General features: G+C 35.9%; 1 protein-coding gene and 2 pseudogenes across 1 annotated transcript; 1 reads left to right on the forward strand and 2 right to left on the reverse strand.

The window, feature by feature from the left end:
* The window catches only part of LOC125863812 (uncharacterized), a 10039-nt pseudogene extending 7989 nt beyond the window's left edge, over positions 1-2050 (reverse strand).
* A 42222-nt stretch (positions 2051-44272) lies between these two features.
* On the forward strand, positions 44273-47365 carry LOC125863813 (uncharacterized). The gene is made up of 5 exons (XM_049543808.1): positions 44273-44464; positions 44533-44679; positions 45556-46599; positions 46740-46933; positions 47023-47365. Exons 1-5 carry the CDS (start codon positions 44273-44275, stop codon positions 47363-47365), a joined length of 1920 nt encoding a protein of 639 aa, XP_049399765.1.
* A 525-nt stretch (positions 47366-47890) lies between these two features.
* Positions 47891-49259, reverse strand: LOC125863814 (uncharacterized; annotated as a pseudogene).
* Positions 49260-72089: the final 22830 nt, after the last annotated feature.

Consider the following 72089-nt stretch of genomic DNA (forward strand, 5'->3'; position numbering starts at 1 on the left):
CCATGATACTTCTTCAACATGGACACTCCAGATAGGCTAGGCGGTAAAGCCAACCTATAAGCCACATGCCCTACATAGTCAAAAATGTCAAATGGCCCGATGTATCGAGGACTAAGCTTGCCCTTCTTGCCGAATCTCATCACCCCCTTTATGGGTGACACTTTTAGAAGAACTTCCTCACTAGCTTGAAATTTCATGTCCCTTACCTTACGGTCCGTATAATTTTTATGTCGACTCTGGGTCGCTAGAAGCTTAGCTTGGATGCTTCTCACCTTATCTTAAGCATCTTCCCCCAAAACTTGGATGTGAACTACGTACCACAGTCCGAGATGATGGAAAGGGGTACCTATGCAACCTCACTATCTCTTTCACATAAACCTTAGCCAATTGCTGAGCATTGTAGTCTACTCTGACCGGAATGAAGTGGGCTGACTTAGTCAGTCTGCCAACCACCACCCAAATGGAGTCAAACTTTCCCAAGGTCTTGGGAATACAACCACAAAATCCATAGCTATCCTTTCCCACTTCCATTTCGGAATTGGCATTCATTGAAAAACATACCTTCCGTATCAAGAGCCACATCTTGTGCCTTACCAGACACTGTCTTCCTTCTGGCTCATTCAAACTCTCATCCTCAAACTGCTTGGCTTTGATCTTCTCAATCAATGTGGGCCTAACCTCAATGCTGGCTAACACCCCACCTTTCTTTGAGATGCCTAACTGAATGAACTTAGACTCCAAGGTCTGAATCTCCTTGGCCAAAGGTTACTTGGACACACCCAAGCAAGCTAGACTACCCATACTCACCGTCTTCTGGCTTAATACGTCTGCCACCACATTAGCCTTACCCCGATGGTACTGGATGGTAAAATCATAATAATCCTTGAGTAACTCCATCCACCTTCGTTGTCTCAAATTCAAGTTCTTCTGAATGAATACATGTTATAGACTACGATGATCAGTAAACACCTCACACTTGACACCATAAAGGTAATGCCTCTAGATCTTGAAAGCAAACACTACCGCTGCCAACTCCTATTCATGCGTCAGGTAGTTTTTCTCATGCACCTTCAGTTGTCGCGATGCATAAGCTATGGCATTTATTTCGTGCATCAACACAACACCTAATCTCAAATGTGAAGCATCACAATAAACAATGAAATCTTTACCTTTCACCGGCAGTGTCAGAATAGGTGTTGTGGTCAGAAGAGTCTTGAGTTTTTAGAAGATCTCTTCACATTTGTTTGTCCACTCGAAAGGCACCTCCTTTATAGTCAGCCTTATCAAATGTGTGGCGATAGTAGCAAATTTTTTTACAAACCATCTATAGTAGCTAGCGAGCCCCACGAAACTCCTAACTTCAGTCACAAAGCTAGGCTGGACCCAGTTCTTGACTGCTTCGATCTTTTGGGGATCTACCATTACCCCTTTATTTGAAATCACATACCCTAAAAAGGCCACTAAAGTCAACCAGAACTCACACTTGGAAAATTTTGCATACAACTTCTGTTTTCCAAGGTCACCCAAATCAATACGGAGATGGTTGGCATGCTCTTCCTTACTTTTCGAATAAACCAAAATGTCATCAATAAAGATAATGACAAAAGAATTCAGGAATGGTTTGAACACACCATTCATCAAACTCATGAAGGCTGCAGGGGCATTGGTCAACCCAAACAACATCACTAAAAACTCATAGTGCCCATAGCGAGTCCTGAATGTCGTTTTGGGTACATCCCCAGGCCTAATATTTAACTGATGGTAACCAAACCTTAGGTCAATCTTATAGAAAACTGATGCACCCTACAACTGGTCAAAAAGATCATTTATTCGAGACAATACTTATTTCGAATGGTGACCCTATTCAACTGCCGATAGTCTATGCACATCCTCATACTACCATTCTTCTAACAAATAAGACATGAGCACCCCCCGGTGAAGCACTAGGACAGATGAAACCTTTATGAAGAAGCTCCTGGATTTGAGCTTTAAGCTCTCTCAATTCTACCGGAGTCATGCGATAAGGAGTAATGGAGATGGGGCGAGTCATTGGTTCCTAGTCATGCAGAAATCTATATCCCTATCCGGAGGCATACTAGACAAATCAGTAGGAAAAACTTCCTTGAATTCAGACACTACAAGAATAGACTCAATAGAGGGAGAGTCACCATCAACATCCCGAATATGAGCCAAATATGCCAAACACCCCTGCTCCACCAGTTTCCCAGCACGAACGAAAGATATGACCTTAGCTGGCTTAGGCTTGTACACCCTTTCCCACTCTAACTTTTCCCTACCCGGGATCTCTAGAGTCATAGACTTAACATTACAATTAAACACCATATAATATGGGGGGACAACCATGTCATGCCTAAGATTATATCAAAGTCAGTCATATCCAGAATAACTAAGTCAGCCCAAGTCTAAAACCCATAAACAAAACAGGACAAGAACGATACACATGGGTGACTATGACAGACTCTCCAACCGAGGTAGAAACATGGATGGGGGCATCAAGCACATCACAAACCGCATCAAATCCCAAGGCAAACTGAACTTACATATATGAATAAGTAGAACCCGGATCAAATAAAACAGTAGTCATTTGGTCACAGACAAGAATAGTACATGTGATCACTGCATTAGACACCTCAGCGTTGGTCTTTCCCATAAAGGCATAGAACTGAGCCCTGTTATCTTGACGGGCAACCTACTTGCCTGGCTGCACTGCTCATCTACCTGCATTACCATTTCCCCAGCCTCCACAGCCTCGCTGATTTCCTCCTCGCTCACCTTGTGTACGTCCTGTGCCATTACTATCGCTGCCTACTGGTACCACTGCTCTGGTCTATTGCTGCACGGGGTCAGACACTCGCGGATGTAGACAATCTCTCCTCATATGCCCAGGTTCTCCACAATTGTAACAACTGTGGTTAAAAGACGGCTTGCTGCTAGACGAAGGTGCGGTTCCCTGACTATCCTGAATGGAATTCTGCTGTGGAGTTCCTAAGTAACCACCCGTAGAAGCGGGCAAAGCTCACTGAATTGGCCGGACTGCAATCGTCTGCCTGCCTAAACCTTTGGAGTAGGCCAAAGCCTAAGCCTACCCATCACGTCGAACTCTTTCCACTTTCTTCATAAAGTCCGTCACCTCATTAAAACTTTTACTTGCAGAGGTCATGTGAACAAACAATATCTGCAACTCGGGGTTCAATCCCTTGACGAATAGATGAATCCTCTCATTCTCTGTAGTCACCAACTGGTAGCATATCTGGACAAGGCATGGAACTTCGCCTCATAGGCAGCTATAGTCATACCACCCTGCTCCAAGGCCATGAACTCATCCTTCTTGTGATCCCTCAAAGTCTGGGACACATACTTCTACAGGAACATAGCATGGAACTGCGTCCAAGTGAGTGGGGGGAAGACTGACGATTTGCATTCCACATAGGCCCTCCACCATTGTTTAGCCTCACCTTGAAGCTGAAAGGTCACGAACTCTATTCCATGCTAGTGTACAATGCCTAACTTGTGAAGCCTCTCATAGCGATCCCGAATGAACTCATAGGCATCCCCACTCTCAGAATCATGGAACACAGGCGACTTCAGCTTCAAGAAATTAGTCAACATCTCATGCTCAGTACCAATCATCAAAGGACCCAATAGGGGATGGAAGAAGGCATTAGTGCCTAATTCTCCATCTACCCTGTGAATAGTGGAAGCAACGGGGTGGTTGGTCAGAGGTTGAGCAGCTTACACTATGGGAAGGACTCCAAGGCCGACCAACCCCTTCAGAAAAGTCATGATCTGTTGAGCTAACACTGGGTCTAAGGAAGGAATGCCGGTATTCCCAGCCTATGCATCCTCCTCTGGTCCAACATCCTCCTCGTTTTCGATCTCCACATTCTCTTCTACCTCTTCTTGGGGTGCACGAGGGGCCTCTTCCCTAGGAACATTCTATGCTGTGGCTCCACTTGTAGCGGGTTCCACTCTTTCTCGGCCTCTTCCCCTTCCTCTTTCTCTATCCCTACCTCGACCACGACCTCTTGCTGCGGACTCCTTTCTTGGCGGCCTGACGTCGTTGTATCGTGTGTTAACCATCTGCGGACAGAAGAGTGAAGGAGATTAGATACCTATTTAGATTACCCGATATCAATTGGAATCAAGTAATTGCACGAAAGGAGAAAAAGACATATAAATTTCCTAAAGTCTTGTAGCCTCTTGAAGAAGACGTATCCATACCGTTCTGCAAGACTATACTAGACTCGTTTTGGTACAATGAGATCAACAAACCTAAGGCTTTGATACCAACTTAGTCACAACCCAGACCGCCGTGATTGGCACCCACACCAACTCTCCAATGGGAGAACCACTACTACAACCCAACTAAACAATTTTAAGAAACTACACCATTTAAAGATACAAAAGTAGGTTTAAATGACGATTAAATAAGGAGTTCCATAAACTCTGAAAGTCTAACACACAACTATCGCGAAAATTCAACCCCTAGAACTGAAAGTCATAGTACCAAAACTCTGTTAATCAACAAGTCTAAGAAAAAGGGGTGCAACCCCGAAAACTAAACATCAACAAAGTCTAAAAATATAGTATGAGTCCGAAAAGAATGGACTAAGCTAATGATAGATTCATGGTAGCCTGAAAGAACTGGCTCACCCTTGAATCTGGTCTCGGTCAATGATCTCCTAACTGAGGTCTGTCAATAGCCGCCTGAATATACACTGTACTCAACAAATAAAGAGCAAATGCAGTATCAGTACATAAACCATGGTGTACTAGTAGGATCACACGGCTACTCCAGTCAACAAAATATAAGCAAGTCATTACAACACAGTAAACACACATATACATAATGCACAATTCAATAATCATTTTAGGAGCAACATACAATTTCCCAATAATCATGACAGGAAATTATAAATGTAATAATCACATGTGGTTCTCTCATGGAACCCACACCCAAGTTGTTAGTGTGTCGGAATGTGACACCTGATCCAATAAATATGTAGGTGTTGGAACATGACACCCGATCCAATTTATGTGTCAGAACGTGACACCTAGTCTAATGTATGTGTCGTAACGTGACACCCGATCCAATCAGCACAACCACAGTCACAATCACACCCATAAGGAAAAGTGCACATATTCACACAGTCAAGTAACATGTTCATGGCATGTAATTATTCATACTTAATCATTTCCTCAGATTCAATTCACGTCTCTTTACTCACATACATTCATGCATACAATGAAGCAATTAACAAGAATATATAACTCAACAAGAAGTCGAACCATCACCTACCTCGAAACAAAGCCTGAATACTCCTAAGACCCTTGAGCCTTCCTTTTTCGAAGTCTTTGAGCTTATTCTTGGTCTAAAACAAGTAATTAATGCAAGGATCAATAAACAAGGCCTAATTTACCCGGATTATATCAAAATATCAACCCAAGGCAAAACACATGATCCTAATGTTCAGGTAAGGCTTTTCCCACCATTAATTTTAGGCCAAGACCCTTCCCCAACGATAATTTACAAGGATTCTAAGTTCTAAGAATCGAAATACGGATTAGGGGAGTAATTAACTCACCTTTAGTGCGAGAATTTGATAAGAAACTGCCATGGGTCGTCCCTTAGCACATAAGAACGACGTTTTGCAAAAAATAATGATTTTGGAGTTTTTCCCCGATTTAAGTCGTGACTATCCCGCCACGGCAAGCCCCATCTCGCTACTACGGCCCCGCCCTAGCAGGATTAATTCCGCCCCAGCGGCTTGCACAGAGACATAAACTCAAAATTTTAGTTCCAAGCTCCTATTTCACAACACACCTTTAAATCTGGACGTTCTAAAACTACTCTTTCACGCCAAAATCAGTTTTGGGAGTTCTACTCGCCCGAATTCGATTCCATAAAGCCGTACAAGCTCCTTAAAGTCTTGGCTATCCACTCTCATGATCAAACACACAATTAAATCCCTCATCCATTACTAGGCTGCCCTAGACCCCACCTGACTCAGATTTTGCCCAAGTTTGGCCTAGGCTAGAAATTTCCAAGTTACTACTCAGAAGTTTTCTGGCCCAAATTTCTTCCCCGTTGGCTTTTCCATAATGATGGAAACATGTCGTTACAGATTTGGAGATGAATTAATGTAATAATAATCTTCTAACACAAAGTAGAGTCGAAATTTTCCATATTGATTGAGTTTCCATATAAGATTTTACTTAGTCAACTTGAAACGACCATATCTCTTAGAATATAAAGAGTTAGGTGGCTCATAATCTATCAAATTAAAGGTTTATAAAACTTCTTTCCAATGCCACAAGGTTTTGTCATTTTGAGGTTGAAGTAGAGAGTTATGATCATTTTACTAAATGATGCAGTGTAGTTCCGTTTTCACCGACGGGAAACTTTCTAAATAAGGTAATTTTCTTATCCTTATGCCCCTAGCAAAACCCAAAAATGGATTTCTTAACTCCTATAAAGCCCTAAACAATCATATTCCCATGATCCCATCTTTTAATTACTCATTCTCCTCTCAAATCCTGAAACAAAATTCTAAGGAAAATTAAAGTATAAGACTTCCAAACAAGATTCTTTCAAATATTTTAAAAGATTTTTCTTCAGGTAAGGTCTTATCCAAAGATTTCAATCTTCCCAATTCAAATTCTTCTTATAATCATGAATCATTAATAGAAACTTTAGCTCTTGGTCATAGGATATTCAAGAAACTAATTCAAGAATCTCAAAAAAGAATTTCTTGATCGTTCTTCTTCAAGTTAGGGTTCTTCTGATTTATGGAGCGTTTAAGGTATGTAAGATTATTAAAGTGAGGAACTTTGTTATTCCTCACACCCTACTCCTACATATATGTTTTTAAGATCGATCAAAGCTAGGATTTTTATCCAAGATTCTATGTTTTCGAATTCTCATTATCTCATATCATTGATTCTTGTCATTTGTATTTGTACAATTGATTGTATAATTTGTATTTGTGTTGAGAAAGAGGAGGCAAAAAAAAAAGCTAGAGAGAGCGCACGGAGATGAGAGAGGCGAGGGAGACATGGATTGTGATTCTTTTTATCTTTTCCTTTCATATGCTGTTTTTTTGTGAGAAAAAAATTTGAAGATGAATTAAGGTAATAATAATAATAATCTTCTACCACAAAGTTGAGTTGAAAATTTCCTTATTGATTGAGTCTTCATATAAGATTTTACTTGAGTCGATTTTAAGCAACCATATGAATATAAAGAGTTAGGTCTTAATATTGATAAATGGTATTGTCAAAAAGATAATGAGAATTATCCTAAAAATATGTTCAAAACTTTTGATTTTTTTAATTTTGAAAAATAGATGTTAGAAGGTTACATGAAAAAAAAATAAAAAAAATGGAGTCAGGTGTTGTTTTTTACTTAATGGTAAGGAAACTTATAGAAGTCAAAAAGTTTTTTATAAAAACAAATCCTTATATTTTAAAAGTAAGGTGTTTGTCCAATTTTTGGGGAAGAAAATAAGTATATTTGATTCGCTCTTATCCAATTAGTTCTTTTACTTATATTAAAATACACACTACATCTAAAGATTTTATATATATATATATATATATACTGTTTATTTTATGTGAACGATACAAAATATATAATTTATCATAATTTATCGAATAAAGTATCATAAGTGATCATTTCGGCTTCATTAAAGGAGATAAATCGTTGGAGAATTGTTGAGTTGTAAATTTACTTTTGCACTCTACAACCTTTTTGATGTTGTTGAGTACTAATTCAAAGTCCTTATGCATCATTTGACTTTCCATTTATAACGTAATAGCTTTGATTTAGTTCAAAAGATTTACTCTATTTGTGAACGTTTCTGTTGAAAAGAGTTACTTGTATTTTTGTTCCATGTGAGCAGATGAATAAGCATTGAAGTCACTAAAGTAGGCTACATATTAACTAATGAATGTAACACACTACTAAAATATAGCTACCTCTTTATCAACGGATATTAGTTGCCAACGAATACCTTCACCATTGACATTTTTGTACTCTTTTGTTAACCCGCGACAAATGACTTAACACTTTGATCATCCATGTTGTTCCATGTGAGCAGATGAATAAGCATTGAAGTCACTAAAGTAGGCTACATATTAACTAATGAATGTAACACACTACTGAAATATAGCTACCTCTTTATCAACGGATATTAGTTGCCAACGAATACCTCACCATTGACATTTTTGTACTCTTTTGTTAACCCGCGACAAATGACTAACACTTTGATCATCCATGTTGTTGCAGACTGCTTCAACTTGCTTATAGGTATACATTTGTTTCCTAGATCTTCTAAATTTGTCATTGTATTTCTGTAGTAGCTACGGCGTACTAGCACAATATATAATTTATGAAATATAAATGGTTAATCTCTGTCTAATTAGTACTATTTAGCTGTCATTTGATAATGATGTTCAAAAACATTATATGTTCCAATTATATACTAATATACTTGAGGTTCGATTTAAAATGTAATTGATTTCAACTAACAATTGAATTATATATCACATTAATTTGAAGAGTATTGTAAGAACAAAGTCAAGAAGGTTTATTAATCTTTGGAATATAATGGTGTACACGAGATACCTGTAAAAAGTGTTAAAACACAAATTAAAACAAATTGAACTAACAAATAGAAAAGGTAATTTCAAGTTGAATTAGTACCGTTAAGGTGTCATTTGATAATGATGTTCTATGGTCCAAATATATACAAATAGTTGAGATTCGATTAAAAAGTAAGAAACTACAACTAACAATAGAATAAATTATCACATAAATAGAAAATGTTTGTAAACACGAAGTCAAGAAGTGTTATCAATGTTTGAGGTGTAGTACGCAAGAAACCTATTAAAATTTAAAACACGAATTAAAACAAAAATAAAATTGAACTAACAAAGAGAAAGTGTTATTTCAAACATAGATAATAATACTTATTTCAGTTTGAATGATCAAACACTTAATGCTCTCCCTGATATTGATATCTCAGCTCAATTCATGAAGCTTGAATCTGATAAAAAAAGAAAGATATTTACGTAGAATTGTGGTACAATAATGGGGAAAAATAATACTATACATAAAAACAGGGTTGTTACATTGAGGGAAAGGGAACTTAATTGCTATTAAGAAGAATTTTAAAATAATGACTATTACATTAAGGAGATAATGAGGGGTAATAAACCTGCACAAATAGGGACGGTTAAATTTTTAATTATTCAGTTGATAGTGCAGTAAGCATTAAAATAGGTAGATGTAAACAATCGCTTATCATTAGAATACACAAGTCAGAAAAGATTAATACAGTCAAGAATATGATAAACGGCTATAAAAATTACATAGAGACGAGAGTAATTTATAGAAAACGTAGTCAGACAACAACATAGAAAAATAGTCTAATGAAAACACAGAAGCAATCAATATCCTCATTAGATACACAATTAATTTAAAATAAAATCGTATACATATATTATTATCGTAGGAAAAATAGTAAACCATTTGTTGAACAGTTAGAGGAATTAGCTAGAATAAGCAACAGTTTAATGAAAACACACAAGCAATCAGTAACCTCCTAAGGGACTCGGGTAATTAAACAGAAAATGTAGGGAGCCATCAACATAAAAAAACAGTCATATAAAAAGTCAACATACAATCGTCTCAATGTAACGAATGAACCGTATGCCACGATCCCTATTTCGAGTGGTCTGAAAAGTTAATTGAAAGACGAATTTAACGTCATCCTGTCATGGGCATTTATATAGAGTCATGTTACAATGATGAGGAAAAATAGTACTGCATGTAAAAACATGATTGTTACATTGAGGGAAAGAGAACTTAATTGCTATTAAGAAGGAATTTTGAATTATGATTGTTACATTAAGGGGATAACGAGGGGTAAAAAATTGCACAAAAAGGGACTATTCAAATTCTAATAGATCATGCAGTAACCATTAAAACATGTCTTTCTTACCTGAGTGTGTACTACAACTTAATAATAGGGATTAAGGAATAGTAATAAACAACCAGAGGAATTAATGAGAGGTTAAAAACTGCACAGAAGGGGGACGATTAGACTTCTAATGTAACAATAGTAATTACCTAGCAGGCAATGTTATTCCCACACATGATTCTGAAATTTAGAGTATTAATATATTAATTGATTGGTTTGTGACATTTTAATTAAGAGTAGGGATAAAATAATAATCCTTCTCATTCCCACACATGAATATAGAATTCAGCCTTGAGGGACTTTAGATTTATTATTTAATTAAGATTCCTTCAGTTGATAAGCCCAAATTGAGACCATTTGTTTGGTCTACACAAAAAGAGAAAAACTAATGTCACGACTCATGCCGCCGTGATTGACACCCACACTAACCCTCCGGTGAGAGAATCATTACTACACCCCGACTAAGCATTTTTAAGGAACTAAAGCATTTAAAGATATGATGAACTAAAAGTGGAGTTCCCATAAACTCCGAAGGTTTAAACAAAACAACTAACATAATCATCATGGAAGTTCAACCCCTAGAACTGAAAGTCATTGTACCAAAACTCTGCTAACCAACAAGTCTAAGAAAAAGGGGGTGCAACCTCGGAAACTAAACACAACAAATCTAAACATATAGTTAGAGTCCGAAGAGAATGGACTAAACAAAAAAAGGATCCATGGCAGCCTGAAAGAACCGGCTCACCTTCGAATCCGATCTCGGTCAATAATCTCCTAACTGAGGTCTGTCAATAGCCGCCTGAAGATGCCCTGTACTCAACAAAAAAAGAGCAAGTGAAATATCAATACACAACTCACAATGTACTGGTAGGATCACACGGTTACTCCAGTAAGCACAATAAACACAAGCAGTTACAACACAGTAAACACACATATATAGAATGCATGTTTCAGTTATCATTTTAGGAGCAACACACAATATCCGAATTTCAATGACAATTAGATATGAGTAGAATTATCACAAGTGGTCTCTCATGAAACTCACACCCAAACTGTTAGTGTGTCGGAACGTGACACCCGATCCAATATACATGTGTCAGAACGTGACACCCGGTCTAATATATGTGTCAGAACGTGACATCTGATCCAATATATGTGTCGGAATGTGACACCCGATCCAGTCAGCACAACTACAGTCACAATCACACCCATAACAAACAGTACTCATAGTCATACAATCAAGTAATAGGTTCATGGCATGTCATTGTTCACACATAATCAATTCATTAGATTCGTTTCAATTTCCCTATTCACATACATGCATGAATACAATGATGCAATTAGCCGGAATATATCACACAAACAGAAAATCGAACTATCACCTACCTCGAAACCAAGCTTGATTACTCCTAAGACACTTGAGCCTTCCCTTTCCAAAGTCTTTCAACTTGTTCTTGGTTTATAAACAAGTAATTAATGCAAGGATCAATAAACAAGGCTCAATTTACCCGAATTATATCAAAATATCAACCCAAGGCCAAACCCATGATCCTAATGTTCAGCTAAGGCTTTTCCCACCATTAACTTCAGGCCAAAACCCTCCCCCAACTATAATTTACAAGGATTCTAAGTTCTAAGAATCGAAATACGGATTAAGGGAGTAATTAATTTACCTTTAGCGCTAGCGTGAGAATCTAATAAGAAACTGTCCTGGGTCGTCCCTTAGCTCTTAAGAACAATGTTTTGCATAAAATAATGATTTTTGGATTTTTCCCCGATTTAAGTCGAGACTGTCCCACCACAGCGGGACCTATCCCACCACAGCGGCCCCGCCCTGGCGGAAATAACCCCACCCCAGCAGCTTGCATGGAGACAGAAACTTGGAGTTTGAGTTCCAAGCCCCCATTTCACAAAACACCTTTAAACCTGGACGTTCTAAAACTACCCTTTCATGCCAAGTTCAGTTTCGGGAGTTCTACTCGCCCGAATTCAATTCCGTAAAGTTGTACGGGCTCTTTAACGTCTTGGCAATCTACTCAAGTGATCAAATTCATAATTAAATCCCTCATCCATTACCAAATTTCCCTAGAACTCACCTAACTAAGATTTCGTCCAAGTCAGGTTAGAAATTTCCAAGTTACTACTCAGAGTTTTTCTGGCCCGAATTGCTTCTCTATCGCCTTTTATGTAATGACAGGAACATGTCATTTCAATGGATACCAATTTATCTATCACTCGTCCCCGAGTTACAAACTAGGAGAAATGGGCTAAGGCAAGAGCAAAGTAGTACCTGAATCGCCGAATAACTAGGGATTCATGTCTCGCATGTCCTTTTCGTTTTCCCAAGTAGCTTCCTCAACCAGACGATGCTTCCATTGAAATTTTATAGACTTAATCTTCTTGGTCCTCAACTTCCGAACATCGCGATCAAGAATTGCAACCGGTTCCTCCTCATACTAAAGGTCTTTGTCTAACAACACTGAGTCCCATCTTATGATGTAATCTTCGCCCCATGATACTTCTTCAACATGGACACATGAAAAACTAGATGGACTCCCGATAGGCTAGGCGATAAAGCTAACCTATAAGCCACTGACCCTACACAATCAAAAATCCCAAATGGTTCGATGTATCGAGGACTAATCTTGCCTTTCTTGCTGAATCTCATCACCCCTTTTATGGGTGAAACTTTTAGAAGAACTTGCTCACTAGCATGAAATGTCATGTCCCTTACCTTATGGTCTGTATACTTTTTCTGTCGACTCTAGGCCGCTAGAAGCTTAGCTTGGATGCTTCTCATCTTATCCTGAGCATTTTTCACCAAATCAACCCGCAAAGGTTTCATATCTCCAACCTCAAACCACCCTATGGGTGATCTACATCCCTTCCCATAACTGGCTCGAACGGTGCCATGTCAATGCTAGAATGGTAACTATTATTATAGGAGAACTCACACAAAGGTAGGAACTTATCTCAATGCCCTGCAAAGTCAATCACACATGCCCTCAACATGTCCTCTAGCACTTGAATCGCTCTAACTGCCCATCCGTCTGTGGATGGAAAATGGTGCTAAAAGTGAGTTGAGTGCCCAACTCCTCACGCAATATTCCCCAAAACTTGGATGTGAACTGCGTACCACGATCGGAGATGATATAAAGGGGCATCCCATGCAGCCTCACTATCCCTTTCACATAAATCTTAGCGAACTACAGAGCATTGTAGTCTACTGTGACTGGAATGAAGTGGGCTGACTTAGTCAGTCTGGCAACCACCACCCAAATGGAGTCAAAATTCCCCAAGGTCTTGGGAAGACCAACCACGAAATCCATAGCTATCCTTTCCCACTTCCACTCTAGAATTGACATTCGCTGAAGCAAATAGGGCTGGGCTTTCAGTTTGTTCAGTTCGGTTTACGAAATTTGGTTTGAAAAAAATACAAACTGAAACTGAACTGAAATAAATTCGGTTTTTACAATTTCGGTTCGGTTCAGTTCGGTTAATTTTTTCGGTTCGAATATCATCAACACATACATGAAACACTGATCAGTAACACACTAACACATACACACTACATATCAGTGTCTATTACCGTACTACCTACGCTATCCTTAATCAAAGTTAGTGTACATTACTAATATGCAGATAATGTTTTTCCTACCTACTAGGTAAGTGTACACTACCTACTAGGTACTACCTACAAATTATGTCCACTTTGTATGGTCAATCAATCAATTATTGATGTGCACTTAATAAGTGACTATCTTGCACACATTCTAAGTGCAAAAACTAAGTGCACATTGCACTAGTGCTTACTGCCTATGGGAACTGGGAAGAATATAATTAAATATCATCAAGACATTAACACATACATGAATGATGAAACACAAATCACTAATTTACTATTCAAAAGCAAAATTACAAAGTGACACTTCAAGTTCAAGATTGCAACAAAAATCTAAGAAACCAAGAGTATTAGACATTAATAATAGTACAAAACAAGAACCAGCAGTCCAGCAATACAAAATAATAATTAGTAGTCAAAACAAGAATCAACAAGACAAAATAAGAATCTGCAACAACACTGCAGTCCAACTCAATCAGAAGAAAGTTGGCATTCCTTGTGTGCATTTCATTGCAGTCCAACAACAACACTGTAGTCAACAGTCCAACAACAACACTGCAGTCCAACTAGATCAGTTTACCATAATAACATCCAAACTATAAATATGCCTGAAAGAAATTGGAACTCTTTAGATATATGATAGAAAGTAAACTCAACTCAACGAAAAAAAGAGAAAAACAAGTGTTGAATGCTAATAGAAAAAGATTTTAAATTAAATTTTACTTACTGCTTGATAGTTATAACTACACATCCACAATACTAGATTCAATTCCACTATGAGCCATATCTACAAAAACATGAAAGAACTTGTTAGATATAAGCAACATAAATAAGAAATTATTTTTGATATAATGAACACAAAATATTAAATTCTTACCAAGTTCAAGTAGCTCAAGATACTCTAGATCTTCCTCAACATTAATTGGAATTGGTTCACTTCTATACCAATCTTGAAGAGAAATAAGAGCTTGCACTAGTTTAGGAGTCAATGAACTCCTAAAAGGATCAAGAATGCGACCTCCTGTGCTAAATGCGCATTCAGATGCGACACTTGAAATAGGAATGGCTAATACATCACGAGCCATCTCAGAAAGAATAGGAAATCTTGGCTCATTAAATTTCCACCACTTTAATATATCAAAATCATCAGTCTCTGGCTCAACATCTTCAACAAGATATCTACCCAACTCTGATTTACTACTTGAACTTCCACTAACTACTTTATGCCTCACAAATTCTAGCTTCGTTCTCATTGATCCTTTTTTTTGAAAGTTGTCATCACCGCTCACATTAGATATACTCGATGAGTTCCCAGATGAAGTAGGTGAAAATGATGAAAATAAAGAGACTTTTGATGATTTCTTAACATAATGATCAAACAAAGCTTTCATATATTTATCCACTGCATCAACAAGTGGCTCCCCAATTGTTTTTCCAAACATATCACCAATTGCAAAATGAACATAATCAAGCTTGTTTCGAGGATCCAACACAGCTGATATAAAAATCATTTTGTTCATGTTATCTGGTTCTCCCCAATATTTTCTGAATTTGTCTCTCATACTTTCTGCCATTTTTTTCAAATTAGAATCTTCATTTTCTGTCATCTCTTTCAAAATAAGATCAAGCTCAACAATTTCCACAAAGTGCACATTATTTGTAACATACTTTGAACCAGAGACCTTCAAAGTAAGTGTATAAAAAGTTTCAAGAAACTTAATCATTGACCTCACATTTTCCTAATCAACACTAGTGAGGACACCTGCTTTAGTTCCATCTTCACAATCATGGGTATGGAGATAATCAAGAAACCCAATATCATAAAAACTATATCTTTCAAATGCAAGTTCAAAGTGTTGTGCAGTATCAAGCATCAAGTATGTAGAGTTCCACCTAGTAGGAACATCTAAACATAATGATTTCTTACAAGTTATCAATTGAGATTCACAACATTCTTTAATTTTTTTAATTCTTGCAGGAGATTGTCTAATGTATTTCACGGCTTGTCTCACTCGCTTGACTGACTGACCAACTTCCTTCAACCCATCTTGCACAATAAGATTAAGAATATGTGCCATACACCTCACATGAAGATGCTGACCCTCCATTATGTTGGTTCCCCAATTAGTCAGTTGCTTAGATATTTCTTTAACAGTAACACTATTGGAACTAGCATTATCAACTGTTATGGTAAACACATTATCCAAACCCCAATCAAGCAAACAATTAGTAATGGAAGCTGCCATCTCATCACCTTTATGACTAGAAATAGGACAAAAATTTAGAATTCTTTTATGCAAAGTCCAATTTCTATCTATAAAGTGGGCTGTTAGACACAAGTAGTTAATTCTTTGAATAGACGTCCAAGTATCTGTCGTAAGACAAACTTTTGGACGTGCTTCTTTGAAAGACTTCTTCAAGAGTTTTTTTTCTTCACTATAAAGTTCATAACAATCTCTTGTCAAAGTTCTACGAGAAGGAATATGAAATTGTGGCACTACAACTTTCATGAAATTCCTAAAACCTTCCTTCTCAACAATACTAAATGGCAACTCATCAACAATTATCATTTGAGCTAAAGCTCTTCTACTTTGTGCTTGATCAAATTTCCAAGTGCTAATCACCCCTTCTTTTTCTCCCGTTGAAGATGGTAAAAAATTTATTAATTTCTGACCATAATCTTCGGTAGAGGGAAAGTTAGGACACTTTTTTTTAGTCATATGGTTATTCATAGCGGAAGTACCATTACCTTTTGTAGCAGCAGCATACGTTTTTCCACAATAATTACATTTTGCTTTAGTAGCTCCATCTTTATCGATGAATTTCTCAAAATGCTTCCAACAAGCAGCCCTAGGTTCCATGGTTTTTCTTTTCTTTGAAGCTTCAATGTCAACTTCAACTTCATTTGGAGATGAAGTATTATGTATGGTATCATTTGAAGCCCCACTTTCACTTATCTTACTTCCGATTTCTGTCATCTGCGAAAAAAAAGAAGAAAAGATGTGAGAACTTAGAACCCATACGAAAATTAGTGAGAATCGCAACAAACTGATATGTATAGAGTATAATGGAGAATCACGGCCAAGAAACTTACTCTTCAGGTCGATGGATGAGCTCGCCGCCTCGCACAGTCGCGGACTTGCGGCTGTTCTTAACTCTTCACTCGCTCAGAAGGCAGATCTTAGTTTAGTGTGAAAACTGAAATGTGAATTGTGAATTGTGAATTGTGAATTAGGGATTTAGGGTGGATAAGGATTTAGGGATATAATGGCTATTGGCCTTAGTTGGGTTGGGCTTTTAGTTATGTCACTTAATAGTTAGCTCTTAAAAATATATATGTAGTAAATATGTATTACATAAATTCGGTTTTTCGGTTAACCGAAATAAAAAACTTAAAAACCGAAAACCGAAAACCGAACCGAATTATCAAAATTTTAAAATTGAAAACCGAAACCGACCGATTTAACCGAAAAACCAAAACCGAAATTAAAAAAAAATCAGTTCGGTCGGTTTTTTTGGTTTCGACCAAATTATGCCAGCTCTAGAAGCAAACCTGCAAACCTTTGGTGCTCATACTTTACTTGCAGACAGTTTTGGCCTTAGCCACAAACTCAACTATTTCTTTCTTCATGCCAGGCCACCAATAAAGTCATTTTGAATCTCTGTACAACTTGGTCACACTTGGATGAAAGGAATACCACGAACCATGGGATTTTGTCAACATCTTCTAAATCAAGTCATCCACTCGGGAAACTTAAATTCTTTTCTTAAAACTGAGTACACCCTCCAATATGAGCTCCTCTATGATTTTTATCTTGAAATTTCATCAAGAATTGATTAAATTTTCTCTATTGAAGAGAAGTTAAAAATCTACAAAGACATGGAGAGAGAAAGAGCTTTAGAAAGTAATATTATAAACACTTAACTTTTACAATTCAACACTTTACTTTGGACAGAACAATTTCTTGTGAAATGTGTTTGTCATGTGAATCTGATTTTTTTTAATTATTTAAAAATATGATTTTTGTGATGCTGACACGTATGCGTTTTTTCCTCTTCTATTATAGGGAAAATAATTGTTTTAGTTCCTGTGTTATTGCCTTATTTTGGTTTTGATCCCTGTGATATCTTACTTCCCAAGTTTAACCTTTAATTAATTATAATCAATTATTTTAGTCCTTCTACTAACAGTGATAACTAATACAAACAGATTTGTTATTTCTGTCAAGGGCAATTATGGTACTTCACACACTCCCACATTAAGAACCACATCTTGTGCCTTACCAGACACTGTCTTCTTTCTGAGCTCATTCAAACTCTCATCCTCAAACTGCTTGGCCTTGATGTCCTCAATGAATGTGGGCCTAACCTCAATGCTGGCTAACACCCCATCTTTTTCTAAGATGCCAAACTGCATGAATTTAGACTCCAAGGTTTGAATCTTTTTGGCCAAGGGTCGCTTGGACACACCCAAGCAAGCTAGACTACCTATACTTACCGTCTTCTGGCTTAGTTCGCTTGCCACCACATTAGCCTTACCCGGATGATACTGGATGGTAACATCATAATCCTTAAGTAACTGCATCCACCTTCTATGTCTCAGATTCAGTTTCTTCTGAGTGAATACATGTTGTAGACTACAATGGTCAGTAAATATCTTACACTAAATACCATAAAGGTAATGCCACCAGATCTTGAGGGCAAACACTACCGCTGCCAACTCCAAGTTATGCGTCGGGTAGTTCCTTTCGTGCACTTTCAACTGTCGTGATGCATCAGATATAACATTCTTATCCTGCTTCAACACAACACCCAAACCCGAATGCGAAGCATCACAATAAACAATGAAATCTTTACCTTCCACCGGTAGTGCCAGAATAGGTGTTGTGGTTAGAAGGGTCTTAAGCTTTTGGAAGCTCTCTTCATATTAGTCAATCCACTCAAAAGGCACCTCCTTTTTAGTCAGCCTTGTCAAATGCGTGGCGATAGAAGCAAAATTTTTCACAAACCTATAGTAGTAGCTGGCGAGCCCCACCAAACTCCTAACTTTAGTCACAAAGCTAGGACCCAGTTCTTGACTGCTTCGATCTTTTGGAGATTTTCCATTACCCCTTCATTTGGAACCACATTCCCCAAAAAGGCAACCGAAGTCAACCATAACTCACACTTGAAAAATTTTGCATACAACTTCTGTTTTCCAAGGACACCAAAAACAATACGAAGATGGTTGACATGCTCTTCCTTACTCTTCGAATAAACCTAGATGTCGTCAATAAAGACGATAAGAAAAGAAACCAGGAATGGTTTGAACACACTGTTCATCAAACTCATGAAGGCTGCAGGGGTATTGGTCAACCTAAACGACATCACTAAAAACTCATAGTGCCCATAACGGGTCCTGAATGCTGTTTTGGATACATCCTCAGGCCTAATCTTCAACTGATGGTAACCAGACTTTAGGTCAATCTTAGAGAAAACTAACGCACCCTGCAACTGATTAAAGAGGTCATCGATTTGAGGCAATATATGCTTATTTCTAATGGTGACCCTATTCAATTGTCGATAGTTTATGCACATCCTCATACTACCATCCTTCTTCTTAACAAACGAGACAGGAGCACCCCACGTGGAAGCACTAGGATGGATGAAACCTTTTTCAAGAAGATCCTGGATTTGAGCTTTAAGCTCTCTTAATTCTGCCGGAGCCATGCGATAAGGAGGAATAGAGATAGGGAGAGTGCCTGGTTCCAAGTCAATACATAAATCTATATCTCTATCTGGAGGCATACCAGGCAAATCGGTAGGAAACACTTCATTGAATTCAAACACTAAAGGAAAAGACTCAATAGAGGGGGACTCGACATCAACATCTGAAATATGTGCTAAATACGCCAAACACCTCTGCCCCACTAATTTCCTAGCCCGAACGAAAGATATGATCTTAGCTGGATTAGGCTTATACACCCATTCCTACTCTAACCTTTCCCTACCTAGGATCTCTAGAGCTACCGAATTAGCATTACAATTAAGCACAACATAATAGGGGGACAACTAAGTCATGCCTAAGATTATATCAAACTCAGTCATATCCAGAATAACCAAATCAACCCAATTCTGAAAACCCATAAATAAGACAGGACAAACACGATACACATGAGTGACTATGACAGACTCTCCAACTAGGGTAGAAACATGAATAAGGGCATCAAGCATATCATATACCGCATCAAATCTCAAGGTAAACTGAACTGACACATATGAATAAATAGAACCCGTATCAAACAAAAAGTAGCCATCCGGTCACAGACAATAATAGTACATATGATCATTGCATCAGACACCTCCACCTTTGTCTTACCCGAAAAAGAATAAAACTGAGCCTTGTCATCTTGACGCGCAACCTCCTTGCCTGGTTGCTCTGCTCCTCTACCTATATTACCATATCCCCGGCCTTCACGAACTCAATGATTTCCTCCTCGCCCACCTTGTGGATGTCCTCTGACATTACTACTGCTGCCGACTGGTACCACTGCTCTGGTTTGTTGTTGCACGAGGTCAGACATGTGCGTATGGGGATAATCTTTCTTTATATGCCCAGGTTATTCACAATTGTAACAACTGCGGTCAAAAGACGGCCTGCTGCTAGACGAAGGGGCGACTCCCTGACTATCCTGAATGGGATTTTGTTGTGGAGTTCCCGAGTAACAACCTATAAAAGCGGGCAGGGCTGACTGAATTGGCTGAGCGACAATCGTCGGCCTACCAAAACCGCTGGAGTTGGAACCATGAAAGTTACTTGTGCTTTTGGGCTTCTTAGCCAAAGCCTTGGCCTGACCATCAAGTCTAAATCCTTCCACTTTCTTCACAAAGTCTTTCCCCTTATTAAAACTTTTACCTGCAGAGGTCATGTGAACAAACAATACCTATAATTCGAGGTTCAATCCCTTAACGAATAAACGAATCCTCTACTCCTCTGTAGTCACAAATTGGGTAGCATATCTGGACAAGGCATGGAACTTCGCCTCATAGGCAGCTACAGTCATACCACCCTACTCCAAGGCCATAAACTCATCCTTTTTGCGATCCCTTAAAGTTCGGGGCACATACTTTTCCAGAAACAAAGCATGGAACTGCGTCCAAGTGAGTGGGGGAAAGACTAGCAATTTGCATTCCACATAGGCCCTCCACTACTGCTTAGCCTCACCTTAAAGCTGGAAGGTCACAAACTCTACTCCATGATGGTGTACAATGCCCAACTTGTGAAGCCTCTCATATCAATCCAAAATGAACTCATATGCATCCTCACTCTCACAACCATGGGACACATGCAACTTCAGCGTCAAGAACTTAGTCAACATCTCATGCTCCGTACCAGTCATCACAGGACCCATTATGGGACGGAAGAAGGCATCAGTGTCTGATGCTCCAGCCACATTGGGGAAAATAGCATCAATGGGGCGGTTGACTGGTGGTTGAACCGCTTGCACTGGGGGAAGGACTACAGGACCGACCAACCCTTCGGAAAATTCATGATACGTTGAGCTAACACTAGGTCTAAGGGAGAAATGTCGGCATTCTCAGCCAGAGCATCATCCTCTGGTCCAACGTCCTCATCTTTGATCTCTACATTCTCTTACACCTCTTCTTGGGTTGCAGGAGGGGCCTCTTCCCTAGGAACATTCTCAACTGGGACTCCACCCCTGGCGGGTGCTACCCTTCCTCGGCCTTTTCCCCTGCCTCGATCGCGGCCTCTTACTGCGGGTTCCTCAACTAGATCATTGATGGGGGCTACGGGTCTAACACTGTTGTACCGTGTATTAACCATCTACAGACAAAAGAGTGAAAAAGAATTAGATACCAATTTGGTTCACCAGATAACAATTGGAATTAAGTCATAGCATGAAGAGAGAAAAAGACAGAGAGATTTCCTAAAGTCCTGTAGCCTTTGAAAGAAAAATACAAACGTCTTCGTACCGTTCCGCAAGACTTTACTAGACTCCTTTTGGTACAATGAGATCAACGAACATAGGGATCTGATACCAAATTTGTCACGATCCATACCGCCGTGATTGGCACCACACTGACCCTCTGGTGGGAGAACCATTACTACACCCGACTAAACATTTTTAAGGAACTAAAACATTTAAAGATACAAAAGCAAGTTTAAATGATGAACTAAAAATGAAGTTTCCATAAACTCCAAAGGTTTAAACAAAACAACTAACATAATCATCATGGAATTAGTATATAATTGGAAAACTAAACATAACAAATCTAAACATGTAGTCTGAGTCCAAAGAGAATGGACTAAACAAAAGAAGGATCCAAGGCAGCTTGAAAGAACTGGCTCACCCTCGAATCTGGTCTCGGTCAGTAATCTCCTAATTGAGGCCTGTCAATAGCTGCCTAAAGATGCCCTGTGCTCAACAAAGAAAGAGCAAGTGCAATATTAGTACGCAACCCACAATGTACTAGTAGGATCCACATGACTACTCCAGTAAGCACAATATACACAAGCAATTACAACACGGTAAGTACACATGTACAGAATGCATGTTTCAGTTATCATTTTAGGAGCAACACACAATATCCCAATTTCAATGACAATTAGATATGAACGTAATCATCATAAGTGGTCCCCTCATGGAACCCATATCCAAACTGTTAGTGTGTTAGAACGTCACACCCGATCCAATATACATGTGTCAGAACGTGACACCCGATCCAATATATGTGTCTGAACGTGACACCCAATCTCATATATGTGTCGGAACGTGACACCCAATCCAGTCAGCACAACCACAGTCACAATCACACCCATAATGAATAGTACTCATAGTTATACAATCAAGTAATAGATTCATGGCATGTCATTATTCACACATAATCAATTCATTAGATTCAGTTTACATTTCCCTAATCATATACATACATGCATACAATGAAGCAATTAACCGACATATATCACACAAACAAGAGATCGAACCATTACCTACCACGAAACCAAGCTTGATTACTCCTAAGACACTTGATTCTTCCCTTTTCGAAGTCATTCAACTTGTTCATGGTCTATAAACAAGTAATTAATGCAAGGATCAATAAGCAAGGCCCAATTTTCCCGATTATATCAAAATATCAACCCAAGGCCAAACCCATGATCCTAATGTTCAACTAGGGATTTTTCCACCATTAACTTCAGGCCAAAACTCTCCCCCAACCATAATTTACAAGGATTCTAAGTTCTAAGAATCGAAATATGGATTTGGGGAGTAATTAACTTACCTTTAGTACGAGAAATCATGGGAATCTAATAAGAAACTGCCTTGGGTCATCCCTTAGCTCTTAAGAACGATGTTTTGCAGAAAATAATGATTTTTGGATTTTTCCCCGATTTAAGTCGAGACTGTTCGACCATAGCATGACCCATCCCGCCACAGCGGCCCCGCCCTGGAGGTAATAACCCCATAAGAGCGGCTTGCACGGAGACAGAAACTTGGAATTTGAGTTTCAAGCCCCCATTTCACAACACACATTCACCTGGACGTTCTAAAACTAACCTTTCATGCCAAGATCAGTTTCAGGAGTTTTACTCGCCCGAATTTGATTCCATAAAGCCGTACGAGCTCCTTAATGTCTTGGCTATCTACTAATCTGATCAAATTTATAATTAGATTCCCTATGCATTACCAAATTGGCCTAGACATCACCTGATTCAAATTTTATCCAAGTCTGGCCTAGGATAGAAATTTCCAAGTTACTACTCAGAGTTATTCTTGCCCACATTCCTTCCCCAGTGGCTTTTCTGCAACGACGGGAACAAGTCGTTACAATTAAATTAGTGATACATTTTTTTCGGGGTTCTATTACTGTTGAACTATAATGAAATTGCCAATTATATATTTTCTTTTTGCGAAAATTCTATTATTCCTCGATTATTTAAATTATAGTAGGTTAAATTGCACCATAAGTATAGTAAAATTATATGGAGAGCTTACTTTGTGGTATGTTGGATACAAAAAAATATGCACCAATGACAATGTAACGAAGAAGGAGGACTAGTCCTTTAATATAGTGAGATGTTCCATCCTGCAATATTAATTAATTGTAAGTACCGACTAAATCTGTATTCACATCATTTATGACAAAATTTGTATTCATGTCAAGAATACTATTTTAGGGGTAGAGAATTCTCAAATCGATTCAGTACCGAGAGTCACTCGAATACTATTCCATTACGATCCTTATTTATCCTTAAGTGTTATATGTTAAATATATATTGTGACCTAAAATTACCTGTAGAGTGAAAGCTGTGACAAATTATTGTCAAAGCAAGGGAGCTTGTCTCAAGAAGACTAAAATCAAAATCCATTCTCACACCAATAATCCATGATACAATCACACATAATGGAACCTGAATAATAGAAAAACAAAAGATTATCATAATCAGTTTTAAAAAATGAGAAATATTAAAATCTCTGATTAGAAAAATCACTTAATTTAAAATAAATGGAAATGAAGAAACTTATTACATTGTGGTAAAGAAAAAGTAAATTACTATCAATATATTTTAACATGTTGTAACTGCAGGTTATTGTCTTATTTATCATGTTCTAATTACAAAATAACTACTTCTTATTAACTCAGTATTTGATGTAACAATAATTCTTACTTATGGCCCAAGTTTACTTGTGGCCCAAGTTTATTTGTGACCCAAGTAATACAATAAATAATATTTAATGGATAATAGATCTCGTCCATACATTGGTTATTTGATAGACGTACCAGATTAAGTTTTAATCTCTATAAATTGGTCTTCTCTCCACCCATTAGGGTTACCACATATTCTCTACATTAATTTCATCGCTGACGGTTGTAGTAACGTAAGGCTAGGGCAAGGAGGTAGAAACCAATTTACGACTAATGCTTCCGCTTTTGTCTTGATGATGTCTTCTACATCATGTTTGTGCCCTAACGATCTCTATGTAAGATTCTTGTGTTCAACATCCTGATATTATGTATTAAAGTATTTAATCTTACATGTGGCATCCGAGCCTGGATTGTTTGAACGGATAATTTTCATATATAAAATAAATAAAATTATGAATTCATCTAACTTAGAACTTGATTTCATGTGTTCGAGAAAGGAACGTATCAGAGATTCTTTATAGGATCTACTGACTTATTTAAATAATGGAGTACCATTAATTATCAAATATGTATGAACCAAATATTTTCATAAGACTCGTGCTATAATTAAACTATGTTTGCATATTAATTATGAAAAATTATTTTCTATGTTAATGTAGTATGTCTGGCCGAGTTACGTACTTGTCTTCTCCTACATTGTGCCTATCATCAGTAAGGCGTTAAGTGCACCATTCTACTGAATAATTTCTTTCCAATTCTTTCTTCTTGTTTTGGATAATGTGTGCATGCAAATTAGCATACTCCACATAAATTTTTTGATTTCCCACTTTGTAAGTCTGCAGAATATGATCTCTGATGAGATACTGTGTAAAGATGTATGAATTTGTATATCATAGAATAATTTTTCCTATAATGTAATAATTATATTTTATTTAGATTGTGCAATAAATTAAAGTGGTCGTTATACTAAGCAATAAATAATATGTGTGTACTTAGTGCAAAATTAGTTTGTTAGTCACCAAAGTGATCAAAGTAGAGAAATTAACGTCTACACATATAATATTTATGATCACTTGATGCGTGTATTATTTTTCTATAGTTATAGTTTGTTAGTCACCAAAGTGGTCAAACTAAAATGTATAAAATTATTCACATGCACAAAAAATTGATGATATTATGTGTGCATTTGTATTCATACAACTTATTAGTCACCAAATTGGCCAAACTAGTATGGTTAAAAAAATATGCATTCATAAAATTGTCATTTATCTATGAAGGTTAATTAAATACCCATATTGAATAATCAATAGATAAATTGACTTTCCCTATTGCTAGAACTTAAGAATTTACCCAAAGGTGAATCTATCATTCTACGAATAGTGAAAATTATGAGGTAAATTAATATTTTAGTCAAACATATATTGTATATCCAAAAATGTCGTATATGTTTGATTAAAAATATTCAATTACCTATTAAAGATTAAAAAAAAAAAGAGGTTATTTAAATTATAATAATGTGTCGTAGTATAAAGGAGAATTACGATATATTTTTATCGCTTTATTGAATTCACATTATTTTCTGATTTGTGAGAATAAATATCTATTTTGCAGTTATTCCTCTTCATTCACATGCTCCATCTGTAACTGTTTTCAATGGATTGTACTTCTTTGAATGGCATGAACAAGTCCAGTTTCACTTAGGTGTAATGAATCTTGACTTGGCTCAGCTGAATGACAAACCTGAGCTATTACTGATTAGAGCAGTGAGGATGAGAAGTCTTTTCATAAATCATGAAAGCCCTAACAGATTAAGCCTTATGTTTATGTGAATGACTGTTGCTAACAACATTAAGAGTACTATTCCACAAATAAAAAGTGCTAGGGAATACCTGAAGTTTGTGGAAGAACGTTTTCATTCTGCTGATAAGTCTCTCGTTGGTACACTAATGGCTGAACTCATGACCATGAAATTTGATAGGTCGCATAGTATGCAAAATCATATCAACGAGATGACTAATATTGTATCAAGACTTAGGACTTTGGGGATGAAAGTGGATGACACCTTCTTGGTTCAGTTTATTCCGAACTCATTGTCTTTTGAGTATGGACCATTTCAAATTAACTATAACACTATTAATAATAAGTGGGATGTTAGTGAATTGTTCAGTATGCTTACTCTAGAAGATTCAAGACTTATGAAACACAGAGTTCATTCCATTAACCTTGTGGGTCAAGGCGCTTGTAAAGGACTTAAAGTGAAGGTCAACAAGTTTAAGAAGAAGAAAACACCTTCTAAAGTTCCACATGATGCTCATAAGGAACTCAAGGTTGGTGTGTGTCATTTTTGTAGAAAGGAAGGACACTATCAGAAAGATTACCTGAAACATAAAGCTTGGTTTGAAAAGAAACATACATTTAGAGTTTTTGTATGTTTCAAATAAAATATATTAGAAGTTCCTAATAATACTTGGTGGCTTGAGTTTGGTGCAACTACTCATGTATTCACTATGTTGAAGGAATTCACTACGATCCAAACTACAAATCCAAATAAGGATTTCTTGTTCATGGGAAATCACATGAAGGCTCAAATTGAAGGCATAGTGACTTATCGATTGATCTTGGAGACTGGACATCACCTTGATCTATTACAGATTCTTTATATTAGGAATTTGATTTCTCTTTCAAGACTTGATGTTTATAGATTTGATTTTAAGTTTGGACATGGATGTTTCAATTCATATAAGAATATTGTTTTATATGGTTCCAGTGTTCTTATTGATGGTTTATATAAATTGAAACTCGATAATAATTTTTCTGAATCCCTTCTTGCTATTCATCAACATGTTGGAATTAAACGTAGTTCATTAAATGAAAGTTCTTCTTATTTGAGACATAAACATTCAGGTCATGTATCCAAAGAATGATTTAAAAGATTAGTAAAGAATGAAATTCTTCCGAATTCAAATTTTGCTGATCTTGATATATGTTTGGATTGCATTAAAGGAAAGCAAACCAAACATACCAAGAAAGGTGTCACAAGGAGCACTCAACTTCTTGAAATTATACACACTGATATTTGCGGACCTTTTGATGTTCCATCTTTAGGTGGAGAAAAATATTTTATCACCTTTGTCGATGACTTTTCACGTTATGAATTTATCTATATGTTGAAAGAAAAATCTGAAGCAGCGGACGCTCTCAAAGTGTACGTTAATGAGGTTGAAAGACAATTAGATAGGAAACTGAAAATCATTAGGTTAGACAGAGGTGGGGAGTATTATGGAAAGTATAACGAATCAGGATAATGTCCAGGTCCATTTGAAAAATTCCTTGAAGAACATGGCATATATGCGTAGTATACTATGTCAGGAACACCTCAACAAAATGGTGTTACATAAGGGCGTAATCGAACACTTATGGATATGGTTAGGAGTATGATGAGTAATTCCTCATTACCCAAATCATTATGAATGTATGCTCTTAAAACCACTGTATATTTATTAAACAAGATTCCTAGTAAGGTAGTTCCAAAGACCCATTTTGAACTGTAGATTGAAAGGAAGCCTAATTTAAGACACCTGCATGTTTGGGGTTGTCAAGCGGAATCTAGAGTTTATAATCCACATAAAAAGAAATTAGATTCTTGAACGATAAGTGGTTACTTTATTGGTTATCCAGAGAAATCTAAAGGGTATAAGTTTTACTATTCAAATCATAATTCGAGAATTATTGAAACCGGTAATACAAAATTCATTGAGAATGGTGAAGTTAGTGGGAGTGTTGAATGACAAAGTGTGGAAATTAATGAGGTAATGGTAAATATTTCATTGTCCATGAATGTACCTACTTCCGCACCAATAACAAATGTTGTTCCTCTTGTTGAAGAACAATTTAACAATGTTGAACAACATTTGGGTGAAACACTTCAAGAAGGAGCTAACTTACAAGTATCTGACGCAAATGAACCACAAATAGTGCCATTAAGAAAATTTCAAACAGAAAGAAAATTGGTCATTTTATTATGTGATTTATTTGCAAGAGTCGGATTTTGACATTGAAATTAATAAAGATTCAGTTTCATTTTCACGTACCATAGAAAGCACTAAGTTTGATAAATGGATTGATGTCATGATTGAACAGTTAAAATCCATGGAATACAACAAAGTCTGGGATCTCATTCAATTACTAGAAAGTTCTAAAAGAATCGGGTGTAGATGGGTCTTCAAGACCAAACACGATTCAAATGGTAATATTAAACGATATAAAGCCAGAATTGTTGTCAAGGGATACACTAAAAAAAGAGACATTGATTATAAAGAGACTTTTTTACCGTTCTCAAAGAAAGACTCTTTAAGAATTGTCTTGACTTTGGTAGCTCATTATGATTTAGAGTTACATTAAATGGATGTGAAAACTGTCTTTCTTAATGGAGACCTAGAGGAGGATGTTTATTTGGACCAACCAGAGGATTTCAAAATTAAAGGAAAAGATCAAATGGTGTGTAAGCTAACGAATTCAATATATGGATTCAAACAAGCCTCATGACAATGGTATATAAAGTCTAATGATAGCATAACATCTTTTGGATTTAAAGAGATTACCGTTGATCGAGGTATATACCAAAAGATCAGTGGGAGCAAATTTATATTTTTAGTCCTGTATGTTGATGACATTTTACTTGCTGCTAATGATTCAGGCATATTGATTGAGATGAAAGATTTTCTCTCATGAACTTTGAAATGAAAGATATGAGTTAGGCATCCTATGTGGTAGGGATAGAAATATTCCATGATAGATCACAAGAATTATTGAGACTGCCTCAAAAAGGCTATATCGAAAGAGTTCTAGATAGATTTAACATGAACAATTGTTCAGGAGGAATAGTTCCTATTCAAAACGGAGACAAATTTAATCTCACGCAATGCCCAAAGAATGATGTAGACTCTTCTATTGTTGGAAGTTTGATGTATGTTCAAACTTGTACAAGATCGAACATTAGTTTTATGGCCCCGAATGCTAGGAAGATAAAGTAACCCTGAAATTGATCACTGGAAAGCTGCAAAGAAAGTATTGAGGTAACTGAAAGGAACGAAGGATTACATGCTCATGTATGGAAGATCCAATCACTTAGAAGTTATCAGATTCTCAGATTCAGATTTTGCTGGATGTGTTGACACTAGAAAGTCCACCTTTGGTTACTTGTTCCTATTAGCTGAAGGAGCAATATCGTGGAAGAGTGCTAAGCAATCTATCATTTCTACATCCATAATGGAAGCAAAATTTGTGGTATGTTATGAAGCCACAATTCATGCATTATGGTTGCGAAACTTTATTTCAGGACTTGGGGTTGTCGACACCATTACCAAACCCTCTAAAAATTTATTGTGATAATACTACAACAATATTCTTCTCCAAGAACGATGAGTACTCCAAAGTGCCAAACATATGGAATTAAAGTACTTTATTGAAGAAGTTCATAAACAAAGAGAGTTACTTGAGAATATTAGAACTGATCTCATGATTGCATATCCGTTGACAAAAGGCTTACAACAAAAGACATTTAAAGAACATGTTCAAATAATGGGTCTTGGTTGTACTTATGATTGATACTTTTATGATGATTTTACACTCTGAGCTCAATTATGTGTTTCTAATATACATTAATGAAATTCGTATTTCTCATAATGTTGTATACATTATTGTTTTGAGATATTACAAGATAAGTCTCTGTGAGACATTATTGTGGACCGTAATGTTATATGTTTTATAGCTTATGGACCTAGTATGATAAGTTGCTAATGTAGTAGTATATGGAAAGAAGTATGTAGCTTAAAATTTATGTACAACCTGTTATGTCATAATTTTACTATCTTTAGAAAAATCACTTTTTGAAATGTTCTAAGTATAAAACAATTTAAGAAAAATACTTAAAAAAGAGTCGTCACTTAATTTTTTAAAAGAAATTAAGAAAACTTAATTCAAAAGACTCTAATAGATTAAGTTTTTACAAATTTAGAGAAAAAGGGTACGAGCTTCTCATTTACGCTTCAAGAAAGTTTTTAAAACATTTGAAGTACCCACTAACACGTGGTTATCTTACGACTTGACTAAAAATATTTGATTACTTTTTAGTAAAATGATTTAACATCAAAAAATAATTTACATATTTGATTGAATTTGAAAAATTAGTCAAAACAAAGAATATTTTTTATTTTTTTTAAGAAAAAAGGATCTTAATTGAAATATTTGAAATAAATTACAAGTGATTAGAATTTTGACAAAACTAGAAATAATATTTTTAGAAATAATGATTTGAACCAATTGAGTTAATTAAAGAGAGAATCTTTTAAATTAAAAACAATTGAATTAATTAAAGAAATAATCTTTTAAATTAAAACCAATTAATTAAAGAAATAATCTTTTAAATTAAACCAATTAATTTAAGAAATGATATTTAAATTAATTAAATACAAGTGAAAGTTTTGATTAAAATGTTCAAGTATGTAAAAATACAAGAATTGATAAAATGAAATTTGTTAATTTACAAAACAGTACAAATAAATAGTTTATCTTTTGGGGAATTCAACTAAGTTAATTAATAATTCTAAAGTTGGAGTTAAATAAAATTAATCAAAACATAATCAAAACAATTAAAAGAGCAAAAGAGAGAATGAAATAGGGCCCCTTCTTGGGCCATATTCGATGCAATTTTTGTGCTTTAACCCGATTTCGTTTTTGTATATACCAGTTTATATTAGTGTATACAGTCGTATACAATCAACCTTTCAATTTCCACACACTCGGAATTTAGCTTCCAGCCCTGTATTTAGTCTCCGAGGACCTGTTCATCTGTATTTTGTCATGTATATCAGTGTATACTGAATGTATACAGTCTATCTGTGGACCTTCAGAGACTTGTAATTTGAACTTCCAGCCCATGTTTCTGCATTTCATTATGATAATCAGGTTGACTCAAACAATGAAAAGAAATTTGAGCCTCTATGGCTCAACTCGGGAATGCAAGGAAAAGCAAGTCCACCATGGACTCGGAAGAGGTTCATACAACAAACAAAAGAAACAAAATTAGCATGTGAACTAAGGAAACAGTTAAGACGTGATTTTAAATTATTAATAGGGCAAATTAGGTACTTAAAAATGAAGAGGCTACTGCCAATGCTATCCATGAAGTTAAAGAAAGAAAAAAAGAAACACAACTTCATGGTTTGTATCGAGGCAGCAAGATTACTCTTAGTTCAAATTAATTAGGAAAAAAGTCCAAGCTGCACATCATGATAAATAATTATTCACATGCTTATCCTAAATGAGAAGGTTATAATAGTATCACGTATCAGCAATATACAACACACTGATCTAAGTCGAAATGTGACTGTAATCATTAAAATTTATTATAGATTTATAAAATGATTTGAATTATCTTAAATTCATAAATATATTAGTCCAAATAAATACTATGGATTAATATAATTAGGATAATTAGTTAAGTCCAATAAATATGAATTCAATTTAATTGATTTGGGCTACAATAGATAAGTCCAGTTTCACCTAATCCTAGAGGCCCATTTTTTGGTGCCACGTGGCAAATGACGTGGCATTTCAAGTCAAACAAGAAGCCAATAGGATCATGACATGTGTCAAAGATGACAAGTCCGCTCCATAAAGCCCATATTACATGTCACTTAAATCTGATTGGCCGAAGGAAATCCTGCTCCAATCACAACTCCTCTATTCTAAAACTATAAATAGGGGTCCTCATAATTCAGAAAAGGGGCCAGAAAATTCTAAACAAGAAGCTAGAGAAAGTTCATGGTACAAAACACCATAAAATTCTCTATAAGTTACAAGTTTAAGAATTCAAGCATTCAAGTTCAAGAACGATCAAGATTAAGTCCATCGGATTCAAGAACAAGCTCGAAACTCTTGAATTCAAGTAAAAGCCAAGATCAAGATTAAGTTCAAAGTTCAAGTTAATCAAATATTCAAGAACAATCTTTAAAGCCCTTGAATCCAAGACCAAGTTAAAGTCAAATTCAAGATCAAGCTCAAGAGCCCTCGAATTTATATTTCAAAAGGAAATTCAAAGAAATCATAGAGATTGTAACACTCGCACTTTGAAATGATAAATACGATTATTTTGATATTTTTTCGTTCTTGATTACTATTTTCTCGACGTGAATTTTATTGTCTAAAAATTCTAGCACCCCCAGTGGGACAATCTCTACCTCTCATCTCAACTTTTCAAGCATAAAAAAATATCGAGATGACTTCCATGAAGAACAACTCTAAATCAACTGTCTCTAAGGTCACTAGCTCCAAATTCTCTGCTGAAGTTGAAGGAATTTTTAGTGTTACCTTTGGAAGCTTTGGAGTTGTTACGAGGAGCAAGGCTGCTACGCTAGGATAACAAACACTTCAAGTGTCGTCTGTGTCTACTCCAGTTTTTGGGTCTGCGACTACAAAAAGATCAAGTTCCTCCACAAATTCTTTAGAAGGAGGAATTAGTGTTGCTGAAAAGATCAAGAAGACCTTAGCTCTACTTGAGCAATTTGGATCCAAGAATTCTACCACAAGGGAGAACTATGATTCAACCAATGAATCATCTCCATATGCATCGCGTAATGTAAGTCCGCTGAAGATTAACTTACACGACAATCCATACTACTCTCCTACATCTCCAATGCTCATGCAAACAATGGTGATTGTTGCTTCCTCCCCTAAGGAACAACTCTCAAATCTAACGAAGTTGGTTAAAGGATTGACAAAACATGTACAACACTAAGAGTCCCGAAAGTTGATGGATAGGATGGATTTTAGATGGATAAGCGAGCCACACGCCTGGAAAGGATGTTGAAGATCAAAGGATCGAAGATCCTGCGAAGAAAGCACCGCTTGTTAATGAGATGCCAGTTTCTTCTAAATGAATGATCCCACTCGATCGCTTGAATGAGTTCATTGAAGGCACAATCAAAGATAAGTATGAAGTCTCCACAAAATCTTCCTATATGTATGACAAGTCATACACTGCAAGAATTGATAACTTCAAAATGTCTGCTGGTTATCAACCCCCCAAATTTCAACAATTTGAGGGTAAAGGAAATCCAAAACAACATGTTGCACACTTTGTGGAGACATGTAATAATACTAGAACCTATGGTGACCATCTTGTCAAACAATTTGTCTGCTCTCTAAATCGAAATGCATTTGCTTGGTACATAGATCTCTATCCCAATTCTATTAGTAGTTGGGAGCAACTAGAGCATGAGTTTCTCAATCGCTTCTATAGAACAAGGCGTACGGTGAGCATGGTAGAACTCACAAATAGTCACCAAAGGAACCGGTTATAAATTTCATAAATCGATGGAAGAACGCGAGCCTAAATTGTAATGATAGGCTTAGTGAAGCTTCTACAATCGAAATATGTATCCAAGGAATGCATTGGGAGCTTCTTTACATCTTGCAAGGAATAAAACCAAATTCCTTCGAAGATTTAGCTACTCGCACTCATGATATGAAGTTGAGCATGTCCTCTGCTGGAAAAGATATGACTTTTGTGCATGATACTCGCAAAGGAAGAGACAAGCAGGAACCCAAGAGATGGAGAAAATTTGTGCCCAGAAGTGTCAACAAAGAAACCAGGAATGTTAATGTGTCGCCCGCGAAGTTCACTACGAAGGAGGGTATGAAGCAAAATGTGAGAACGACTTTCCAAGCACGTACGTATCAAAAGTCAACACTAAGGGAGATGGAAGAAAAAGAGTATCCCTTCTTGGATTCTGACGTTTCTGAGATTTTTGATGAGTTACTCAAGTTAAAGCTCATTGAGTTGCCAGAAATGAAGCCACCTGATGAAGCTGAAAAAACTGATGACCCAAATTGTTGCAAGTATCACAGACTTGTGAGTTATCCTCTTGAAAAATGTTTTGTCTTCAAAGATAGAGTGATGCGATTGGTTAATGAAAAAAAAATTGTCCTTGATGATGAGAAGGCTAGTTCTAACCAAATCTCTATCACATTTGGCTCACTCGATCCGGTCCAAATGTATATATCTGAAAAACATGAAGAAGAGTTATTGGAGCAAGAAAAATCTCAAGATGATATAGATGGTGATGGAGACTAGATTCTTTTGACTAGGCGAAGATGCAATAAGTCAAGCTTACAAAAAGAATCATCCGAGCAACCAATTAAAAGGAAGATGGTGAGGAAATTGGAGAAGAAGAAATCAATCAAGCACCCAAAGAGGGTAAAGGTAGAAGTGCATCACTACCAGAAACCCCGACGTCGTGAGACTCTAAAGGAATTATTACCAAGTTCGTTCTGCTCAAAGTCTACTATAGAAAATGTCGAGGCATCTTGTTTCAATGATGATAAAGAAGAAATAATAAAAGTGTCTCATACTGACAAAAAAAAAAATACAACTAGTGAATTTGTCAGACCCCGTGGTTCTTTCGCATAATATGTGTATCATTGCATAAGTGTAAGAGGCTTATATGACTTGGTGTTTCATTTCAGGAGAATAAGGTTGCAAAGGGAAGGTAAAATTCAAAGAATTATACTAATGTTATGGGTCAAGGATGCCCTTAAACAAGTTCGAGTTAAAGAATGTCTCTTCTAACACCCCGCCCGTTCAAAAGGTTCAAGTTATCCAGTACCTTTGGGGTAAGATAAAGAGTGTCTTATATGCTAAGAAGGATGTTTTATAAGGTGATATAGTTGCCCAATGATCGTAAGTTAAGTTTTAAAGTCAAGCAAGTAGGGAAATAGAAGTTGACGAAAGTTAGAGTAAGTTTCTTTGATAAATTTTATGAAATTTGGGTTAAATGTCTCGGAGATTTTCTCCCAATCTATAAAGCTTTAGAAGAACCCCAATATACCAAATCGAAGGTCTACAAGTCTACTTTACAATGCACTAAACCATTTGTCCATACGACTTCAGAATTGAGACATATTCAGCTTTTAGTGAGACTCGACAAGCAGACAAATGAAGGTGGGTCCCTCACCCCTATGTCGGTTTAGCCTTATAAGATTTGGTTTCCCTTCGTTTTATCTCATTTTTTTCGACCAAATAAGAGGAAAACAGTCCTAAATCCTCTATAAAGGTTCCCTATCATCTAAGAAATGATCTACAAGATTTCAACATGGTTTCATCCTCAGAATGCACATATATTGTGTTACTTCTTTCCTCCTCGTTGGATGTGATTTGAAGGATTCTCCATGGTGAAGGAGTCTAATTATTAGGTGATGTTTCTGTTTTTTGGAGGTAATAATTCTCACCCTTCATTTTATTGAGTGATTCCAAGATATAGCTATGCTATATAAGCAAGAACACGATAGACGGCTGATAAATCGTATTTGGATAGTTATGTGATGTTGGGCTGTTTTTAAAGTATTTTCTAATGTTGTTGTTGCTAGAATTTTGGGAAATGATTTGTTTGTGTGTGGCTGTTGTTGATATGAGTCTGTAAGAGAAGAAGAGATGTATATATGGGTAATTAATTGTAAGATAAATAAGTGTAATGGTTGTTCTATTATTGCATTGAAATTTTCAAATGGTTTCTTCTTCGTTCAACGTCTTGGGTTTGAGGAGACTGTTTGTTATTGAGGAGACACGCTAAAAATACTATAAGCTCCATCAAGTTCAAGTTAAGGTTCTATCCTTTTAACCTCTTATTGCTTATGAAGAGAAAGACATAATTCCAAATGTAATTATTGGACGAACTCAAAAGATAGTGATCGGAAGCGGTGAGTCGAGTTATTATGGTTATATTTAACAATTATCGGATTGTATTACATATATTTCTTCTGGCTTTAATGGTTTGAAGACTCGTGGTTGGGATTTGTTTATGGTTATTTTGGTGTTGGAAAAGAGGGGTGTGGCGATACGTCATGTTTTTATTGTTGTGCATGCATACTCTATTTGGTTGTGGTTGACTATTAGGTAGGCCTCCATTTTTTAATAGTAGCTGCAAAAATGTACGTTTTGTCATTAATTTAGGATTGTAATTTGGAGAAGAAAATGTAATGAAGCATACAATTAAAAAGGGTCCGACGAGCTAATTAGTCTGCTATTAATCTCTAAATTGCTACTTTGACCCTGACGTGTTAATATTCTATCGGTAATGGTTGTGTGACATGATTTCATGTAAATTACATACTGTAAGGAAGGGGTACAATCCATATTGATACAGCAAGACCCAGAATTGAGGCATGTTAAGGCTAAGCACTATACTTCCTTTGTGCACGAATTTTGAAATCCTAAATCGTCAAATATTGTTTTAGTACTCTATTGCTAGAAAGACCTTTTGTGAAATGCATTGAGATTGCAACTAGCGTATTTTTGTGACTCCATTACGTTGTTATTCCACTAGTTCAGTTAGATAGGGTATTTGGCGTCTTTATGTTATTTTGTTGATTCTCCTGACAATAGGTCAATGTGTACAAATTCTTATTCTTCTTTAGGTGTTGTAACTTAAAAAAGATCATGGACGAACAATATGAATTTGAAATCAGTCTTCCTTTCTCGATAATATATATTTTTTGAAAAACTTTAAAATAGTACATCGATCTCCAAAACTCTTAAATATAAATTGTATGTTTAAACTTCTAAAGGAAGTGTTTTTCTAAAATACTTTCTTTTGTAAACTACTAAGGATCATATATAGATACTAGGTGAAGAACTTTAAACACTTTATGAACTTCCTCAGGTTTAAGTTACCTTTCTAAATTATAGTTAAGTGTTCCAGTCTAATCTACAACTATATAAGGTTACAAGTGATACGAAAGTGATTACGAGATCATGAGGACAAGAGTACCAACGGGCCAGGATTGGTAACATGATTCGGGTAACAGAAATGAATTACGAATCCATAAAATTACATGCTATGCATTCTACTTCCGAACTATAATTGGAAGGTATGAGGCCTATTGCCTATATTTATACGTATGAGACACACATGGCCACAAGTTGGTGAATATGATTCTGGTTCGCTACCGGGAGGCACCACCATTGCTAGCACTTTGTTGGGTATGTCATGCATTTCCAATCTATATATATGTATTCACGACATACGATTATGCGAGCATACAATGAATATTTAAATAGTAGGAGGCCAAATATCAGCCATGGAAATTATTTGAGTTTCTGTTTCAGGTGGTATCTTTATTACCCTTTTTATAGCAACTATTTATGATTCTATTTTCTGCCTTACATACTAGTATATTTTTATCCGTACTGACGTCCCATTGCCTGGGGACGCTGCATTTTTGTTTCGTGCGTGCAGGTCTAGTTAAGTGTTCTTATTGACCTCTCCACAAAGATTCAAGGTTCAACTGTGAGTTGATAAGCTCCACCTCTTCCTGGATCTTTCATAGGATGTTTACTTTTGTTGTACATATTGGTATAGTCGGGGTCTTGTTTAAACCAGTGCTTATGACACTCATATAGGCTATTGTGGACACAATATTCTGGGTTTTTTCAGCAGCTTCCAGTTTTAAGCCACATAGGGTTGGCATGTATAGATATGTGTGTATGTATTTGTGTATGTTCTTAATTGCATCTTCGTCGGCCAGTTATTACTTTATTTTTTTTTGGCTTGTCTACCTTTATGTATATGAGTTGTTATTCAGGTTATAACCCTAATAGAATAGGGTTACTATGTTAGATGTTATGTTGCCCGACCTTCCAGGCCCACAATTGAGTCAGTTGGTATGTTTCAGTGGCTAAGTCGATTGCATAAGGTATCGAGTGCCAATTACGCCCCCTAGTTCAGGGCATGACAAACTTGGTATCAGAGCAGGTCGTGTCCCAGGGAGTCCACAAGTCGTGTCTTTTTTATTCCTGTATATGGGTGTGTTGTGCACCACACTTATAATCAAGAGGCTATAAGGCATTTAGGATTGGTTACATTTCTTTCAATTTATAGATCATGCTATAGAGCTGAGTTATAAGTACGTATGAAATCTAAATCGTGCTTTATTTTTATTTTATGCTCAAGAGGATTTATCGAGGCTTTACAATAGAGATTGTTGGTCATCAGAAATTTGTAGATATGAGAGACCTAGAGATGCTCGACTTTGTTTATTTATATGGGCATGGATTGGTGGAAGCCTTGTTATACCAATGTCAACTACTGAGAGAAGACTGTTAGATTTTAGTTCCCATGCTTGATTGCGAGACTTCGAGTTTGATATAGAAGATTGTGTTTCTTGAAAGTATTGCCTAGGAAGCGTATCATGTGATTCATCAAGAATGGGAAGTCGAGTTAAGTCGAGTCTAGGGTATGTAAGGCCATATAAGATTATTTGGAGGATTGGAAGGATGACGTATGACCTTGATATGCCTTTAGAATTGATAGTTATCCATCTAGTGTTCCATGTATCTCTGTTGTAGAAGTGCAATGAAAATGCTCTAGGGATGCCCGTTGAGTATATTCGTGTCTCTAAGGACTTGTCGTATTCTGAGAACGTTAGTGGCTATGTTGGATTGGCAGGTTGGAAAGATTTGGTCTAAAGAAGTGGTTTCTGTGAAAGTGTTACGGCGGAATAACAACATTGAGGAAATAACTTGAGAAGCCGAGGAGGAAATAAGGAAGAAGTACCCCCAACTAGTGATGACTTAAGATGAGTTGCATTTCAATATTTGACAATTATTCCTGTACACAAACTTTATTGGATTTTAAATACCTCAAAAATGTAGTTTATATAGCTTGTCGCGAGCTACATCTACAAAGACTTGTAATTAGATTTTTCAAACTGGATTTAAGATTTGCAGACGTAACAAACATAGCCTTGCAAAGAGCACAGTAGCAGCAAAGAATACAACCAAGAGATTGTTCAAATCCATTATCGGATGAATGTTTTAATGAGGGGAGAATGTCATACCCCATGGTTCTTTCACATAATATGTGTATCATTGCATGAGTGTATGAGGCTTATATGACTTGGTGTATCATTTCAGGAGAATAAAGTTGCAAAGGGGAGGTAAAAATCAAAGAATTAAACTAACGTTATGGGTCAAGGATGCCCTTAAACAAGTTCGAGTTAAAGAATGTCTCTTCTAACACCCCGCCCGTTCAGAAGGTTCAAGTTATCCAGTACCTTTGGGGTAAGATAAAGAGTGTCTTATATTCTAAGAAGGATGTTTTATAAGGTGATATAGTTGCCCAATGATCATAAGTTAAGTTCTGAAGTCAAGCAAGTAGGCAAATAAAAGGTGACAAAAGTTAGAGTAAGTTTCTTTAATAAATTTTCTAAAATTTGGGTTAAATGTCTCGGAGATTTTCTCTCAATCTATATAGCTTTAGAAGAACCCCAATATACCAAATCTAAGGTCTACAAGTCTACTTTCCAACGCACTAAACCATTTGTCCATACGACTTCAAAATTGAGAGATATTTAGATTTTAGTGAGACTGGACAAGTAGGCACGTGAAGGTGGGTCCCTCGCCCCTATGTCGGTTTAGCCTTATAAGATTTGATTTCCCTTCATTTTATCTTTTTTTTTACCAAATAAGAGGAAAACAGTCCTAAATCCTGTCTAAAGGTTCCTTGTCATCCAAGCAATGATCTACAATATTTCAATGTGGTTTCACCCTCGGAATGTTCATAGAGATTGTGTTACTTCTTTCCTCCTCGTTGGATGTGATTTGAAAGATTTTTCATGGTGAAAGAGTCTCGTTTTTAGGTGATGTTGCTGCTGTTTGGAGGTAATAATTCTCACCCTTTAATTTATTGAGTGAATCCAAGTTATAGCTATGCTATATAAGCAAGAACACGATAGATGGCTGAAAAATCGTATTTGGATAGTTATGTGATGTTGGGCTGTTTTTGAAGTATTTTCTGATGTTGTTGTTGCTGGAATTTTGGGAAATGATTTGTTTGTGTGTGGTTGTTGTTGATATGAGTCTGGAAGATAAGAAGAGATGCATAGATGGGTAGCTAATTATAGTATAAATAAGTGTAACGGTTGTTGTATTATTGCATTGAAATTGTCAAATGGTTTCTTCTTTGTTAAACATCTTGTGTTTGAGGAGACTATTTGTTATTGAGGAGACACGCTAAAAATACTATAAGCTCCATCAAGCTTAAGTTAAGGTTCTGCCGTTTTAACCTCTTATTACTTATGAAGAGAAAGACATAATTCCAAATGTAATTATTGGATGAAATCGCAGGATAGTGATCGGAAGCGGTGAGTCGAGTCATTATGGTTAGATTGAACAATTATAGAACTGTATTACATATATTTTTTCTGGCAATACTCGTGGTTGGGATTTGGTTGTGGTTATTTTGGTGTTGGAAAAGAGGGGTGTGGTGATACGTCGAGTTTTTATTGTTGTGTAGGCATACTCTATTTGGTTGTTGTTGACTATTAGGTAGGCCTCCACTTGTTACTAGCTGCTGCAAAAATGTATGTTTTTCTTCATTAGTTTGGGATTGTAATTTTGAGAAGAAATTGTAATGAAACATACAATTAAAAAGGGTCCGACGAGCTAATTAGTCTGTTATTAATCTCTAAATTGCTACTTTGACCCTGACGTGTTAATATTCTATCGGTAATGGTTGTGTGACATGATTTCATGTAGATTATATACTGTAAGGAAGGGGTACAATCCATATTGATACAACAAGACCCATAATTGAGGTATGTTAAGGCTAAGTACTCTACTACCTTTGAGCACAAATTTTGGAATCCTAAATCGTCAAATATTGTTTTACTACTCTATTGCTAGAAAGACCTTTTGTGAAATGCATTGGGATTGCAGTTGGCGTATTTTTGTGACTCCATTATGTTGCTATTCCACTCATTCGGTTAGATAGGGTATTCGGCGTCTTTATGTCATTTTGTTGATTCTCTTGACTATAGGTCCATGTGTACAAATTCTTATTCTTCTTTAGGTGTAGTAACTTAAAAAAGATTAGGGATGAATAATATGAATTTGAAATCAGTCCTCCTTCCTCGCTAATTTATATTTTTGAAAAACTATAAAATAGTATGTCGATCTCCAAAACTCTTAAATATAAATCGTATGTTTAAACTACTAAAAGGACGTGTTTTTCTGAAATACTTTCTTTTACAAACTACTAAGGATCATATATAGATACTAAGTGAAGAACTTTAAATTCTTTATGAACATCCTCAGGTTTAAGTTACCTTTCTAAATTATAGTTAAGTGTTCCAGTTTAATCTACAAGTATATAAGGTTCTACGAGTCATTTACATGTGATACGAAAGTGATTTTGAGATCATGAGGACAAAAGTACCAACGAACCAAAATTGGCAACATGATTCGGGTAACACAACTGCAGTACTAATCCATGACATTACATGCTATGCATTCTACTTCCGAACTATAATCGGAAGGTATAGTGCCTATTGCCTATATTTATACGTATGAGACACACATGGACACAAGTTGGCGAATATGATGCCAGTTCGCTACCGAGAGGCACCACCATTTCTAGCATTTGGTTGGGTATGTCATACATTTCCATCTATATATATGTATTCACAACATACAATTATGCGAGCATACATTAAATATTTAAATAGTAGGCCTAATGTCAGCTAGGGAAATTATTTGAGTTTCTCTTTCAGGTGGTATCTTTATTACTCTTTTTATAGCAGCTATTTATGATTCTAATTTCCGCCTTACATACCAATATATTTTTATCCGTACTGACGTCCCATTGCCTGGGGACGCTGCATTTTCATTTCATGCGTTCAAGTCTAGTTAGGGATTCCTATTGACCCCTCCACTAATATCCGGGTTCAGTTGTGAGTTGTTAAGCTCCACATCTTCCTGGAGCTTTCATAGGATGTTTACTTTTGTTGTACAATTTGGGTATAGTCGGGGCCTTGTCTCAACCAGTGCTTTTGACACTCATAGAGGCTATTATGGACACAGTATTCTTGTTTTTTTTTCTGCTGCTTCCAGTTTCAAGCCACATAGGCTTGGCATGTATAGATATGTATGTATGTATGTGTGTATGTCCTTAATTGCGACCTCGTCGGCCAACTAGTACTTTATTTTTTTTTGGCTTGTATACCTTTGTCTATATGAATTGTTATTCAAGCTATGACCTTAATGGTCCAGGCTTAATATTTTAGATGTTATGCTGCCCGACCTTCCAGACCCACAGTTGAGTAAGTTGGTATGTTTTAGTGGCTAACTCGATTGCATATGGTATCGAGTGCCAGTTACGCGTCCCCTAGTTCAGGGCCTGACAAAATCCTCACCAAAAGTGTCTTCTAGTGACGAAGAAAAAGCAACAAAAGAAATCTCATCAATGATGTCCCCTTCATCTTCTGAAAAATCTATTCAACCTTCTTCCCAAGAAGCACATGCATATGATACAAAAATCACATTTATAGATAATGATCTTCTATTTTGTGAAACACTACACAACCGTCCTTCGTATATAGTGGGTCATGTGCTAAAGAAGAAGATAAATAGAATCTTAATAGATGAAGGATCTGGAGTCAACATTGTGCCTATCCATACATTAAAGGAACTTGGCATCCAGACTAAAGAACTTAGTGAAAGTCGTTTGTTGATACAAGGATTCAATCAAGGGGGACAAAGGTCCATAGGCTCTATTAAATTAGAGATCCACATGGAAGATTTGCGATCAAACGCATGGATGCATTGATCGATGCAAAGACTTCATACAATATATTACTTGGCAGGCCTTAGGTACATGAAAATAAAATTGTCTCATCTTCTTACTATCAATGTCTGAAGTATCTTGAAGGCAGGATGGAAAGGAAGATAGTTGTAGATGATAATTCTTTCACCGAAGTTGAGACGCACTTTGTCAATGCAAAATTCAATTTGAAGGGTTATGTTGTTAAGGGGACAAAATCTAATGATGTCAAATCAATCAAGTCCAATAAGATCACAAGCAAACGAATCGATGCAACTGTCAGAAAGGTAAAAGTTGACACTAAAGAACTTTGTCCCATTCTTAATGAATGGAATATCATGTCTTCGAAGAAAAAACTGACTTCTGGACTTCGCTATGTTCCAAAAGTAAAGAAAGAAGAAGGCCAAAAAAATACATTAAGAGGGCTAACTCTTCCTATCAGATGGATCGATACAATAAACTTGCCTTCAAAGCTGCAAGGAAAGTCAATCGCTCAAAATCAAGTGCGAGATGTGGCGCTCCCTACAAAATGCACAAGAGAAGTTTTGATCTCAATGCTTACAAGTTATTTGTGAAGTCTAGATACAACCCTAATGAGCCATCAGTGTTAAGGAAACTTCAATGATACAACTATGCAAGCACGTGAAGGCCTAGGCTATAGCCAACCACCACCAATTCATATTTCCATAAGAAGGGCAAACAATAACCATATAACTTTTGAATATGATGTCGCCACTCCCAACAAAAAGTCTTCTGTCTTTGATCGACTTGGAGAATCGGCTGTAAGAACTTCTGTGTTTGAGAGTTTAGGTCCATTGAAGAAGAAAAATAACAAGAATCTGAAAAGTTATCTAAAAGTTACAATGTCTGCTTCACCTTTGATTCGAAAGGATTTCAAAAGTTTGATTCCTTCTAGAATGAGGCGACGACTAGAACTTGTGGTTTCGTGTAAAGAGGAACTCAAGGCAAAGGCTCACAATGTGGTTGACACCAAGGAGCGCAAGGAAGATGAAGAAAATGTAGGCTCCTTATACCATGTTACAATCCAGAATGAGCACGATTCTTTGCCTCAAATGAAGATTGAAGACTTAAAAGATATTTTCTGGTGTTTTCATATATCTGTCAATGACAATGGTCCTCTAGAAGAGGAAAATGATGGAGATGCTCCACCAGAACTTGAAGGAGTAAAGACCACAATAGATCCTTTAAATGAAGTTAACCTTGGCACTGATGAAGACCTAAGGCCAACTTACTTGAGTGCCTTTCTATAATTTGATGAAGAAATTGCTTGTAAGAATATACTTAAAGAATATAAGGATGTCTTCGCTTGGAGTTATAAAGAAATGCCTGGATTGAATCCTAAAGTAGCGGTCCATCAGTTGACAGTCAAAAATGGTTTTTGTCCTGTTAAGCAAGCTCAAAGATGTTTTAGGCCAGACTTGGTTCCGTTGATAGAAAATGAAGTTAACAAACTCATTGAGGCAGACTTTATTCGTGAGGTCAAATATCCTACATGGAGTTCAAGTATTGTTCCTGTGAGGAAAAGTATGGTCAAATTCGAGTTTGTCTTGACTTTAGAGATCTCAATAATGTATGCCCTAAGGATGAGTTCCCTCTTCTCATTCTGGAGCTAATGATTGATGCCACTACTGGTTATGAGGCAATTCATTCATGGACAGTTCTTCTGGCTATAATCAAATCCGCATGGCACCAAAGGATGAAGAACTCACCGCATTTTGCACACCGAAGGGTATTTATTGTTACAAAGTGATGTCATTTAGTTTAAAGAATGTTGGTGCCACATATCAAAGGCCTATGAAAAATATATTTGATGACTTTCTCCATAAAAATGTTGAATGATATGTTGATGACTTGGTGGTAAAGCCAAGAAAGAGGGGCGATCATTTGAAAAACTTAAGAATGGTGTTTGAGTTGCTCCGAAGATATCAACTAAGGATGAATCCATTGAAATGTGACTTCGGAGTTACTTCTGGCAAGTTCCTTGGCTTTATTGTGAGACATAGAGGAATTAAAATTGATCAAGCCAAAGTTGATGTAATATCAAAGATGCCCGAGCCTCGAAATATGCATGAGTTAAAAAGTCTCCACGGAAAGCTAGCCTACTTGAGGAGGTTCATCTTAAATCTAGCGGGAAAATGCCAACCATTTGGTCATCTCATGAAGAGAGATGCTCCTATTAATTGGGACCAAACATGTAGAGATGCCTTTAAAAGTATCAAATCGTATCTAGCGAAACCTTTAGCTTTGGCAGCCCCTATGCCTGGAAAGCCATTGATACTCTACATTGCGGCACAAGAAAGGTCCGTAGGAGCCCTGTTAGCTTCAAGAGAATAGTGAAGGCAAAGAAAACTCTATTTATTACTTAAGTAAAGCGATGATGCCGAATGAGCTGAACTATTCGCTAATTGAAAAGTTGTGCTTGACACTTGTCTTCTCAATTCAAAATATGAAGCATTATTTTCAAGCTCATATTGTCTGCCTTATTTCTAGAGCAAATCCCATCAAGTTTGTTATGTCAAAACATGTCCTTAGTGACTGACTAGCAGGATGGTACCTCCGATTCCAACAATTTGAGATTGTGTAAATCTCTTAAAAAGTTGTGAAGGTACAAGCATTAGCATATTTCTTGGTAGACCATCCGATACTTGATGATTGGGAGTTAACTGATGATCTTCCTAATGAAGATGCGATGTCTATTGAAATTCAACCTCCTTGGAAAATGTACTTTGATAGGGCTGCACATCGTGGTGGAGCTGGCGCTGGCGTAGTGTTCATCACTTCACAAAAAGAACTTCTACCATTCTCCTTTACTTTGAAACAATGTTGCTCCAATAATGTCGATGAATACCAAGCGTTGATACTTGGACTTGAGATGGTCGTCGACATGAAGCAATTACACTTACAAGTCTTTGGTGACTTTCAGTTGGTGATCAACCACTTCTTGGGAAGTTACGAGGTGAAAAAGCCCAAATTGCACCCTTATCATGATTATGCTCAAAAGTTGATAGGATGGCTTGGAGATGTAGCTCTTCAATATGTGCGTAGAACGGAAAATAAGAAAGTTGATGCGTTGGCTGCCCTAGCTTCAATCCTAACCCTTCCCGATCAAAAGCAAGTGACTAATTGTCAAAATTGGATAGTACCACCGCCAAATGAGGAAGAATATATAGAAAATGATCTTGAGCATCTCGTCGCCATTTCTGAAGCCGCAAAGGAAGATTGGAGACAACCTATTATTGACTACACGTGTTATGGGATACTTCCAGAAAATCCAAGGAGAAGGACTGACATTCGTCGTCGTGCACTTCGCTTCCTTTACTACAAGGACACATTATACAGAAGATCATTTGAGGATGCACTATTACGATGTTTGGGAGAGGAAGAAGCAATTCAAGCTCTACAAGAATCACACTCAGGAGTATGTGGATCATATCAATCTGAACCGAAGCTTCACTTTCACATAAAGAGGATGGGGTACTATTGGCCAACCATGGTGAAGGATTGCTTAGATTATGCTCGGAGGTGCGATGCTTGTCAATTTCGTACATCAGCGGCCGAAGTATTGCACCCAACTATCGCATCTTGGCCATTTGATGCTTGGGGATTGGATGGTTGTGGGACCACTACCAAAATCTTCTGGTGGACACTTGTACATCTTGGATGCAATAGATTACTTCTCAAAATGGGCCGAAGTTGTCGCTCTTAAAGAAGTGAAGAAAGAGAATGTTGCAAATTTTATTCGAGTGAACATCATATATCTCTTTGGCATCCCTCGCTACATAATAACAGACAAGCAAGCCATTGGATAACAAGTTAATGAACAAGATTTGTGATCTCTTGGGCTTCAAGCAACGTAAATCTTTTATGTATCATGCTGCCGCCAATGGTCTTGCTGAAACATTCAATAAGACTCTATGCAACCTGCTCTACAAAGTTGTCTCCAAGTCCAAACGAGATTGGCATGACAGAATGGAAGAAGCTTTGTGGGCATGTAGGACAACATATTGCACACCAACTCAAGCAACACCATATTCACTTATTTTTGGCTTAAGCGTCAAATACCGTCCTTAAGACTTGCCATTCAAGAAGGGATCACTGAAGAAGAAAATGCTCGACTATGTCTTGTAGAGTTAGAAGCACTTGATGAAAAGAGGCTAGAAGATCAACAAAATCTTGAATGTTATCAAGTTCGTCTATCTCGTGCTTTTAACAAGAAGGTTCGCTTGAGGTGCTTCCAAGTTGGAGGCCAAGTTCTCACGGTAAGAAGACCCATCAATATTTCGCACAAGTCTGGAGGCGAATTTAACTCAAAGTGGGCTGGACCATATGTCGTACAAAAAGCATATTCAAATGGTGCTTACAAGCTTGTTGATGCTGATGGCGAAGGATCGGTCCTATTAATTCAAAATTCCTAAAGAGGTACTACCCTTGAAGTAAAATGATGCTCCTTAAGGTATGAGCCTAAATTGCATGTCACTCCTGGCCCATAAGAGTATAAAATGTGTATGGCACAACAACAAAAAAAATCACTCACTCCCTCAAAACTATGTTTTGACTCGATCCTTTTCATTGAGGTACGTAGGCACTTAGAACCATATTCTAAGTTCAATTGCATGAGTGTAAAAACACCACATGTTCCCACTTGATGTGTCACATGAAAGTCAACGCGATAAGTATTCTGTTTTATCAAACATTAGAACTTAAAAATATGGAACTTGCACTATATTCATTCCTATTGGCATGCAAAATATGGAATGACTTTGAATTACTAAAAGCTTGCAATCAAGAATTAAAGAGCACATTCAAATTGGAGAATGCAATAAAAATACATGATATGAGACAAAGAAAAAAAAAGGGAAAGAACTTCATTACTATAAAATTGTCTAAAACATCAATCAAATGCTAAAGAAAATAAAAAAGGGGAAAGACAAAGAAAAAGTCTAATCTAAGCGTAACTTGTAGTTGGTCAAATCTTGACGACTAGCCTCCAAGCACTCTCTTTTCTGTTCCAAACGAATTGAATCTTCGGGCATTAATGAACTCATATTTTCATACGAGGATATCTTATCTTCTGTAGCTAAAATCCTTGCTTGAATCTCCTCAACATTCTTCTTAGCAGCTTCTAAAACAGCTTCAAGTCCTTCTCGCTCTCCTTGTAAAGTTGCTAGCTTCCGCTTAACCTTCTTTAGTGATTTTTGTTAGAAGAAACGTGTTTTGCCTTCTCACCCTCTTCTACTTTGAACAATTCAAGACACTCTTTGGCATTGGAAAGCAACTTCATCTTGTTATGTTCATGAGCCTTGTCAACAAAATTAGAGTGTTCTTTATCATAAGAAGTAGCATGATCAAAAAGAGAATCTACCAAGCTCTTCAATGGTGAAAGATATAGTAAATTCATCTCACTCATCTCCTTGAAAATCTCACAAATATCATCTTTGTAATATGAAATATTGTCTAGAGAAGTTCTGGAAAGTTTTCCACAAATCTTTTCCCCAAGACCCAAGATGTGTACTTCTTTTTGTGGTTGAACACAACACCTTTTCCTTCAAAGACAGACATAGCTCCATTACCCTTTAGAAGAACTCGAGAAAGCTCATTTGAATTAGGAGTCAACCCTTTTAAACTTTGGTCACGAGAAGTACATGATGTCTTTTGTTCTTGCTCTCTATTTGAAATTGTTTACCTTAGGTCTTGATATTGCAGTAGACTCATCGCTAATTTCTGGCCTTTCACGTGGTGATCCTAGTGAATGTCCGGTAGCGTTGACCTACAAGTGAAAAGGGTGGTTAGCAAAGTCATTTTATTCAAGATCCAAAAAAAAGGAGGAAAGAAAACCTTGTCACTCTGAATTGTCAATTATCTTAAAGGACTATCAACACGTTGGACTTCTACGACTCCTAAATCAACAACTTCAGCCCTGGATGGTTCAACCCTTTGCCTCTTCCAACACGATCCTTGCTAGTTTTTCTTCTTTCTAGAAAGGCCTGTTTACGAGCGAAAAGAATTTGGGGACATTTATCTTTATCAGTAGAAGTATGAACTACTTCTTTCTTAGATTCCTTAGAGGAGTTAAGCTTCTTACTTTGATGTTGGGGAACAAGTGATGTCTTGACTTTTGAAAGTGTCTTCTCGATATCTTGATTTTTGTCTTCTAAAAGGGTAAAAAAAATTGACCCAGCTTTCTCCACCAAAACTTCTAAATTATCCTACAAGAAGCATTCCATGGGATCTCTCCCATCAAGATGAATATTGGGTAGTATAAAGCTTCTTTGCGGAAGTTACCGCAGGAGGAAATGTCGCTTTAGACATAGTTGCACGTGATATGAAAATGCGCCAATATCTAAGGCCTTCATCAAGCGAATCAACACGAATATCATTTTCTAAATAGCTAGGAATATCTTGATTGAAACCAAATTGACGACTAAATCGATGCGGACTATATGGCTCAATGACAAAGGAACCTCCCCTCCCCAATGGAAAATAATTAAAACTTCATAAAATAAGCTAGCTCTAACTCTAGTGCTTTGCCATCATCAATTTAATAAGTTGGGTGAGGCCCACTAAGCATGGTCGCATTCCATACAATACTCCCCCCCCCCNCCCCCCCCCCCCCCCCCGATGAACACGCTTTCTTGCCTTATCTTTGTCAAAAAACTTTGCAGCACCTTCCCCAGAATATACCACCATTCGTGGTAGAGAAGGTCCACTAGTAAGTGGATAGTGTATCTTGAGATAATAAGCAAGTCAACTGTAGACATAGTGAATGGGAAAACAAAATTCTTATATGGTCTAACTATGAAGAAGAATTTGAAATTTTATTTAAGCCATGATATATGCTCGCTAAGACCGAAACCACAAGTCTAACCCTTCGACCGCTCTCCATTAAGCTTGCCATCTTGAAAGTTTCAGGCCGAATGAAATTCCCTTCTTCAGACGGAAATACAAAGGCACACAACCAACATGACAAAAAGGTCATCAGATAAGTCTCATATTTTTGGTGTTTCGCTCCAAGCTTAGAAAATGCCATCTCTTGAGCACTTAACGATGTGTTTATCTCAGTAGGTATCTCACCTGTTGGATTATGAGTAGATGACAGACGTCGAGATTTCTTCTTTTTTCTTGGGGAGCTAGCTCATATTTGAGATCTTTCTTGCACCAAAATTGTATCCATTCACTAAAAGAGACCCCTATATTACTATTATTTTCCTCTTTAAGATGATGAAAGTCAGCAAACGTATACTCACAAGTTCGGGGGAGAAATTTTTCCCTCTTGTCATCAAAACCTGTAAGTTCTGTGGCATTAGGTATCGCTTCTTTGTAAGGGACTCCGCTAATTGGCAAGCCACCAAGAATATGCAAATCCCAAAGAGATATGGATGCTTCTCCTGAAGATGTAAGTAATGTATTTGTTTGAGGGCACCAAGCCTCACAAAAGGCTTGTATAATATTGGAGTTCCGATCATAAGAAAAAAGAGAAGCAAATACAACATCATGAATATAAGTATTGTTTAGACTTTGCCCATTTTTGCATAAGACATCTTTTGTCCATTCCCAGTATCCCGGAATGCAATGATATTCACCTTCAAGCACAATGTTGTTCCCCCAACGCAGTTCCTCTTGAATCATGCGGCGACCAAAGTTTGAAAGAGTTCTTGCGATATTTGTACCTTGAGGATTTGGTTTCTCAAGATACCACACTTTAGAGGCTTTATTAGATTTGTGATTTTATTCGGATGTCCAACTTCTCATATGAAGCGTGTTCCGCAATTGTGGCCATGGATCAACATGACAACCAACTAAAGAATCCTAGACCAAAATCTTAGTCTCCACCATGCTACCCTTTGTTCCAATGATGAGATATTTGAGTTTATAAGATGGACAAGTATAATCCTTGAAGAAAACCATTATTCAAACTGCAAAAAAAATTGTTAATATTTATTTTATGATGATGCACGAAAGAAGATAAAACTTTTTTAAAAAGGTAGTTAAGAAGGGGAGAATAATTAAGCATTAGAGATCTTGAAAAGCCTCAAGATTAGTGTTCTTGCGGGGACATTAAACACATCCCTTCACACCTTATGCTTAAGTATTTGGGACCTTGTAAAGCCTCAAGATGAGTGTTTTTCAAGGTGGGGACGTTAAACACATCCCTTCACACCTTATGTTGTAGTATTTAGGATCTTGTAAAGCCTCAAGTTAGTGATCTTCAAGGCGGGGATGTTAAACACATCCCTTCACACCTTATGCTCCAGTATTCAGAATTTAGTAAAGCCTTAAGTTAGTGATCTTCAAGGCGGGGACGTTAAACACATCCCTTCACACCTTATGCTCAAGTATTCGGAATTTAGTAAAGCCTCAAGTTAGTGATCTTCAAGGTGGGGACGTTAAACATATCCTTTCACACCTTATGCTCAAGTATTCAGAATTTAGTAAAGCCTCAAATTAGTGATCTTCAAGGCGGGGACGTTAAACACATCTCTTCACACCTTATGCTCAAGTATTCAAAATTTAGTAAAGCCTGAAGTTAGTGTTTTTCAAGGCGGGGACGTTAAAAACATCCCTTCACACCTTAAAATTAAATTCTTGTGTTATGATAACTCTTCATTACATGGCATCAAAAAAATATATATCAATCCATGACCTACAAAAGAAAAGAAAAAAAAAAGAGGACCACATGAAAAAAAATGGAATGAAGAGAAAAAAAAACACTTACGTTTATGCTCACGTGTCGCACTTCGAAGGTCTACAGAAGAAAGAGAAGCTCGTAATGGCTGAGGTTGAGAACAGAAAAACACTAGCCTCTATTAATAGATGTTAATATAGGCTATGGTGGTGGGAGAATACATATCGTATACTAATTATCCTCTTTTCTGCTAAAAATCTTAAGGAAGAATGTTATTATGGCAGTAAAAGATTAAAAAAAAACTGGACAAAACCCCTTTCCGTGTTACAATTGAATTGTTAATTGGTAAAACAAGCATCCAATTGCCCATATTGGCTAAGGATGGTTGGAAGTTGGCAGAATATGACATTGAAATGCCATTTCTCCACTCCAATCACATTGGAGTATATACACTTAAAATAATCTAAAAATACATAATATATAATTATCGTATAATTAATACTTCAAGCCTAGTATTCAAAAGATAAAATATTTTGACAAGAGTTGAAGTAGGGGGCATTTGTAATCATTTAAAATTTATTAAATATAAATTTATAAAATGATTTGACATATATATTAGTCCAAATAAATACTATAAATTAATATAATCGAGCTAATTATTTAAGTCCAATAATTATGAATTCAATTTAATTGATTTGGGCTACAATAGATAAGTCCAATTTCACCGCATCCTAAAGGCGCGCGTAGTTTTTTTTTTTTGGTGCCACGTGGCAAATGACGTGGCATGCCAAGTCAAACAAGAAGTCAATAGGATCACGACATGTGTCAAAGATGAAAAGCCCGTTCCATAAAACTCATATGTCATGTCACTTAAATCTTTTGGCCGAAGGGAATCATGTTCCAATCACAACTCCTCTATTCTAAAACTATAAATCTAGGTTCTCATAATTCAGAAAAGGGACCAGAAAATTCTAAAAAAAAGGCTAGAGAAAGTCTGTGGTACAAACGCCATAAAATTCTCTACAAGTTACAAGTTTAAGAATTCAAGCATTCAAGTTCAAGAACGATCAAGATCAAGTCCATCGGATTCAAGAACAAGCTCGAAGCCCTTGAATTCAAGTAAAAGTAAAGATCAAGATAAAGTTCAAGTTAATCAAAGTTTCAAGAACAAGCTTTAAGGCCCTTGAATCCAAGATCAAGTTAAAGTCAAATTTAAGATCATGCTCAAGAGCCCTTGAATTTATATTTGAAAAGGCGAATTCAGAGGAATCTTAGAGATTGTAACACTCACACTTTGAAATAATAAATACTAGTGTTGCGATATTTTTCCGTTCTTGATTACTATTTTCTCGATGCGAATTTTACTGTCTATACTGATATTTCGTGCCAAAACGATATCTTAAAATTAAGACAACAAGACAATCGAAGAAAAGAACCTTAGAACCATAGCAGATTATCGCTCTCTAAGCAGATTTTATGCTAATAGCATTTAAACCAAGCCTATAGAAAATAAGAAAAGGGGCCAGGAACTATTACAGTAGACAGAAAAAAATGCTATATTTAACAACTTGTGGAAACATGCTAAAAATGGGAGGAAAGAGAGCTAAATGGGCAGCTACACATTCTCAATCCTATATGCTCCCAACTTATCGAAACTTGCTACAGGTAGACACGAGGCTCACAAAAATCACAAAAACAGTAAAGAGGGCAGATTTGTTCGTCCCCAAATAGAAAAACATATGAAATAAATGAACAAATATAACTAGACATCCTCTACACAGCTCATAACCAAAGGAAGGGAATATGAACTCATTCAAGGCATGTCAAGCCAATCTGAATCGAAATTGAACTGTGAACACGCCACCAAGCAAAGAAATGGCACACAAATTTTCAAAAATGCAACACTTTAAGGATAAACAAAAGACAACAAACTTGAAAAGAAAAACTAGAAACAGAACATGTGCAATCTGAAAAATGAAAACGAAACCTACATCTCGAAATAGCTCAACAAACATCTAGGTAAAAAGAATCAATACGGGTTACAACAAGTACAATACAAAGTTGATCGAAATCTTGACGTCTTGATTCATTCCTTCAACTTGAGGTGAAAGAACGAAAAATGTCAGAACGAACACTAAACATTACCAGGGAGTCATGATAAGCAAGGACAAACTAAAGTACATAAAGCATTAAAAACAAAAAAAACTGATCACCACAAAGCTATGAAAATCAACCCAATAAGAGTAGCAATAGCTTGATACCAAACTTCCAAAATCCATATATATACACATTCTAGTCATGCTCGGGAACCAAAGGCTAATAATTGTTCCCAATCTATGTTAAAAATAGTAGCACTGATTACCAGAAACTTTCCAGAAACACGAAGTTACCAAACTTTCCAATGAACCAGTGATAAAATAGAAGAACATAAATTAATTCGCAAAAAATTAAAATCTGTAAAACATACCAGAATTTGGAAAAACATAATGGAAAAAGATCAAGCCCACTGAATGCACAGTGTCCCCTTAAGGAAATTATTCCCCTCTAGTATTCGAGGTTTGATTTGGAATATGTCCTCCCAGGATAGAATGATCTCAACTACTGTGTTTAAAACAGTAGCACTGATTACCAAAAATTTTACAGAAACACGAAGTTACCAAAGTTTCCAATGAACCAGTGATGAAACAGAAGAACATAAATTAATTCACAAAAAACTAAAATATGTAAAACATACCAGAATCTGGAAAAATAGAACGAAAAAGGATCAAGCCCACTGAATGCACAGTGTCCCTTAAGGAAATTATTCCCCTCTAGTATCCGAGGTTTGATTTGGAATATGTCCTCCCAAGATAGAATGATCTCAATCACCAGTGTATTGATACCCAAAACGCTGGTATCAGCGAGCCACTCAACAACAGTAAAGTACCCGAAGAATTTTGTGCAGAAGAGGAAGAAGAAATCAGAAAAATTCGTAAGGAAAAAGTCTGAAGAATTAGTGGTATTTATAGCCAAGAGGAACTGGTTTCGAAAGGTTGCAACCTTTCAGAATCCACACGACCATTCTTGAAAGTTTGCAACCTTTCAAACAAGTCATGGTTGTTCCTGAAAGTTGCAACCTTTCAGAACAGTCATTTCCAACGGCAGAAAATTCAAATAAAATGGGAAAGTTTAAATAAAATGGTCATGCGCGGATCCGAGTCGGATCGGAACATTTTGATTAATTAACTAATTAATTGAAACGTTTTGGTCATTTAATTTATTTTAATTAATTAAATAAATAATTAACTAACTAACAAACTTTGTCCAAAAATAATCTCTCGATTCATCATTTTCCAAAGCCAAAGTCGAGCCGAGCGAGCGACGACGACAACGACGGCGCGAGGGGAGTCCCTCTTTCAAACCCTTTTAACAATTAATAGAAATGCTTCTCTATTTAAACTCTTCTAATTTTTTTCCACCACTGATGAGGGAGAAATCCCTTTTTACTAAAGCATAAGAGGACTTTTCAAGTTCCTCTCTTTTCATCTTCCCTTTATTTCCCATTAACTCTTGCTATATACCCAACAATCCCCCACACGAATGGGGAATAGTTATAGCATCAGGAATGCACGGACGAGTGTATACTTTACAAGCAAGAATCAATTGCATCTCGATAAGTAGGTTTCCTCTTGGACTTTCCGTAGTGAACATATGTCGAATATACTCGGTCAATCGGTAGATGCGATATCTTTGAACCGTCAAGCTTTGGTGTATACCTAGACAACCATATGTTGCACAATTAACCTTTTATCGTTTATGGTTCTTACGATTGTGTTCGTTTCAGCCATGAACACCTCCTGGTTTCATGAGTGTATAGAGAATAGGCTTTTGACATAAAATTCTCTTTGAAGCGGCTTACACTTCACACTCACATTGGTGATTTCTAACCGTGTCATCTCGTAGATACACTATTTGGTCAAATCTGCCAAACTTAGCAAATCATTAAAAACTTTAAGCTTTATTAACTCATTAACAAGCCTTAAAGTCTTAACTTTGCTCCTGAACATTGTCTTCATCATGAAAATGGATTGAGTTGATTGACAATGTCGAACTGTCAGTCACAACTTTATTTTTCTCCTTGAATCTAGCTCTTGGGATCTCCAGTATCCTAGATAGAGTTACCGCCATGCTGACTTGTCTTAAGCCGTAAACCCATTCCCTTAGATGATCTTTCAACTGCCTCTCTTACTAGGACTTTCGTTAGTGGATCTGACACATTATCGCTTGACTTCACATAGTCAATTGTGATAATTCCACTAGAGAGCAGTTGTCTTACGATGTTATGTCTCTGTCGTATATGACGAGACTTCATGTTGTACATGACGCTCCCTGCCCTACCTATTGCTGCTTGACTATCACAATGTATGCAAATAGGTCCCACAGGTTTGGGCCAGAATGGAATATCCTTTAAGAAATTTCGGAGTCATTCAACTTCTTCACCAGCCTTATCTAAAGCAATAAATTCTGATTCCATTGTGGAGTGAGTGATACATGTCTATTTGGACGATTTCCAAGAGACTGGTCCTCCACCAAGTGTAAACACATAACCACTTGTGCATTTTACTTCATTTGACCCGCTGATCCAATTTGCATCACTATATCCTTCAATCACAGCATAATATTTATTATAATGCAAAGCATAATGTTGTGTATGTTTCAGATACCCCAACACACGATTCATTGCCATCTAGTGAGTTTGATTCGAATTACTAGTGAACCGACTTAGTTTGCTAATAGCACATGTTATATCTAGTCACGTACAATTCATAATATACATCAAACTTCCCAACACTCTGGCATATTCCAATTGAGAGTCACTTTCACTTACATTCTTTTGAAATGTAAAGTTAAATCAACTGTAGTTTTGACAACATTGAAATTCAAGTACTTGAACTTATCCAATACTCTTTCAATATAATGAGATTGAGATAATGCTAGTCCTTGAGGAGTTTTGAGAATCCTGATCCCTAAGATCAAATCAGCAACTCCTAAGTCCTTCATATTGAACTTGCTGGACAGCATGCGCTTAGTAGCATTTATATCGTCAATATCTTTACTCATTATTAACATGTCATCAACATACAGACAAACAATGACTTCATGATTCAGAACGTTTTTAATGTAAACACACTTATCACATTCGTTAATCTTAAATCCATTTGCCAACATTGTTTGGTCAAATTTAGCATGCCATTGTTTGGGTGCTTGCTTGAGCCCATAAAGCGACTTCACAAGTCTGCACACTTTATCTTCTTTACCAGGAACCACAAACCCTTTAGGTTGTTCCATGTAAATTTCTTCCTCCAACTATCCATTTAAGAAGACTGTCTTTACATCTATTTGGTGGATTTTAAGATCATGCACTGCCACTAGTGCTATTAACATCCTAATTGATGTTATCCTTATTACTGGAGAGTATGTATCAAAGTAGTCCAGACCTTCCTTTTGTCTGTATCCTTTGATTACAAGTCTAGCCTTATATTTGTCAATAGTCTCATCGGCTTTCATTTTCCCTTTAAAGATCCACTTTGATCCAAAAGGTTTATTTCCTGGAGGAAGATCAGTCAATTCCTAAGTATGATTACTTAAAATTAATTCGATCTCACTATTGACTGCTTCTTTCCAACAGATTAACTCAGATGAAGACATAGCTGCTTTAAATGTTGGAGGCTCATTTTCAAGCAAGAATGCCACAAAATCTAGTTCGAAAGAAGTGGATTTCCATTGGTGATTACTACGCCTAGAATCCTCATTAGGTAGTGTATTTTCCGTTGATTCTTTCCGTGGTTGTTTAGGTCTTTCACTTGTTAACTCACATTCATTTTTATACGGATAAATTTGTTCAAAGAACTCAACGTTATTTGACTCCATTACCGTATTCACATGAATTTCAGGATTATCATATTTGTGAACCAAAAACCGACAGGCCTTACTGTTCACAGCATATCCAATAAATACACAATCCACTATTTTGGGTCTGGTTTTCACCCTCTTGGGTAAAGGAACCTCTACTTTGGCTAGACACCCCCACACTTTGAAATGTTTCAAGTTGGGTTTCCTTCCTTTCCATAATTCAAATGGAATCGATTGCGTTTTGCTACTACTCCATTGAGTATCTTGTTAGCCGTAAGGATGGCTCCCCCCCGCCCCCCACAGTTTTCTTGGTGAACTAGAACTGATTATTAAGGCATTCATCATTTATTTTAATGTTCTGTTCTTCCGTTCAGCCAAACCATTTCACTGTGGTGTATAGGGTGCAATAGTTTGATGGATAATACCATATTCCAAACATATCTCAGCAAAAGGAGATTCGTATTCTCCATTTCTATCACTCCGAATCATTTTTATCTTTAGATTCAATTGATTTTTCACTTCATTTTTGTATTGCTTAAATGCATCAATTGCTTCATCCTTACTATTAAGCATATATACATGACAAAATCGAGTGCAATCGTCATAAAAAGTTATAAAATACTTTTTCCCACCACGAGATGGTATTGACTTCATATCACATATATCCGTGTGAATTAAGTCTAAAGGTTTTGAATTCCTGTCATCAGACTTATAAGGATGTTTAACAAACTTACTATCCACACAAATTTCACATTTTGATTTATCGCATTTGAAATCAAGCAATACTTCTAAAGTAATCAATTTTCGCAAGGCATTGTAATTTACATGTCCCAAACGGGGATGCCATAAATCATTTGACTCCAATAAGTAAACAAAAGCATAATTCTTATTAATACTGTCAACAACCATTACATTCAGTTTGAAGAGGCCCTCATTGAAGTAGCCCTTTCCTAAGAATATCTCATTCTTACTTATTATAGTTTTGTCACTCACTAGGACACACTTAAACCCGTTCTTAACGAGCAGTGCAGTAGAAACTAAATTCTTTCAAATATTAGGAACATGAAGAACGTTGTTCAAAGTCAACACCTTGTCGGATGTCATTTTCAACATTACTTTCCCAGTTCCTGCAATCCTTGTTGTTGTTGTGTTTCCCATGAACAAATAAACTCAGCAGGAGTGTATGTTGCAAAAGCTTCTTTCGAAGAGGAAATATGTCGCGTGGCACCTGAGTCGAGAAACTACTCCTTGGGATTTCCAACTAAGTTGCACTCCAAGATCATTGCACAGAGGTCAACTGCATCTTCCATCTCTTCCACAATGTTTGCTTGACTTTTGCTTTTGCCTTTATCTTTGTCCTTTCTTGTAGCACGACTGTCAGAAGACTTATGACCAGCCTTACCACAATTGTAACAGTTGCCCTTGAATTTCTTTTTAGCTTGTTTTGACTTATGTCCGTTGGACTTCTTTCTCTTCTTGTCTTTGGTAGGAGCTTCTTCAACAATATTAACTTCAATTACTGTTGAACTCTTACGAGACTTCTTTTCGGTGGTTTTGTTATCTTCCTCAATCTTGAGCCGAATCACAAGATCTTCAAGTTTCATTTCCTTATGTTTGTGCTTTAAATAATTCTTGAAGTCGTTTCACGAAGGAGGTAACTCCTCGATCATCACAACCACTTGAAAAGTTTCTTTTACTACCATATCCTCAGCAATCATATCATGGAAAATAAGTTGAAGTTCTTGCACTTGTGATCCAACAATTTTACTATCTGACATTTTATAGTCTAAAAACTTTGCGACCACAAACTTTTTCAAGCATGCATCTTCTGTCCTATATTTCTTCTCAAGTGCATCCCACAATTCTTTTGAAGTTGTCATTGCACTATAGACATTATATAAGTCATCCTCTAAAGCACTCAAATGTAGCCCTTACATAGGAAGTCTGCCTGTTTCCATGCTTCAATAATCATGAAATTTTCTCTATCTGGCATTTCAGAAGCAGGCACCAAAGTTACTTCATTGGTAAATTTCTGCAGACCAAGAGTGCTAAGCCAGAAAAATACTCGTTGCTGCTATCCTTTGAAATTTACACCAGAGAATTTTCCCAGTTTCTCTTCTGGTGGTATAGCAGTTTGGGTTGGTACAGCAACAGCCACGGTAACATTATCATTTGTCATTTCAGAATCAAAATCTGTAATAAACAGAAATTGATACAAATGACTCAGTAAGCAATAACTTATATTGCAAACTTAATAGGAGTATAAAACCACGAAGATTTTTGTCTCCACCAGAAACACAGATTAAAATAAAATAAAATAATTTCCATAAGATTGTTGCCAAACTGTGTTTAAAATAGTAACACTGATTACCAGAAACTTTGCAAAAATACGAAGTTACCAAAGTTTCCAATGAACCAGTGATGAAACAGAAGAACATAAATTAATTCACAAAAAAACTTAAATCTGTAAAACATACTAGAATCTGGAAAAATAGAACGGAAAAAGATCAAGCCCACTAAATGCACAGTGTCCCCTTAAGGAAATTATTCCCCTCTAGTATCCGAGGTTTGATTTGGAATATGTCCTCCCAGGATAGAATGATCTCAATCACCAGTGTATTGATACCCAAAACGCTGGTGTCAGCGAGCCACTCAACGGCAGTAAAGTACACAAAGAAACTTTATGCAGAAGAAGAAGAAGAAGAAATCAGAAAAATTCATAAGGAAAAAGTCTGAAGAATCAGTGATATTTATAGCCAAGAGGAACTTGGTCCGAAAGGTTGCAACCTTTCAAACAGTCATGGCTATTCTCGATCGATCATTTTCCAAAGCCGAAGCCAAAATTGAAGCCGAGCAAGCGACGGCGCGAGGGGGGTCCCTCTTTCCAATCCTTTTAACAATTAATAGAAGTGTTTCTCTATTTAAACTGTTCTATTTTTCTTTCCACTACCGATGAGGGAGAAATACCTTTTTACTAAAGCATAAGAAGACTTTTCCAGTTCCTAACTTTTCAAGTTCCTCTCTTTTCATCTTCCCTCCATTTATCATTAATTCTTGCTATATACCCAACAATAACTCAATGAGAACGAGAAATCCATTTCTTATTTGTCTACGTCGCTTTAGTGTGACACTGTCATATTAAACTGGATAGTTATTTGTGGAGGGACGTATTTTAAAATAAAAGATAACCATAAAAAATTGGGATAGATCAAAAGGGTAACAAAGGGCAAATGTAAAACAAATCAAATATTTTAGGAATAAATCAAATTGAAACATCTTTTTATTTACCACATTTTTTTCGATCTGCTGAATATTTAATTTAAATTGTTTCATGATTTGCTAAAACATCTCTCTATATATATAAATATATAGTTGTTAAAATAGTTGTTGAAGGTGTTTTGAGAAGTAAAAAAAAAAGAACTCTTAAGAGTCTTTGTTGTCATAAAATATATTAGTAAAGCCTTCCTCCGAGAAAGGGAAAATACTTACCAGCTTACTCTCATCGAGTGTTTAAATCAACCAATGTAACTTATCATAAATTCATAACTAATTAATTTAATAAAGTAAAAATATATATTAATTAACTGTGATTAAGTGATAGCTATGTATATTTCAAACATATGTCATATATTTATTAATTTAGTGCATAAGCATGCGTAGGAATAAGTTTTTATCCCAAAAAGGAAAATAACATTTTCAGACCCTAAAATAAAAATAATATACCAATTTTTAATAGAAAAGGGGATTTTTCTCACAATTGCAACATAAGTAGGAGGTCACATGTTCAAATTATGAAAATAATGTCTCATAAAAATGTAAAGAATATAAAATTGTGTACAATAGATATTATGTAAGGTTCCATTCTTTTGGCCCGTGCAAGAACTTAGTTCACCAATGTCTTAAAGTTTTAGACTAGAGGAAATAATTTTTGAAGTTAGGAATAGGGTTTGAATGAGAATAAATATTGTAGGTTGAACTTTTTATGAGGTCAAGAAATTAATTTAACTAGTGAAAATGTGTTTCTTGACATTTTATAAACCACATTCTTCAATTTCAAGTCCAAGTCAACCAGTCTCATGACATAGTTTAGCTTCCATTATTATATAAAGGTAAAGAAAATATGTTTCATTAATTCAAACAAACTTTTACTTAATGGTAAAGGAAAATCCATATACGAGACTACAAAAGTAGGTGATAATCAAACCTATTTATATGACCATGTCATTTATCTAAAAGATAGTTTACATACAAAGGTTTATTACTTTTTAGAAGCAAAAAAACACAGTATCTCCACACACTCCATCCCACCCCGGAATATCCCCCCCTCCAAAAAAAAAAAAATGGGGTTGACATTTTGACCAAAGAATTTTTATATGATCAATATGGGTGTCTAAGAACGTATGTTAAGACTTTCTTGACTTTTAAAAAATGTTTACGTTGGTAAATGTTTGATTAGTGAGATAAAAGAGAACTTATGCAGTCCTCATCATCACTTTGTATAGGATAGATCGATGATATTATTGAATACATGTATTTTTTGTATTCACTCTATACTTATTGTATTTTTGTTTGCAGGTTCTGTTCTAGGTTCATATAGTGGACTAGGTGCATTGGGATATTGAGGAGACCTTCTTGGAGGTGTGGGGGTGAGCTGTTTGGTTGTACCGCAACACTAGACTTCATTTCCTTTATGAGTATGTGTCTTTCTTTTCAAATGGTAGTACAGTTTGTTCTTGATTTGTAAGTCTCAGACTTTATAAGCTCTTGTAATTATGACACTAGTGTTGGAGGTGTACGTTGTTTTCCGCTTATTTTGATAATGAATTGTAGTTAAAGACTTATTTCATGTTTTTACTTGATTTCTGCGTTGTAAATGTTTTTACATGTATCCAAATTATTATTTTTATTGTTCGATGTTACTTTATTGGGATAATGATATTTACGGAGTACTTGTTGTTACTTGCCTTTTTTATTTTTGTTTTTCATTTGATGTCCAATATTTATATTAGAGCCCGATTAAATTTGGTTTCACACTAGGAAGTCCCACATCGGGGATAAATCACTCTCTAACAAAGGCGACTTCATACCTAGGGGGGACTTGAACCCAAAACCATTGATTAAGGACGAAAGAGTCTGCCGCAACCCTTTGTCATTTCCTGCACTATATATGCAACTTTCTTTCAAATAATTGATGTATTATTCATATATCATTGTATTTTTTCTGAGTAACTCATGACTAGTGATATCAGCTCCTAGATATATTATTACGGTTTAGTTTTTTTTTCGTATAAGACTTGATATCTTTATTCTCTTTGATGATTATCTATTTATGTGGTTTGTGTTATCTCTTGTATTCAGGTTAGTCACAAATATAGAAACAGAAAAAGATGAAATAGATAGAATGATTTTTAATTCGAGTTCACAGAAATCACTGTGTTTCCTTCAGAAATTTAATCCCCTCACTGTACTCGAGGTTGCAAATTAATTCCTCCCAAGATAAAACGGATTAACATGTTAAAGAAGTAGCGGTACCTCAAACTTCAATAACTTCAGCGAACGCAAGAACAACAACAAGAGCACACACAGACTCAGTCGATCGACAATTTTGTTTATGTAAGAAAATGTATGCAGAGAGGAAAAATTTTCAGTGTTTGAAAAACGAAAACGACCTCTTATTTATAGCCATTAGCAGACCCGTTTTTTTCAGAACGTTGTGTCTTTTGGGAAAAGTAACGACTTTTTGGAAGGAACAAACCCTTTCAAACGAATTTACCGTTACGCGCGAATTTTAAATAATTCTTTGCGATAATTCTGTTATTTAACTAACATTCTGAATTAATTTATAAGAGAAAAGAAATGAATTAACAAGATTGATTAAATAAATTTTGTCCAAAAAATATTATCAATCAATCATTTGCCAAATTCAAATCCAAATCCGAAGCCAAAGTCGAAGTCGAGGTCGAGCGAGCGACGATAACGGCGCGAGGGGGAACCTTCTTCTTAATCCTTTAAGAACTAAAGGAAGTGCTTCCTAATATAAGGACAACAATTTCCTTTCTTCTACCAATATAGTAAAAATGTCTTTTCATTTGCACTTTGCAATGACTTTTCATTTTCCCTCCAAAATTGGTTCCCCCACTTTCATTGGTTCTTTCACTTTTCATTTTCTCTTTTTATTTCCCATTCACACCTTGCTAAACACAACAATCCCCCACATGAATGGGGAATGACTATAGTTAAAACATATGCATGAAAAACTTGTGTGTCTTGTAAGTAAGGGTTAATCGCATCTGGATAAGTAGGTTTTCCTTTAAACTTTCCGTAGTGAACATATATCGGATATACTCAGTCAATCGGTAGATTTGATATCTTTGAACCGTCGAACTTTGGTGTATACCTAGACAACATAAGTTACACAATCAACCCTTGAACTATATTTGGTTCTCATTGTTTTGTTCGTTTCAACCATGAACACATCTCGGTTAATAAGTGCTTAGAGAACTAGCCTTACCGAATTCTCCTTGAAGCGGTTTACACTTCACACTTACATAGGTGCTTTCTAAATGTGTTATCCCGTAGATACACTATTTGATATACCCTGTATCAAACTTAGAAACCATTAACAAGTCATGATGTCTTTATCCTGGTTACTGAACATTGTCTCATCATGAGAATGGACATAAATAATTTTTGACAATGTTGAACCGTCATCTATGACTTTGTTTTATCTCCTTGAACCTAGATCTTGGGATCTCCAGTCTTCTAGGTAGAGTTACCACCACAATGACTTGTTCTCCGCCATAGTCTCATTCTCGTCGATGATCTCTCAACTCCCTCTCTAGTTAGGCCTTTTGTAAGTGGATCTGACACATTATCCTTTGACTTTACATAGTGAATTGTGATAATTCCACTAGAGAGTAGTTATTTAACAGAGTTATGTCTTCATCTTATGTGACGAGACTTTCCGTTATACATAACGCTTCCAGCCCTTCCTATTGCAGCCTGACTATCGCAGTGTATACATATAGGGGCCATTGGTTTGGGCCAAAATGGAACATCTTCTAAGAAATTCCGGAGCCATTCAGCTTCTTCACCTACCTTGTCTAAGGTGATGAATTCAGACTCCATTGTAGAGCGAACTATACATGTTTGTTTGGATGATTTCCAAGATATTGCTCCTCCACCAATAGTGAAAACATATCCACTCGTGAATTTCATATCAGTTGACCTAGTAATCCAATTTGCATCACTATATCCTTCAAGAACTGCTGGATATTTGTTGTAATGCAAAGCATAGTTTTGAGTGTCTTCTAAGTACCCCAAAACTCTCTTTATTGCCAACCAATGATTTTGATTGGGATTACTTGTGTATCGACTCAATTTACTTATAACACAGGCTATGTCTGGTCGTGTACAATTCATGACATACATCAAACTTCTCAATACTCTGGCATAATACAATTGAGACTGACTTTCACCTTTATTCTTAGCAAGATTAAGGTTCACATCAATTGGGGTCTTTGCCTTTTTGAAATTCAAATACTTGAACTTTTCAAGTACCTTTTGAATATAATGAGATTGAGACAATGCTAGACCGTTAGGAGTTTTGTGAATCTTTATTCCCAATATCAAATCAGCTACTCCTAAATCTTTCATATCAAACTTACTAGCAAGCTTACGCTTAGTAGCTTTTATATTGGCAATGTCCTTGCTCATTATCAGCATGTCATCCACATATAGGCATACAATGACTTCCTGATCCGGAGTGTCTTTAATGTAAACACATTTATCACACTCATTGATCTTAAATCCATTTGACAACATGGTTTGATCAAACTTTGCATGCCATTGTTTCGGTGCTTGTTTTAGTCCATCAGTGACTTAACAAGTTTGCATACTTTCTTTTCTTTACCGGAAACTACGAAGCCCTTAAGTTTTTCCATGTAAATCTCTTCCTCCAGCTTTCCATTTAAGAAGGCGATTTTCACATCCATTTGATGGATTTCAAGACCGTATACTGCAGCTAGGGTAATTAACACCCGAATTGATGTAATCCTAGTCACTGGCTAGTATGTGTCAAAATAATCAAGACCTTCTTTCTGTCTAAAGCCTTTGACAACAAGTCTTGCTTTATATTTGTCAATAGTTCCATCATTTTTCATATTCTTTTTGAAGATCCATTTTGAACCCAAGGGTTTGTTCCCTGGAGGAAGATTAATCAACTCCCAAGTATGATTGCTTAAGATTGATTCAATCTCATTATTGACAGCCTCCTTCTAAGAGATTGAGTCGCTAGACAACATTGCTTCCTTGAATGTTTGAGGCTCACTTTCAGGAAGAAATGTTACAAAATCAGATCCAAATGAAGTAGCTGTCCTTTAACGTTTACTGTGCCTTAGACTCTCTTCATTGGTTTCATTCTCTTTTGGTTCTTCTTAAGGTTGTTTAGACCCCCCCCCCCAACTAGATGACTCAAGTCTAGTTTTATACGGATATATATGTTAAAAAAATCAGCATTATCTGATTCCATTACCGTATTATCATGAATATCTGAATCTTCGGACTTATGAACCAAAAATCGACATGCCTTGCTATTTGTGGCATATCCAATGAATACACAATCCATAGTCTTAGGCCCTATTTTCACCCTCTTAGGTATAGAAACCTAGACTTTTGCTAGACACCCCCACACTTTGAAATATTTCAAGTTGGGTTTTCTACCTTTCCATTTCTCATATGGAATAACATGTGTTTTCGTGTAAGGCACTCTATTGAGTATTTGATTTGCTGTAAGGATAGATTTCCCCCACAAGTTTTGTGGTAAACATGAACTTATAAGTAAGGCATTCATCATTTCCTTTAAAGTTCGGTTTTTCCTTTCCGCAATTCCATTAGATTGAGGAGAGTAAGGTGTAGTAGTTTAATGGATGATTCCATTTTCCAAACATATTTCTGCAAATGGAGACTCATATTCTCCACCTCTATTACTTCTGATCATTTTGATCTTTCTATCCAAATGATTTTCAACTTCAGTTTTATATTGCCTAAATGCATCTATTGCTTCATCCTTACCATTTAGCAAATAGACATAACAATATCTAGTGCAATCGTCAATAAAAGTTATGAAATACTTTTTCCCACCACGTGTTGGTGTTGACTTCATGTCACAAATGTCAGTGTGAATTAGTTCTAAGGGATATGAATTCCTTGCAACAGATTTATAAGGATGCTTAGCATACTTAGATTCAACTCAAACTTGACATTTTGATTTATTGCACTCAAATTTAGGCAAAACATTTAAGTTAATCAGTTTTCACAAGGTTTTGTTATTAACGTGTCCCAAACGTTCATGCCATAAACATTTAGGCTCAAGCAAGTAAGAAGAAGCAGAATCTTTATTCATGTCAACTGCAATTACATTGAGTTTAAAGAGGCCCTCAGTGAGGTAGCCTTTTCCTACATACATTTCATTCTTACTCACTACAACTTTATCAGAAATAAATACACATTCGAATCCGTTCTTAGTCAGAATTGGTATAGAAACTAAGTTCTTTTGCAATTTTGGAACATATGAGACCATGTTCAAAGTCACCACCTTGCCCGATGTCATCTTTAAGAGGATTTTGCCAGTTCCTTCCACCTTTGCAACAATGGAGTTTGTCATAAACAACTTCTCCTCTGTAAGTGTTGGAGTATATGATGAAAATAATTCTTTGTTGGCACAAACATGGCATGAGGCACCAGAATCTATCCACCACTCTCTTGGATTTCCAACCAAGTTGCATTCTGAAAGCATTGCACAAAGATCATTCATCTCTCCTTTGGATTCGGCCAAATTTGCTTGATCCTTCTTCTTGTCCTTCTTGAGACCCCGACATTCAGTAGCCTTATGACCACCTTTGCCACAATTGAAGCAGCTTCCATTGAATTTCTTCTTAGGAGGATTGCTCTTTGGACCAGATGCTTTCTTTCTTTTCTTTGATTTTGTGGGATCTTCTTCAACAATATTTACTCCAGATGTTGTTGAATTACCACGTGACCTCTTTTCTGCGGCCTTGGTATCCTCTTCGATTCCCAGCCTTACCATGAGATCTTCAATAGTCATCTCCTTGCGTTTATGTTTCAAGTAGTTTTTGAAGTCCTTCCACAATGGAGGTAACTTCTCAATAATGACAACCACTTTAAAAGCATCATTCACAACCAGGTATTATGTGAGTATTAAGAATAGACTTAATATTTCCAACATAGGTATTAAATAAATTTATACCTTCAGCAAGGAGATCATGGATTATGACCTGCAATTCTTGAACTTGGGTGACGACGGTCTTACTGTCTATCATCTTATAGTCCAGAAACTTTGCCACAATGAACTTCTTCATTCCGGCATCCTTTGTTCAGTACTTCTTTTCTAAAGAATCCCAGAGTTCTTTTGAGGTTTTGACATTACTGTACACATTGTGCAGGCCACTCAGAATATAATTTTTACACAAAAAATCAGATATGTCCATGCTTCTGTTACCAAGAATCGTTCTTCAGCCGGAGTTTCATCTGACATAACAGGAACGTTCTCATTAATGAACCTCTGCAGACTCAACGTAGTCAAATAGAAGAGCATCTTTTACTGCTATCTCTTGAAGTCGACTCCAGAAAACTTTGCAGGCTTCTCAGTTAGTGCTAGGGCAGCAATTGAACGATTGTGTGCAGCCGATGTTGTTGCAGCACTTACTGTTCCAGCATTTACTTGACTTGAATTAGTCATTTTTCTGTCACAAATGGCAGACAATTTTAGTATGTGAAATACTAACAGTAAAGAATAAATTCTTACACATATTGTTTCTGATTTAACGATAAAGTTTTTATGTTCTTTTAATCGTTAATCGAATGAATTTTAAAAATTCAAACAGAGTAGAAAACCATAAAAGTTTTAATCTCCAGAAACCTCAAATACAGAAACTTTAAATTTTTTAAGATTGTTATCTCTTGTATTCAGGTTAGTCACAAATACAGAAACAGAAAAAGATGAAATAGACAGAATGATTTTTAATCTGAGTCCACAGAAACCATTGTGTTTCCTTAAGAAATTTAATCCCATCACTATACCCGAGTTTGCATATTAATTCCTCCCAAGATAAAATGGATTAACTTGTTAAAGAAGTAGCGGTACCTCAAACTTCAATAACTTCAGCAAACGCAAGAACAACAACAAGAGCACACACAGACTCAGTTGATCGATAATTTTGTTTATGTAAGAAAATGTATGCAGAGAGGAAAAAATTTTAGTGTTTGAAAAACAAAAACGATCTCTTATTTATAGCCATTAGCAGACCCATTTTTTCCAGAACGTTGTGTCTTTTGGGAAAAGTAACGACTTTTTGGAAGGAACAAATCCTTTCAAACGAATTTACCGTTACGCGTGAATTTCAAATTATTCATTGCGAAATTAATTTCATTATTTAACTAACATTCTGAATTAATTTATAAAAGAAAAGAAATGAATTAACAAGATTGATTAAATAAATTGTCCAAAAAATATTATCAATCAAATCCGAAGCCGAGGCCGAAACCGAGGCCGAAGCCGAGCGAGCGACGACGACGGTGCGAGGGGGCACCTTCTTCTTAATCCTTTAAGAACTAAAGGAAGTGTTTCCTAATATAAGGACAACAATTTCCTTTCTTCTACCAATATGGTAAAAATGACTTTTCATTTTCCCTTCAAAATTGGTTCCCCCACTTTCATTGGTTCTTCTACTTTCCATCTTCTCTTTTTATTTCTCATTCACACCTTGCTAAACCCAAAAATCTGTTCGTTCAATGATGTGGTTGGGGTCATCATTTTTTTGGGTCATCGTTACATTGGGGTGAGTATGATATAATGTGATACGGTATTAAAAAGGTCAGTTCAGTATTTTGATTTATGGTATTTAAAATACTATCATTATCATATCAAACTAATTCGGTAAGTTTTGATATTTTATTGTTCGATTTTGATATTTTACGATTCAGTGAATCGATTACCATAGTTTGGTCAATTCTTTAACTTATATATATTTGTATAATAAAAATATAATGACTTTAATTTTTCAAGAAATATCTCAATTGTATCATAATAATATAGATTATACATGCATGCAAACATATTTAAAATAAAGGATGAACAGTCCTCTTTGTTAATCAATCGACCAAAAAGAACATTAGTCAAAATTTCAACACTTAAATAGTTAGTTAGTTACTATTTAATATACTATTTTCTGGGAACGCGTCTTGCGCGTGTAACCCAATTTTATTGACCACGATTTTTTTTTAAATCACATAAATATTAGTATTAAGAAACATGTTTGAGTTATAAATTTTATACTAAAGAAGAAGTGCAAATTCTTAAAGTGATATCTTAATTCTACTTGACGAACTCTCTAAAAGGAAGAAATACTTCTCCAAAAAAATTCTTGGTTTTCTTACTTTGATTTCTAATTTCGCCTTTAATTAGCAAAGTTATTGGACTTTGTTTCTTTTGGTATAATGTACAATCTCTTCTTTACCAATTGATTTGACAAAATAACATTTTTAAATACCAACACTCAAACAGAAAGGCGTAGAGAAATAGAAACATATGTTTATATTACCTCCCAACCAACTAAAAATACCTTTGATGTAATTATGTTTTTAGTGTCATGTGTATTTTTTATTTTTTTGCAAATTTGATTAAGACCTATAAAAGGAGAATTATAATGTGTAACTTTACTTAACACACACACACACACATATATATATATATTGAATATTTAATGTGCATCAATTAAATATTGAATAAGGTATATATAATTTGATAAAGAATATGATATGTTTAAACAATTGGAAGCTGAAAGTGAAGAAAATAAATAGATGACACATATTAAACTTGTAAATAAAAAGTTCATAGAATTTGTACAGGTCTAAAGGTAGATGAAAGGTCTTTCCAACTAATTTTAATAGACAATTAATTTTTATAAAAAATAAAATGACAAATATTTTTTTAAAAATATTTTAGTAATTCAACTTTTGACTTACTCTTTCCACTTTTAATAGAATGATCTTGTTGACTTATATTACTAAAATCTAAACAAAATGAAGCTTAATTACTCCATTCTCATAATATTTTTTACATGATTTTAATTTGAGGAATAATTTTTAGTAGTAACAATTAAGGGTCAAAGGAATTCATAAAGAAATAACCAAAATGTCCAAAAGCAAAATTGTCATCATACCAACTATTTGAATTTGAACACTACGGAAAGTTACCGTAAATATAGAATGCTTATGTTTAAGAAAACTACTTGGCTTAGTGCCGAATAAATGTAAATGTAACTCTCATTTTTATTTGAAATTAAATTATTAAATCTCATAATGTATAAATTGTAGAAAAATAGAAAATGAAACAAAAGGGGTGAAAATGAACAATATATGTATGTGTTTGCAACAGTTAAATAGACGACAAAGTAACACAATCAAAATCTTTCATTCAAAGTAATTATCGATCTTTTAGCAATCTTTATTTAAATTACTTGTATTTAAACAAAAGCATATTACATAAACTATTCAAGTATTATCAAACTCATCATGTATTAATAGAAGTTTTGTCAATTAAGTAGAACTTAAAAGAATAATAACACAAAAACAAAAAAATAAATTTCATAACAATGCAAAATGATACAGAATTACATAAAATATGGGTTGCCTTAACTCCAAAATGGAAAAGAAAAACTTAAAATCATAAGCTAACATAAAAAAATATCTAAATGAATATATAGGTCATATCGTATACTTCTAAGCTTAACACTTGAACTATATTGTAAGAAAGCTTCTCTTTTTAATTTCATAATGAAGCTATCTGTACTTTCCCTCAGTTAGCTTTTTGACGACATGTATCTATATCATTATCTAGGAAGAAGTAAAAAGAACAGTACATGATAGAAAAGAAAAGAATATGATGATCTAGGGAGCAATTTACTGGTATATATAGTGATATTTAGGTGTCTTTTCACCTACCAAATTAATGGAGCACATTGAATCATGATACATAAATTTTATTTTGATTTCAAAAATCAAAGAGTCACTGAATTGGAAGAGTCATTCATTATTGAAGTGTAGTTGTTGGACTTCATATTCCACCATTATGTAATTAAAATATTAGTAATTAATAAATTAATTAATTTTATTTTGATTTAGTGGAGGGGTAAAATGATAATCCAACTTTGAATGTTGAAGTTTCCCACTTATAATAATAATAATAAAATAAAACAATAATAATAATAATAATAAATAGTTACATATATATGAATTTTATATGTAACTATTTTTCGATATAATATTCAGTATTTCAATATTTTTTTATAACTATCAAACATCATACCAAATTTCATATTTTTTGAAAATGCATACCAAATACTATACCAACTACCATAATATTCAAATCATGATATTAATTTTTTTTATTACAATTAATGTTTGATATCTCTTATCTATCATACCATACAATGTCCATCCGTAATCGTCACTTAGTAAAAATGGTAATTTGTGAGAAATATCTCTTATCTATCATACCATACAATGTCCATCCCTAATCGTCACTTAGTAAAAATGGTAATTTG

The sequence above is a fragment of the Solanum stenotomum genome, chromosome 5, assembly GCF_019186545.1.
Source record: "Solanum stenotomum isolate F172 chromosome 5, ASM1918654v1, whole genome shotgun sequence".
Taxonomy (NCBI): domain Eukaryota; kingdom Viridiplantae; phylum Streptophyta; class Magnoliopsida; order Solanales; family Solanaceae; genus Solanum; species Solanum stenotomum.

Bases quoted from the DNA above. Each gene is read 5' to 3' on its own strand.
- LOC125863813 (XM_049543808.1), top strand. From the start codon at position 44,273: ATGCCTGGATTGAATCCTAAAGTAGCGGTCCATCAGTTGACAGTCAAA. The intron at 44,465-44,532 runs GTGAGGAAAAGT...GTATGCCCTAAG, and splicing joins GGAGTTCAAGTATTGTTCCT to GATGAGTTCCCTCTTCTCAT. The intron at 44,680-45,555 runs GTATTTATTGTT...AAAGTTGTGAAG, and splicing joins CGCATTTTGCACACCGAAGG to GTACAAGCATTAGCATATTT.